Source organism: Taudactylus pleione, unplaced genomic scaffold (assembly GCF_031769625.1).
Source record: "Taudactylus pleione unplaced genomic scaffold, aTauple2 ptg000019l, whole genome shotgun sequence".
In the NCBI taxonomy this organism is placed as follows: Eukaryota; Metazoa; Chordata; class Amphibia; order Anura; family Myobatrachidae; genus Taudactylus; species Taudactylus pleione.
In genome coordinates this window covers 18875797-18936744 of record NW_028284421.1, presented here as the reverse complement: position 1 = coordinate 18936744, position 60948 = coordinate 18875797, and the positions used below count along the sequence as shown (strand labels likewise).

At 43.3% G+C, this 60948-nt stretch overlaps 1 protein-coding gene across 1 annotated transcript; it reads right to left on the bottom strand.

Moving 5' to 3' along the window:
- Nucleotides 1–11295: 11295 nt before the first annotated feature.
- MAS1 (MAS1 proto-oncogene, G protein-coupled receptor) lies at nt 11296–33064 on the bottom strand. The gene is made up of 3 exons (XM_088443555.1): nt 32929–33064; nt 18359–18422; nt 11296–15267 (listed from the first exon to the last, which is right to left on the bottom strand). Exon 3 carries the CDS (start codon nt 15206–15208, stop codon nt 14249–14251), a length of 960 nt encoding a protein of 319 aa, XP_088299681.1. The 5' UTR covers nt 15209–15267; nt 18359–18422; nt 32929–33064; the 3' UTR covers nt 11296–14248.
- Nucleotides 33065–60948: the final 27884 nt, after the last annotated feature.

Below are 60948 nucleotides of genomic sequence, written 5' to 3'. Positions count from 1 at the left end.
AGCGGTTATACAGCCCTGTCCTTTAACCCTTGTATCCTAAGCTAATGTGCTTAATGGTGATACCCATTTCTGAAGCAATAAGCCCCAGCATATGCATATAACCCTACTTGTTTATAAATGGATGACACATAAGCTTAGTTCCAGCTGGGGAATTTCTATTCAGTTAGATCAAACCAAGCATTGTCTGAGCTTAAGCAATATTTGGAGACTGCAGCCTACCAATTCACTTTCAGACAGTTAGAAAGTGCCATAGTGATGTCAGTGAATCTCAGTGAACTCTTTATTAGAGCTTATCTTGCTTCCACCTATACTACCCACACTAATGTAACCTCCAATGTTCCACCCGTATATACAGAGGCGCTTTAAGAGAGGAGGGGTGCAGGCTCTGATTGTGCCCCCTCCTCTCCGGCGGTGCAGTAGACTCTGGCATTGTGCCAGAGTCTCCTGCGCATACGCAGGTCTCTGGGAACATATCGCCCGCACCGCGTTCTCGGGACATCTCTACTGCGCATGCGCGAATCACCGGTGAAATGGCTGTGTGGCCATTTTTCCAGTGATTTCTACAGCGTTGCAGCCAGTGCCGGGCCTACGGAGAGGTAAGTTTATTTAATTGGGTGTGTGGGCCCCCCTGGATCCAGGGACCATGCACCCATTATAGGAAGGCCCCTGCTTATCTCCGTTTTATAATGTACTGTTTCCTCCACTCTCAAACGATAATGATAATCGATCCAGTGTACAAAGTTCTTCCCTCCATCATTTATCAATCCCAGGTGCTCTTTAAGTACTGTATCATATACAAATTTCCTCTAGGGAGAGACACTGGTAATAATCCCCAATTTACAGTCTGTCATTGTCAATTGATGTGCTTGGAACCCACCAGAGAAAATTTTGTTAAATAGTAAGTAAAGTCACCATGTCATTATTTTATAGCAAAGGTTGTGTTTTACATAGCTGAATTTTATCCAATACTCTTACAAATTATACAGAACACTTTGAATTTACAGAAAGTCATTTTACTCATTTTAGCATGTCAAATAAAATTTACACGGTGGTTTCACCCAGGTGAGTGAACAGGGGCGCCGGCATTAAGCACTGACCTTGATGGCAGTCACGGCAGGGAACGGACGGATCGGAGATTCCCCTACACACGCTGCTAGGGTAAGCAGCCTGGAAATATCAGACTACCAGTAGTGTACACTATATATGCGATTACTTTGTTGCAATCTATCAGAGATATAGTTGCCTTCTAACAGACAGACTGATCAATTCCTTATGCTGGGCATACACTGCCAGATAAAATGTCTGTCAGACCGACAAACATTTTATCTGGCTGCCTGCCAGCCGCAGATGTCGCCGGCATACACTGTGAGAGAAATCTCACAGTGTATAGCCCGACATCCGCGCTCCGCCCCCGGGGGAGGAGACATTTCCCTGTTCCTTCCGTAGGAAGGAACACAGGAAATGTCTGTCTGTCGGCCGCGCTGGGCATACACTGCCCGATGCGGCCGACAGTTTCCCGGGTAAATATCGCATCGGACGGGCATGCTGGACAATCCAGCATGCCCGACCAAGCAATATTTAACCCTCGGTCGCCCGCATACACGATGCAATTATCGCGGCAATCCGTCGATATCGGGCGGATGGTCCCGATAATTGCAGAGTGTATGGCCAGCATTACGTACAAAGTGGATCTCCAGTTACCTGATTTTTTCCATCACCTGGAACTTTGTTGCATGACTATAGAGGATTATAATTTTTTACCTGGACATTTACGGGACACTGGTACTACATTCCCTCCATTAGATTGGATTTGAGAAAGGGCTATGCCGTTAATAATTTTGTACTGCTACTTAATATTCATATATATGTCTCATTGTCACTTTATTTTAATAATTATGTTGGGACCCATGCACCAGTGTCATTTCTATTGACAAATATATTTTAATAAATTGTATTATTATCTTTTGAATTGTATTTGCACTTTATATTTTGATCGGTATAAGCGCAGTTCTTTTAATGGTATTATTCTTGCCTATCAGTTTGTGGGGAAATGCAGAGTTCCAATCTTGAACAGCTGCTGAACCGATCTTAATTAATTAATAGATCCTATAGTCAGTGATCAGAGCCGACTAGTCTTTTTGTCTGTGAATATAATATTGCAGCCCAACAAGGCCTACCATTTTTGAAACCAGGAAACCTATCGTATTCACAGAGGGGAATCCTTTATTTATTTGACTCAATATGAAGGAGATCTGGCATTTAGATCCCCCTCATGTGTGGATTTTTTTTATTTTGTATGCTGTGTTAGTTATTGTCGGGTGATCACAATAACTACTGTACCAAGGGGTTCATCATGTGAAAGCGGAAACCATCCTTCTGTGCACCAGTGTGGGGGAGAGAGGGCATATTGTGCTGTCCTTCTCATCTATGTAAAACTAACTTTTTCCGTAATGCTGGGTGATAATAGCTGCTAAAGATCCATATCATTTGAAGGAGGGGACTAATATCTTTGAAATGTAGGCAACCCCACATTTATAGGTATTATTGGAATTGGGCATAATAAGGCCTGTAGTGCCCTCCTGCCCATATATGAAAAATATGTGTTTTCCGTAGTGCAGGGTAACATTGTACGGTCATCACAGGTGATCACCAGAAAATTGGCTAAAAGGGGGCACATTATCCCCCCCATATACAGAGCTGGATTAAGGAGGGACTCAGGGGGCTGCTTCAGCCAGAGCACACTGCTGAATTGTGCAGTCCCATATTGGGAGCAGGCAGGACAACGAGTGGCGGCAGGTCGACTGCTCTCAGCCTCCCACCTGGCTGGTGCTGCACAACTCCAGCTCTGGCACTGCTGTCTGGAGACCAATTCTTCTCATCTCCAGCATCCACTACCACCAGCGCATCAGTGGCAATAGTAACCGCACTGCTGCTTGGGGAGCTGCTGCTGATGGACTGGCAGCAAAGGCTGGAGATGAGCAGAATCTGTCCCTGGACAGCAGCATTAGAGCTATGGTGGGAAGAAGGGGGTCACTGGGGCAGAGAACCTGAGGAGACACTACAGGTGGGGGGAAGGGACTCCGGGAACAACTTCCTGGCTACTGAGGATATGCTTTCCTGGATCCCGGGCTGTCTGCTTCCCAAACTCAAGGCTTCGGAATTTGCCCACCACTGCAGGTAAGCACAGCCTGTGCTGAGCTGCAGTGGGAGACTGCTCGACAGCAGTCTCCTATGCCTGTGGGGGGGAGCGATCACACTGATCGCGCCCCCCCTGGCTTTGAGCAGGGCTGAGGGAGCTCAGAGCGCCCCCCTCCCCAGCGCGCAGCGATGCTTCGCTGCGCAGCAAGGCTTTTTTGTTTTGTTTTTGTTTTCGGGAAAGGGCGTGACCATGCCTCCCGCAATTAGGCCACAACCCCTGTTACCCGGGCTCGCCGCGGCTCTTGGTGGGCCTGGGCAGAGGGCCCTGCTCACACTGGCCGGTTCGCGCACACGCACTGCGATGCATATGCATGTGCAGAGCAAAACCATCGACCAATTGTGTGCATCTGCATCCAGGTACTGCCAGGTATTTTCGCTGTGATTGTCCTTTATTGGAAGGTTTCTCATTGTGCTGAAATATGCTGTAGGCAGCACATGTCTATAAGTAGCTCTCCTCTCAGGCTGATTCTTTGCCTTATCTCCTCTACTATATGTATGATTCTGCAAGTCTGGACACTTAAGACACGTACTGCAGTGGGCAACCAGGTGGAATCATCCTTGGATGCTAATATATAGTATATATATTAATATGTGCAGTATGCATGTAGTGGGGGCGGGCTGGATGACGAGTGGGGGAAATCCGGACGACGAGTTGGGGCCAGCTAGATGTGGAGGCAGCGCAGATTAGAGGGGAAGGGGAGGAGGAGTGGGGGCAAGCCAAAGACTGGCCTCGCTCATATAAAGAAAATGTGCATTTTGCATAGTGTCTTGTGCTTAACAGTGATCACCACCACCTTTGATCTACAGTACATATTCTCAAGCTCGGTGCTCAGGACCCCAAACAGTGCATTTTTCCAGGTCTTCTCACAGAATCACAAGTGATATAATTATCTCCACCTGTTGATTTTTTAAAATGTGTCAGTAAGTAATTAATACAATTGTGCACCTGCTAGGTGACCTGGAAAATGTGAACTGTGTGGGGTCCTGAGGACCGAGTTTGAGAACCACTGATCAAGAGGTAAAAGGTGATCACCAGAGGCTGTTGGTGAAAGGTGATCACCAAACAATAAATACTAATAAGCCCCATTATTTGGAAGTAGAGTCCCTCCTCTTTCTAAAATGTGTGCCCCTTAATTATTAGAAGCCAGTTTGAGGATATCTTCCCCCATAACTGAACTCTCTGTTTTTCTTGCAATGTTGGAGGTTAATGTCTTGTGATTGCAATGATCTTTCAAATGAGGATGACCTCATCTCTCTATGAGCTAGGGCTTGGAGATAGAGGGACTTAAATTTAAACCCATTAGCAGAATTTTTTTTCTATTTTAAGCTGACATTGTGTCACTGCTTCTGGACTAGCCCCACTGATTTTACGGACTACCCACCATTGACTAATGCCTGTGGGAATAAAGTCATTTTGGTTTTTCACTTGGGGCACTTTGCTACAGATGATGAGTGAGACTTGTCAGCCTAATTTTTAAGGTATATGCAGATGACGAGTCAGGGTGGCAGACAGACAGTAACATTTGGGCAATGTTGGGTCAGGGCTGACAGACACATAGTCCAGGAACAGGCCAATGCAGGTTCAGCTACCAGAAATGAGGCTATTTAACCTTAGCCTAACCAATGGAGTGATGTCTAAATGGCCAGTCACCTTCAAACAATCAACCACAGCTGCGCTTATGGCAACCAAAAGTGTTCTGATTACCTAGCAACCAGGTTAGCTGACCAAAAGAGAGGTGGTGCAGCAGACATCACCACAAACTCTAAGAAGAATGAACAGCAAATACTTCACAACATATTCATTAGGTCTTTTTTTTTTAAAGTAACCTGTAATAATCAGAGGAGATTGGACTGACAAAGAAGCTGACTGAATTACAACCCCAGACTGATCTTGCAAAACAGCTCCACAAAGTTAGCTAAAAAATGAACTGAATGTTAATGTTACATTTGAAATATAAACCTTGGTTGCTCATCAGGATACAATAATAAAGCTGAACTATCTTTATAGTCTGTGCAGAACTTGCTTTTGTCAAACAAGGCTAAGATTATTTATCTTAAGTCACATGAGGTCCTTACTATTACAATATGAGATGTAGTCAATATATCTCTGCACAGGATGCCTGCGGGAGGGGGGAGGTTAGGGATAGGTTGCGGACAGGGGGGTTAGGCACCTCCCTGGGGGGGGGTTAGGCACTAAGAGGGGAGGGTTAGGTTTAGGCACTAAGGGGGGAGGGTTAGGTTTAGGCACTTACCAAGAGAGTTAGGGTTAGGGTGTGGGGTAGGAAGGATTAGGGTTAGGATCAGTGGCGGCTCCAGAGGCGGGGCTGCAGCGCAGTCCAAAATTCAAATAGGGGAACCACACCAACTGCCATTTCAAATGCTGCCAAACATAGATGGCTGGGACTCACTGGCAGTTGGTGTGACTCCCCTATTTGAATTTTGGACTGTGCAGCAGCCCCACCCCATGAGTCGCCACTGGTTAGGATGTAGGAAGGGAGGGTTAGGGGGTGAAGAAGGAAGGGTTAGGATACTTACCTAGTCCTTGTCAGGATTCTGAGCATCGGGATGACGCTGTTGGTGTTTTGACAGCTGGCATCCCACCTGCTGGTCTCTCATACCCAACCCGGTAATATATGGTAAAGAGCAGATGAACCTTTTGATTTTATTGCTGGGAAAGTTCTATTAGTCTCTACTTCATAAACATCTAAAGTACCATCTGGTGACTTCTCAAAATGTCCGGTCTCACAAGATTTACCTGGTAACTCTATTTAAGAGTAAAAGCTTCTTTAACACACTATTTTGTGTGTATTCTCATAATAATGCTGCTGTAAAAGTACATATGGAAGGGAGGGCGCTATTTACAGATATATCAAGAAAAGGATAAAGTAGAATGCCATCTGTGATACACACCAAACTGCCTCACAACACCCCTAGTTTAAGCCAGGTGACACCCTAATTTTGACGTTATATTTTTTAACACACAAGTTTTATTGTAAAATTTCTGATTCTGAAATTTCTGATTCTGAAATCTGAACACACAGCAAACTGCCTCACTGCACATCTAGGAATGGTGGCACCCTAGTGACATTATTATTTAACACAGTGCCTGATCACACAGCACAGTGCCTAATCACACAACACAGTGCCTGATCACACAGCACAGTGCCTGATCACACAGCACAGTGCCTGATCACACAACACAGGGCCTGATCACACAGCACAGTGCCTGATCACACAGCACAGTGCCTGATCACACAGCACAGTGCCTGATCACACAGCACAGGGCCTGATCACACAGCACAGGGCCTGATCACACAGCACAGTGCCTGATCACACAGCACAGTGCCTGATCACACAGCACAGTGCCTAATCACACAACACAGGGCCTGATTCAGCAAGGATTGCAGTTGCTTATATGCATGAAATCGAATGATTATTTCGCACTGCGTATGCGTACGCAACGCAGTGCACGTGTGTGAACCAGATGCTGCGATCGGAACTGCGATCACAGTGACCACAGAGACCCATGGCAGAGTGATGGACAGGAAGTGCTATTTGTGTGTGGTGATGGGGAGGGTGGTTGGGCGAACACAGGTGTGCCAGTGTGTTTCAACGCTGTTGCATGGGTGTGCATAAATTATCCTCTGTGATACCAGACCTAGCCTGATGCCTCATAGCGTGCGCTGAAGTAAGCAATTCCTGAGTGAGGTCTGACTTGCGTATGGGTCCGATGTTACTCTAAAGCCCTGAAACACACAACATAATGGCCCTCATTCAGAGCCGTACGCTCTGAGCAGAGCGCACGCTCTGAATGAGGGCCGGGCTCCATTTTCATGGAGCGTCCTCCTGGACGCTCGTATAGCTGTGGGTCACCACCCACAGGCTTTACGAGCGTGCATTGTGATGGTCGCGATGGTCGAGACCATCGGGACCATCGAATTTGCGAGCCGGAGCCTGCGGTTGAGGTTTTCAACCGCAAGCTCCGGAGTGATTTTGGCTCTATCAGAGCCAAAATCACTCCCACTGACATCACTAGTGATGTCAGTGGGCCGGCTTTTGACGGGAGGCGTTCCCGTGGGAACGCCCCCGTCAGGGAGGCACGCCCCCGGCACGCCCACCAAAGGGGGCGTGCTGTCAATCAACATTGACAGCACGCCCCCTTTGATCGGACACAACGAGCGAAGGACTTTCCTTCGCTCGTCGCGTCTGGCGCATGCGTACGACGGAGCTCCCTCCGTCGTGCACATGCTCAGTCCATAACATCGACCCACTTGCGAGCGGACAGCCGCTCGCGAGTGGGTCTGAATCAGGCCCAATGTTTGTTAATACAGTGCCTGAAGCCCTGAACACACAACACAGTGCTTCTATGGTGGTTATTTAAATAACACATTGCCCCTTTAACACAGCGCTCCTAATGGCATTTTTTAGGGCCCGAAAATGACTCACAGTGCTGCAGCCCATCGTCACACCCTCTCTCCCTGATCCCCTGTATGAAATGGTGCTTAATCATGAGAGAGGAACTTCTTTGTGCAATAAAAAATACATGAGATCCAACGCCAGGAAGATGATGCAATCCAAAGCACGCAAGATCTGGCACCGGGAAGATGATTTTTGCCTTGTTTTGGGATCCAAAGCTCATGGGAAGACCTGAGCAGGGGCTCGATTCAACTCGCAACCCCTATGTTCAGGTGGGTTTTTATTTCTGGAACCCAACCTATACATGTCTAATTGTACCAAAACTTACAGGTAATAAATACTAATAGTTACAGTATAATGACAATGGATAAAACTTAAATCCCCACACCCCAATGCAAACGTCATAAGAAGAGTACTGTATGTAAAATATAAACTGTATGTACCATGCTAGGTGTAACATTGATGTTAGTGTGTGTGTGTTCATTTGCTATGGAATATAGATTGTAAGCTCCATTGAGACAGGGATAGATGCGAATGGTTAAACGTTCTCTGTAAAGCACTGTTTTTAAGTACAGTAGGTGCTCCATTATTAAAGGAGAATTAATTTTGTGACAAGTAGAATCTAGATTCCATGAGATACTCAACTGCAAATACAAGATTGTGTGTAATTGCTTGCAAGCAGTGCCCTCTTGAGAATGATTTTAACACTCAGGATGTAATTTACAACATGCAATACAGGCTAGATGCAATGTAAAATTCTCTTTAAGATGTCAGGATTCACAGTTTCTTCTACTGTACCTAGTTTTCCACCAAATTATTTTGAGTTTGTTGGTCAAATAGTGACATTTTCACTGGGAGTTGGCAGAACTGAAATGGGTATGTAATACCGACAGCGGCATCCCAATGGTCAGTATCCTGACAGGGGTAAGGTAAGTATACAAACCCTGGCCCCTACTCCCCCTGACCCTTACTTCTTGGAGCCTAACCCTCCCCACCCCGCACCCTAACCCTTCCCGTTAGTGCCTGAACCTAAGTCTCCCCTTTCATGCCTAAACCTAACCCTTCCCCTTACTGCCTAACCCTAACCCCCCCACTGGTGCCTAACCCTAACTCTCACCCCTAGCGGTGCCTAACCTCCCCCCCAAAACCTAACCCCGCTACGCTGCCTAAACCTAACACACACCCCTGCGGCTAACAGCTAAGATTCCCCAGACTTACCTTGTTCGTGATGTTGTCCTTCTGTATTCCGGTACTGGGATTAATATAGGAGTCAGTATTTTGACGCCTATCTTAGAGTACATCCGGAAAGTATTCACAACGCTTCACTTTTTCCACATTTTATAATGTTACAGCCTTATTCCAAAATGGAATAAATTAATTTGTGTCCAAACAATTCTACACACAATACCCCATAATAATAATCATCTCTGCAGCAATCCACCAATCAGGCCTGTATATTAGAGCAGCCAGACGGAAGCCACTCCTTAGTCAAAAGCACATGGCAGCCCACCTGGAGTTTGCCAAAATGCACCCGAAGGACTCTATGGTCTGATGAGACAAAGATTGAACTCTTTGGTGTGAATGCCAGGTGTTATGTTTGAAGCAAACCAGGCACCGCTCATCTCCAGGCCAATACCATCCCTACAGTGAAGCATGGTGGTGGCAACATCATGCTGTGGGGATTTTTTTTAGTGGCAGGAACTGGGAGACTAGTCAGGATAGAGGGAAAGATGAATGCAGCAATGTACATCCTGGATGAAAACCTGCTCCAGAGCGCTCTTGACCTCAGATTGGGGCGATGGTTCATCTTTCAGCAGGACAATGACCCTAAGCACACAGCCAAGATATCAAAGGAGTGGCTTCAGGACAACTCTGTAAATGTTCTTGAGTGGCCCAGCCAGAGCCCAAACTTGAATCTGAATGAACATCTCTGGAGAGATCTGAAAATGGCTGTGTACCGACGCTTCCTATCCAACCTGATGGAGCTTGAGAGGTGCTGCAAAGAAAAATGGGCAAAACTGCCCAAATATAGGTGTGCTAAGCTTGTGGCATCTTATTCAAAAAGCCTTGAGGCTGTAATTGCTGCTAAAGGTGCATCAACAAAGTACTGAGCAAAGGTTGTGATTACTTATGTACGTGTGATTTCTTAGTTGTTGTTTTTTTTAATTAAATTTGCAAAAAATCGAAAAAAAACCTTTTTACACGTTGTCATTATGGGGCATTGTGTGTAGAATTTTGATGACAAAAATAAATTTATTCCATTTTAGAATAAGGCTGTAACATAACAAAATGTGGAAAGAGTGAAGTGTTGTGAATACTTTCTAGGTGCACTGTAAGTCCCGTGTTGGGCTTTCCCCGTCGGGATTTAGACCGGCAGCATCCCGGACAACGTCTGGTAACTACATCCAGGCAGAACTAATGCATTCTTTCATAAGTGCAGCCTTTTTTGTGTGTAACCGTGCAAAAAGGATGAAAGGGTGCAGAATGGCCAATTTCATGGGTTTATTTGCTTTGTGGAAGGTACACAGCAATCCCCCCTATGCAATAACACATGGATTATTAAAACTGTAAACATTGGAGAAAATTACAGACTACTGCGATAGAAATAATAATTTGTGAAATCAGTGCATTTTGTGAATTGGTGCAAATATAATTTCTCTCCTGTCATATATTGTATACACATGCAAATATGACTTACTATATTGTTATAGTCAGTACTGCAGAAAGCAGAGTATTTACAATTAAATGTTACCTGGAGACAGGTGACAGGGATTCCGTGTCCTGGGCTACTGAGAAGCAACATATCTGCGAAGTCAACCCTAACTAATTATAATTTTTTTAAAAAAATTTAAGCTTCAGTAAAATAAATGAATGACAAATTGGAGCTAATAAATATTTCTTCACTCATGAAATTATACACGTTTGAACAAGTACATTTTAAATAATTGAAATGACTGTTTACATAACTTTTTTCTTCACATAATAGTATATGATCAAAACCTAAATAAAGCTGCATTTCATGTATGGTACTGTACATTAAACAGCTGTAAGTCAAATAAATTACACTAATAAGACAATAGATTGTCTATGATAACTTCAATTTACAGACCAGCCAATAATTACTTTGTTACTTTACTTCAGTACTTTAGCATAGTAGATTTAAATACTAGCAATACAGTAGTTTATTTCATATAAAATTATTATTTGATACATGTTTGTTACTATATATATATATATATATATATATATATAAATATTTTTCCCATAAAAATGTATTTTGGGTTAAGAGAACTTCACCTCCCAACTTGAAAACTGTTGGAGCTCCGCTACCAGAATGTCTGTCTGCCATTTGGGAGAAATTCTCTTCTATCGGTGCCTGGAGTCCATTACTGGTTTAGAATCAGATGACAACTGACATGTGCAGGAGTTTTCATTCAAATTCCCGGTGGTCAAATCCCGGGGGCATGGCCAAACCCATTCTTTCCCTGCACAGCTGGCACAGACCCCCACCCCTCTTTGCACCCCTGGTGTTACTTAATGTACCTGCCAGGATTGCAGAATACAATATTGTGATAATGGCATTTCAAATGCACAGAACAGTTGTTGTACATTAAAACGGGAAAATCAAATATAAGGACAGTGCTAATCCACATGAAAGTACAAAGCATGACATAGTACAGGCATTACTCCTTACATGCTTCATTCTGAAAAAAAGAAGAAACACCTTTATCTATTTGTTTAAACTACTTTATTAAAGACAGAAGTAAAAAGCACGTCCACACACAAAGTGGTGATTCAGTGTTCAACAATGATCTTTCAGAAAACACAAATTGCAACATAGAACAATAAACAAAACAGACTGTGTCATTTAACTACGGTGCATTGATTATAAGTATAACATAAACAATCCTCCTGTGAACATTTCTCACATGCAAATCCAGTGTCAATATTACAGCAATAGCATCATTGAAAGTAAAACAAAGCAAGTAAGTATAATTACACATAACAATACAAGGTCACTTTCACAGTAAGGGCTAGTTTGCACATACAGTATGTTCTGGGAAATGGGTAAAACGTGCATTGTTTAAAGGACACATTTTAGCAGCATAGTTTAAGGTGGCAAAGCATGCTGTTTCTGTATAACTGTTTTCTTATCCAGATGTGCTTTCTGACATTTTATTTTTAAATAGTTAATTCACATATTAAACAACTGTACAGATAAAATTTTACACTATAGAATGTAATGGATAGACCCACACAAAGCTTCTGTAGGTACAACCTTGATTGCAAGTAACAGAAATTTTCAGGTTTGGGTTGATTGCCCTAATTCTGTGTAAATAGACTGAAATGAGCTATTGCTTGCATACACACGGTCAGATTTTCTTTCAGATTTGAACGAAAACGATTTTAAAAATTGTTCAATCGTTCATATCTGAAAGAAAATCTGACACGTGGGCCTGCAACGATGAACGATGCGCGTTCCCGTTTGTCAGATAACGATATCTGACATCTGATGTGTTTGCAGTCAGATTTGGTTGATTTCATTCATTTTAATACAGGCTGAAATCGTTCAATCATTCAAATCATTTGTACAATCGTTCAATCGTTCATTTGACATATCTAACACTTGAAATATAATCTTACGCCACCTGGTGGCAGTACATGTACTGCAATTCTTATTTTCAAGCGTCTTCAGTTAATTCTAACAAACATTCACCTTTAACTTTACCATTCACTAGTACCATGAAACTGAAGTTCGAAGTGCAGGGCAATATGTTATTACAGAAGGTACAGTACAGTGCCATTTATAATTATTTTATGTAATACCAGATAGATATGTTAATAGTTCTGAGCATTGACAACATAAACATTATACATACTTAATAATTATTAGTATTATAAAAATAACAACTAATAGACTATTTACATGTGTTTTCAATGTAATCATGAAATGTGTAGAAATTGGTGTGATTTTAATTAAAAAACAAACAACGATAGTTATTGTACAGGGAGAATAAAGATGTACAGTATATGTAACTATACTGTTACTTTCTCAGTATCTCTATTTGTCATTGACAGTGAGTGTTAGTAAGTTGTGTAGTATCCTAGGGAGTGTGCAATCATTTAGTTGTACAAATGTCCTCTTTGTAACGTAAAATAAAGTTGCTAATATGTATTCATTCATAATAAGTGTACACAGTATACATAAAACTGACACAGTTCCAACACATTTATGGTCAATACACTTTCATGACATCTCACAGTGCTCTTGCAATTGAGGGAAGACATATTTATAATAACCGATAACAGTATTTTCTTTTCTTTGGGCATACACAGTAAGACATGTGGGTACCAGTCTATGCACAGAGAGCCTCATTCTCATCAGATTACAATTCTGTGCATGAGAGAGATCAGCCACATAATATTCAAAGTAAACATCCCTCAGACATAATGGAATAATTAGTTTACACAGCAAAGTGAGATCTACAAAGCAACTTTATATAAACTTAAGGTGCCCATCCACTTGCAGATCTGAAAACGACTGCACAATTACGACATTGTAATCGTGCAGTCGTTTGTCAGTCTGTGATGAGCCTGCACAGTCGTTCAGTGCAGGGTCATCAATCATCTGCAAACATGCTGAACCTGATGATATCGTCAGGTTGTCCAGCATGTTTGCATGATGATAGATTTCGAAACAATCAGCGGGCAAGCGCATCGCTGGTCGTTTTAGACATTTTAGCAAACAATTTGCAAACGATCTATGAACGATTGAATGATCGTTATCGTTCAATCGCTTCACTTAATCGTCTAGTGGATGGGCACCTTAAGTTTCAATTTAATGTCCATTAAGAAACAAACCATATATACATAATATAAAAAGTGACAGAATCATTTTACTTGGAAAAAGGGCTGTGTTTACTATATAGAATTACAGTATGCATACCACTGTTTAGGGGCAGCATGTACAGTAAAAAAAAATATGTTAAGGACATTTAATTCTTTTTTTTTGGTAACTACCTGTAATGGCAGAGAAAATACTTGATTGACTGGCAATGACATGTGTGTGCTGTCATTTATGCAGGACCCTCTGCCTAGGGCAGAGCCAACTGTAAACACAGTCCTGCCTCCATATAGAAAGAACATATGTAGTCTTCTATATGGTCACTTCGCAGTAGATCCTTTGACATATTAGTCATTAGGATTTGAGCACTCTCTCTGTCTGCCATGCAATATGAGGATTCTAGCAGATTATACTCGGAAGGTATTGTCTTACTTCATGATGTATCTGAGCTTATCGTCCTCTAAAGCCAAATGAGGTTATGTAATATATTTCCATAAACTCAAAGGTGCTATTGTTGTAAGCAAGGTAAGCATTAAACTGCTATAACAATCTGGTACATGTGATGAATAAAAAAAAAATTTTTACAATCCAAAAGAGTTCATGGTGCTTTATCCAGGGGCCAGCCTAGGTGCAAACTCACAATATGGACTAATTATCTCGCATGATTTATTCTAGACAAATACACATTTCCTTGTTTTTGCAGCATATCTGGTTATTTCCTCCAAAAGAAAAAACATCAATGTGATTAAACATAATCGCCTTATTTAGATTATGAAATGTATGACGCCTTTAGTTCATGCTGGTAGTACTAGTATTCCCATCATATCCAGATGTCTGCTCAGTGTCATCATCCTTAAAGACCCTACTAAGTGCTTCATTGATGGACCCTCCAAATCTCTTTTTCCTCTGCCTTCCCACAAAGAAGTAAATGAAAGGGTTTGCACTGCTGTTGAACATAGTACAGTATGTGCTGGTAAAAAACAGTGCCAGTGCAGGCATATTACTTGTGAATGTTTTAAAATAAAGTAAAGACCATAACAGCCTGATGGGTGCCACAGAAATGACGAAAACCAGGACAGTGACAATTATGGCCACATAGATCTTGGGAGGTCGGGATTTTTTTGATGTTGTTTTAACGATATAGATTAAAATGAAACTGGACAAGAGCATCAAAGGAATGATTAAAACAAATGTGAGGACAGTAGAGAACAACTGGACCCCAGTGCATTCGTTTGTCATACTCTGAAAGTCTTCTGCAGGGCAGACAAAGTTATCCAGAAGAGACAACAGAGCACCCAGCAGCCAGATCCCTCCACAGGAATAGGCCGATAAGTGTTTTGGACGGTAACATTTGTACCATATGGGGAAGAGAACAGACAGGCATCTTTCTACGCTTATTGCTGTCAGGAAGAGCATACCTGCGGCATACCCAAAATCATACATTACTTCTAAGGCAAAAAGAGTGCTTCTTGTTGGGAAACGGAAGTTTATAATTTGATCAACTATTAAGAACATGACAACGGCAACAAAGATAAGGTAGATAAAGTCAGCAACAGCAAGGTTAAGAATATACACTGTGTATTTGTTCCTCTTGATGTTAAAGGAAAGAATCCAGATGACAAAACCATTCCCTACCATTCCAAGCAGGCAGAGAATAATAGCAAAACAAGCAACCACAGAGTAAGGCACATAAGTACTCTGGCCACCTGGTTTTGTAATATTTGAAGAGCCGTTTCCAAATTCGGCCATAATGAGTACAATGCAGAGAAGCTCGTTCTTTCCAAGCAACACGTTATGTTATGTCACTCCTATAACATAAACAGAAAGTGATATAATTGTTTAAAACAAGACACCAAAAAAAAAGTAAATTCATTTTTCTGCACTCTGTTATGGGCCTTGTAGAGATTTATTGTTGTTGATGTAGTAAAAAAATAACATTTAGACTGAATATTTACCAATTGTGAATGTGCTCAAAATGTGTAGTTATTACTAATATAAATATTGACAACTTTTTTGTTTTAATTAATGTGTTAGAGCTGTAGCCATTGTATATGATAGGGCATCTGAAAAAAATAAAACTATTTTTTAAGACCCAAGCTTGGGTTAACTAAGGGATTTAGGGGCTAATTCAGACCCGCTCGCAGGTGCACAGCTTGGCGTTTGTGGGTGGCCCTACTGACATCACTCGTAATGTCAGTAGTGGACTCCCTGCTCTATTAGAGCAGGGAGTCCACTCGGGCTTGCGAGAGCTGAGACCCTACCACAGGGTCTTCCCGGCTCCAGGCCGCTCGCAAAAGCTGAGGGTGGTCACCCACAGCTTAGCAAGCGGCCTGAAGAAAAAAAAATTAAAAATAAATCACTGCCAGCAGCGAGCAACTCTGAATCAGGCCCTTAATCCATATTAAATAATTATACACCAGTTTAAGTACATATGTGTCCTCATACAACTATCCTCAATTTGCTATGCAGCGCGACTTGCTTGGCTTTGACCAAAATATGTCTAGCAATGCAACTAGGGTGCACAAGCAGACTGTGCTGATTAATGTGCTATGTGGCACTCGTATATCTGTGTGCACCTGAGTCTGCTTATCAGGGCCAGATTAAGGGGGGGGGGCGACAGGGGGGGTCGTCCCTGGTCCCCCACACACAGAGGGGCCTCCACTAGCAGCGGTGCAGCCGGTGGCTTCACCCACCGCTAGTGTCCCCGCCGCTAGTGTAGTGTAGACCGTGCAGTGAGCATGGCAACACTACACAGTGACAAACACACAGCCGGCGGCGGCAGCTGTGTGTTTGTTACAGCAGCCGATGAGACTCTCATTGGCTGCTGCTTCAACGGAGGAAGCCGGCTGGAGCTCACTTATGAGCTCCGTCTTCCGTCTCCCCTCCAGGTGATGATGGGAGTGACGTCATGATGCTGACGTCTCTCCCATACTGCAGGAGAAGAGGAGCCAGAGCGGACAGCGGCGGTCGCGTCAAGGGCGGGGTTTCAGGTAAGTTGTGGTTTTTTTTGTGTGTGTGTGTAAGGGGCACTGCATAGAGGGGGCCGCTTCACGGGGGCAATGCATAGGACAACTACTGGCAGCACTGAATAGGGGTAGACTACTACTGGGGGAAATGTATAGGGGTGGGCTACTACTGGGGGCAATGCATAAGGGAGGACTACTGGGGGCACTATATAAGGGGCACTGCATGGGGGGGACCACTACTGCGTCTGGGGGCACTATATTAGGGGCACTACTGAGGGCACTGTATAGGGGGACCACTACTGGGGAGTTATATAAGGGGCACTGCATAGGGGGGACCACTATAGGGTCTGGGGGCTCTAATGGGGGAACTGTATAGGGGGACCACTACTGGGGCATTATATAAGGGGCACTGCATGGGGGGGACACTACTGGGTCTGGGGGCACTGTCTAGGGGGACCACTACTGGGGCATTATATAAGGGGCGCTGCATAGGGGGGACCACTACTGGGTCTGGCGGCACTATATAAGGGGCACTACTGGGGGCACTGCATAGGGGGACCTCTACTGGGGGAACTGCATAAGGGGCATTACTACAGGGGACGGTGGTATATAGAGGCCCCCACAAGTTTGTTGCCCAGGGGCCCCCATAGACCTTAATCTGGCCCTGCTGTTTATGAAGCACAACAGAACTTGTGAATGTGAATGAATAAAAAAAGCTGTGGCCGTTGCATTGTAGCACTTTGCATGCTGATTCAGTGACTTATGCTGGGTACACACTAGACAATATTTCGTCCGATCCCACGGATCGGAGCAACTTATCAGATACATCATCTATTATGTACCCATGATATGCACGCTTCCGTGGGTCATCAGTGACTTCGCCGGTAGGCCCTACTGCAGGGCTGACGGGAGATGTCGCTGATGATGTCATGCTGCAGAATGCAACATGACATGTCCCTCCCCCCTGTTGGACCCGGCATTGGCAAGTGTGTATGCACTTGCCGCAAGCCAGGTCCCGTCGCCGACGATGTCGCGCTGGCTACACATCGTCTAATATGTACCCAGCTTTAGTCACACACAGATATACAAGTGTTGCATATCAAATTAATCAGCACAGTCTCCTGGTGTGTCCTGGTCACATTGCATTGCAAATTAGACACATTTTTGGCAAAAGGCGCCAGATGCCAGAAGAGTCTCACAGGACCTGGCGTGCCGAGAGGGGATTTTTGGTGCGACTGCAGCAAACATGTGTAAGGACACATCTGTACAACATTTGTATAACATGAGCGAAAGCATAGTGCAAGATATACTTTTTGTACAACTTTCTGTTACTTTTATAGCATCTGTGAAAAAAAGTTAATCTCCTCAGTATAATAACTTGGGACTTGGCAATGGTCCTATTTTTAAAGACACTTTGGGGATTGTCAGGCATTTATCAAAGCTCGGAAAGATATAAAGTGGAGAGAGATAAAGATTTAAAGTGGAGAGAGATACAGTACCAACCAATCAGTTTCTAACTGTAATTTTACAGGATGTGTTAAATCTCCTCCATTTACTGCACTATTACTACTGTTACATAGACATTTAACAATTAAATTAAAACAAAAACAACTAGATGAGACATTCTTTTTAAACAATATTTCTTCATTGGATTTTATTTGAGTCCTTCAATGGGTTTTTAGATTTATACTTATTTTCACCTTCAACATATTTTGAAAATTTGTTTTTCTGTATGAAAAAAAGTATTGTATTACCATTGTAAAGCAACAAAATGTTGTGATAATAATGGTAATCTTACAATTCTTTGGATGCACAGTATATTGGGTGAGTGATAAAAAAAATAAGTTGTAGGTATAAGTAACAATAAAGTTTCCTGTATTGTGCTACCTACATCTACTGTAAATTATAGAAAATGTAAACTAAACACTCTCACCAATTTTTCCAGAGACCGCTTCAGAATTGAAGAATTATGACAAGCCCCATGGGAAAAACCGCCACTACAATAAAATAAAAAACAAAAATTTAAATCATGCAATAAGCATCTTTATAAATAAATGACTGAGACATATAATTTTAGTTAAATAGCAGTATATGCCCATTGTACTGTGAATGTTAGAGGACATATATTTGTTAAATGATTGCACCTTGGGATCCAATCTGAATTCGCAGAGCACAGGTTTTGCGCTCTGTAAATTACCTCCTATGTGTACCAGAATTCTCCTTAAAGCAGGTAATATAGTCACTGTCAAGTGTATAGCATGAGCAAGCTAAGTAATTTAGTGAAATCAGTACTTGTACTGTATATTTTCTTATGCACACTGTTATGTCATCTGGATATGCCAGTCTTCTAGATCATTTCTTGCAGAGGTTTGTAAGTTAAATGAACTAATGCAGAGTTATATAAATGTGCATATAATTTTAAATCAAGAAAAATATAAAAAATATAGGAAACAAAAACATTTACAGAAACAGAATAACAAAATAATACATTTTAATTTTGAAATAAGCAGGGAGCTAAAGAAAAACAAAACATAAACTCCAGCAATACAGTGGATAAAGGGTCTATTTTTGTGAGCCCATAAACGGTTGATCCTAATTTGCAATTTTTTACTTTATCTCAAAGAACGATCTTAGTTTAACTATAAATATCAATGTTATGATAAACACAGTATTTATGTAACAAATAATGACTAACATCAATAATAGTTTCCATAAACATAACATTATTGCACAATCAGTTAGTCTGATTGTGATCTGGACTTCATTCTGTATAAGTTCACTATATTGCTGTCATGCCTGTGAGCTAATAAGATGAGCAGACACTTCCTTCCAGTGCTTTCCAAAGTGATATACTAATTACTCACAGGAAAAGGAAAACTAAGCAACATCTTACTGGCCTGAAGTTTGCACTGGACTCTAGAATGATAGTTGGCTCCAAAGTACATTTAATTCATCTTGAGGTTCTTTGTTTTTTAAGCCTACATCAGTAGGGAATAGTCAGGAAGAGAAAGCACTGACAGTACACGGTGTGTGCTGTAACATGGAGAGTGAATACAGGCAAAGTGGTCCAGTCTTATATAAATGTTGCTACAGAGCAGGAGGCAGAATGCATGTTGAAAATACTGAAGGAATTAAATGCAAACAGTCCGCTGTTTTATGTGAAATAAAGAGGGAGATCAGAGTAAGGGGGCGCCAGTGAGGACCCAGTGATGTATTAAAGTTCCAAATATTTCCTAATTGCTACTGTTATTACTAGAGGCTACTGTTCTATTGCTAAAAACAGATGGTTGTTTTTGCTTTAGGGGTCTACTTATAAGGGATATCCTCTTTATATAGCTTTTTTGCCAGAGAAAGGGGTAATCACAACTTTCTCCTAAAACACTAATTCTGCAGAGAAATTACTGATTTATGTTGTGATCCCTTTATATTAGCAGATTACCAAGATCCCATAGGAATGCAGTGTCTACTCAATTTAACCAGCAATGGAAAGAGAAATATTACCTATATCTGGCATTGGGCTTTGCTTGATCCTAGCCAGGTGAGAATACTAGTAGTGCTTACACATTTCACAGAGACCCTTCACTGTTAGAGGTGCAGGGTGTTCGCCAGGGCTCCAAGAAGAACCCAGATTTGTAATTTCCAGTGTCACTGAAATCTGTGTTGCTGCTATAAGCTATAAGCAGCGATACAGATTTTCTGTTAGCACATAATCTACATAAATAGGGTTGGGTACACGATGCCAGCGCTCTCTGGATCATGGCGGTCAGAATCCCAATGCCGGGTTAGGACACCAGTCGGTAAGTATCCTAACCCTACCCCTACCCCTCCCTCCCCTGCCTACTGCCTAGCCCTAACCATCCCCATAGTGCCTAACTCTAATATTCCCCCTAGTGCCTAACCCTATCTCCTAACCCTAACCCCTCCTAAACCCAATACTTACTGTCAGGACACCGGTGCCGGGATTTTGCTTGCATCGGCATTCTGAGTGGGGGCATCCCGACAGCTGGGATTTTAACTACCTCCCCATAAATAGTCCTCTTAAACCTAAAACCACCTGCCCTAACAAGTGACACTTTGATTCTAAAACCACAGCTTGTGAAAGTTCTTTACTGACTAGGGGCTTGATTTATGAACGAGTGATATGCTTGTTATCACTTGTTACCAATCTTCAAAACCAATCAGCTCCTGTCGTGTTTGAAAAATGACAGTTAGGAGCTGATTGGTTGCAGCACCATTTCATATTAGTAACGAGTGATAACAAGAATATCACTCATTGATAAATCTGGGCATAGGTTTCCTTAAAGAAAACCCTTGTCACTTTCATGTCTTTATTCCTTGATATTTACCCTAACCTGCAATTTGCCCCTGCCTACAACCACACATACAGCTTACCACATCAATGAGTATCGACACAATTTGTACACTTTACAGAATTAATTGAATTCCAATGATAAACCTTGAAAAATTAAATAATCCTAACAGTGATAGGAGTCTATTTACTAAGCAGTGTTAGGAGATAGAGTGAAAAATTAACCAATCAGCCAATCAGCTCCTAACTGCCATCTCACAGGCTGTGTTTGAAAAATGACAGTTGGGAGCTGATTGGCTGGCACCTTATCACTTTTCACTCTGTCTCCTAACATTGCTTAGTAAATAGACCCCTTAATCTTTTTTGTATATTGTAGATAATTTTGTATCACATATTACAATGATTGTAAAAACAGCACAGCAATGTATATGATATACAATATTTCTTTCATCATTCATAGATTAAAACAAACCGTCAGATTACTGTATCCAAGTCTCAAAATTATAGTCTTTAATTTACCTGTATAAAAGGAAATACTGAGAGTCAGAGGGAGATGAATGCCTCTTTTGTGTGCGTGGCACAGTTTATGGGAAGATTTCAGAAAACATTTGGCACCCTGTCTTTTCTACATTTCCCTTCATTCTGTTACAATGAAGCCATAAGCCACAAACCACTTTTATATTTACTTTTAATCAAGTCAGAACTTGCTGTTGTGCATGGGTCTAGTTGTGGACAATTGTTATGGTCACTGGTAATTCATAATGCCCTGAACTCATGTGCACTCAGCTGCTTACAGAAGACCTGAACAATCACTTATAAATACTGTAGCAAAATGTACTAAAAATGACTGATACCACCACATATATGTTTCTATAAAAGCAGGATACGCTTAAGAAAAGAAATGTAGAAAAAAAACCCATACAGTTAAAAGAGTAGTAAAACACTTAGAGGAAGTTGGGACAACTCAGCCTGAGAGATTCCCGAGGGACAAAAAGGTTGATGCACTATTACAATATGATGAGTGATAAATTGTCTGATTAAAACCATGTTGTAGTTTCAAACACCAGCACCAATTGTATACTTTGAAAAACAACATAGACATGCCATAGACTAATTCTCGTAATGTTAGTTTATTTCCTCAGGTGTGTTTGTCCACATTTTCAGCTACTGTAATTCACTATTTATCTGATCCAACTGAATTTCACCAAGGGATATTACAATTGCTAGAAAAGGTACCCGGCATATGCAGGGTCACCTCAGTGCTGCCCGCTGCTCTGATTTGCCCACTATCTGTCAGTTGCTCTGCCCCCTGCTCTGTCCTGTCTGCTTTTCAGTCCTGCCCACCTCTGCTCTATCCTGTGCCGCCCTCTCGATCCACCCCACCCCAGCACTGTAACTCTCTCTAGATCAGTCACTCACCCCTGCTCCATCCTACTCTGTCCTCCCCCCATATTGTACTTACTGTGTTCCTGGCTATTCATTCCTCCTACTCTCTGGGCTTCTGCTAGGCTAAGATTTGTCCCATTTGACTAGTAGTGAGAACCATTGGGGCATGTGGCCCGGGCTCCACTGCCCATACATGTTGCAGACGGGACAGACCGTAGCACATTATTATATAGATTAGAAAACAATTTGTAATGCCTTTGAAGTGAGTGGATTGCTAACACTAGCAGAAAGTAACTCAAATTGATTTGCATTGCTGTCTCACTGATGCCCAAGTCCATAGAGAGTGCACATGGCTGCTGCAAATCTGTCTACATGAGCCAAATACTATTCTACAAATAATTCATTTCAGTGTAGTGATCTTCCAAATTATGCTTTGGTGGACCACATCCAGTCCAGAGTTACCATGTGGACAGCCCTAATCTACTTAATGAAGCACCTTCACAGATGATAAATACAATGTCAAGCTAGCATATAATTTCCTTCCTTATCTTTCCAGCCATAGCCCTGATAGCTGACACCTTTAGTTGGTGTTATCCATTGTAATCTATAGACTACATTTTGCAAATATATTTTAGGAGAGGGAACTATAGGCTCCCTCTGGGGTAATGTATGCTAGCACATAAGTGGTCACATAAAAGATCACTTTACTGATCGCCGTCATAGGTCTTTATTGGAGCCCTTGTCTCAGCGACAGTACTTTAATAGATTCAAGCGAAAAAAGGTTCCTTATTGCCATGATTTTCAGATATACAAAATCTTCAATTTGGGGGGCACATTGGGTTTAATAATAAATCTCTCTCAATCTCCAACCTTACATATCTTCCATATTTAAATAGAAAGTTAGAAATGTTGTAGTTATACACTGGATTTCCTCAAGATAGACTAGGGAGTATTAGTAGTTAAGTGTCATACAATTGTAAATATACCAACTGATAAAACAGTGTCACTCAGTGGTTCCCAAACTTTTTTGCATCACAACGCCCCAGAGTATTAGTATTTTTAGTACCACTGGGCCAAAAGTTTCTTTTTGAGAAATTCAGCAAAAATTAAATGAAGTAAATTGTGCTTATACAGTATGTCACCCTTAGGTTCAGTTATGATGTGGTTGACAGGGCTGCACTTATTTTTGTCCATGGCACACAGTTTGGGAACCACTGGTGTAACTAGTAATTTTTTGGGGCACCTAGCACAATATTGAAAAAACTCATCATCTTTTCAGCACCATCACTTTAGTTCCATCCGTTATCGTCCCTTGTCCCAAAACAGTACACAATACAGTGACATTTGTTACCAAACTAACACAGTCACCTGAACCACTTATGTTAGATATTATTGTTTGTTCAATTCTTGCTGGTTCACCTTTTTTACCAGGTAAATGGAGCACTTATAGACACATCTACCACCCCAGGTTCTATGATACATACTAGTCATAAAAGAGAAAGAAGGGAATTTCTTTGGTTTCTCTATTAAAGCAGGGAGTTTCTAAAATCAGAGTACAATTCATTCAACTTGAGTTTTACTTGTGTATTATTTATTAGTATAGTCTTTATATTGTGAGTATCTACTGTAAAATAATCTACTGCTAAGCAATTTAGACAGGATATAAACAAAGATAGAACAAATATAACAGAAGTTAGTTAGCTAGTTAGTTAGATAGTTAGTTATGATTATTGAGTACGAGTATGATGCACATTTAAGTACTTTACATTAAATGACTTATTAAGCCAGTCTAATGGATACAAGTAGAAGAAGCAAAAAGTGGATTTAAACTGAAGTTCTGTACTACTAAAAAACAAACCCCAGTTTACCACCACTTGTTTGTTAGTAACTGGAGATACTTTGGTATGGTGTTTTTAATTGAATATGGAGTTCATTTACCGACAATTTCAGGATTGCCTGTCGTCTACTTTTTGGAATTTTTGTAAAGATTAGAAATGCAGCAAACATTTGATAGGTTTCTATGGTTCATATCACTTCCCTTTGTTAATCCACTTTCATAAATGCTCCCAGCAAAGTGGAAAATGACACAATATACTTAAACCTTTGACCTGTTATGTTTTTAGAAGAAAGTGATTAATTTAATAAAAATGAACAATTAAAGGCTAGTGCTACACAGGAATAATTGTGTGGGCTAAAAGCCCTTAACTACTGGCATAACAATCAGGATTTATCAAGAGTTATTTACTGCTTGTGAAAACATTGCAAGATCTTGGTGTGAAACCACTGACCAATGACCCTAAACTCACACCTATATAGTGTTAGGAGTGCTCACTGTACATGACTCTTTTGGGCTCTTCCTGCCCTGACTACTTGCATTCCTACAAGGGAACACATTGGAGTGAATGGAGAGTTCTCTATTGACCAATCCCCACACCGCAAGTGCAAGCACTGGTGAAAACTGCATGTCAAAAAGCAATGGCATTTAATATGCGGTGTCACTAAGATTTTCCTAACCCCAATCTATAACCGGTTTTATCATCAACTATATTGTTTCCATCTTTGTGGTAGTTATTATTATTATTATCATTTATTGATATAGCACCATCAAATAACACAGCGCCGAACAGAGAATATTGTCGGTCACATCAGTCCCTGTCCCACTCTCTATAATTGTTTGGTTAGTAATGGAAACCCTAAGAGGCAAAACTTTTCACATTAATTCTAATGCACTAATTTATTACAGTGGAGTTATTTATAGGTAATAAATTAGTGCAGTGAATACCCAGAACCATCTTTTTCTGTGCTTGTCTATGTGTAACAATTTACGTGGTTTGAACTATAGTAGGGAGGGGTGCCGCCCTCTATGGGTGGCGCCCCTGTGCGACTGCACTGGTCGAACACCCCTAGAGCCGTCCCTGAGAGTAAGAATGTTAATAATCAAAATAGAATTAATAGAAACCGTAAAAGTAATGGAGAAAATAGTAATAATATAAATTGAAACAATAGAAAAAGTAATAGTATTCATAGAAATAGTAAGAGTATTAGGACAAACCGTAATGGTATAAGTAGAAAAAGTAAGAGTAATAGTACAAACATTAGTAGTCTACCCTCTTGTGCTTCTCCCTACTGCAATTTAATTTATCTCTTACTCCCCACTAGGGCAACTAACTTTTGGCTGCTTATGTGGGTGTAAAGGTCACTAATATAACAATGTTTATTATACATGTCCGTGTCCTGCATTGTATTGTATGTCACTGGCTACTTATTTGTTTATGTACTTTGTAAGGCGCTGCGGAACACTTGTGGCGCCATATAAATAAATGATAATAATAATAGTAATCTTCATTTTGGCTATTTACAATATCACTTCACTAAATTGCTCTCTCATACAGCCCTATTCTCATTACTGAGAGACCAGGGATTTTGCAATGTGTGACAATTGTTTTCATAGGCTTGGATAATTGTGTATGTTTACTAGATTCAGTGAAATCAGCCTGTAAATCACTAAAACATTGCAATTTGTATCACTATTTCTGCAAATTGACCTTGTGCAATGAATTAGAGTCACTTATATTGTATATCCCATCTACCATTAATTATATGAAATATAGTGAGGGACAGAAAAACACATCTATAATAGTGATATTCCAGTAGTACTTTCCTTGTTCTAGTTTCTGGATACAGATATCACTTATATTTTCCTTTATAAATCAAAATACTGTAAGATGAGATTATAAACTTGGCCTGATTCATTAAGGATCGCAACTGCGATTGCAATAGCAATTACGCACGCAGTCTCACTGCGATAGTATGCTAATCCATTGCAATCACTATGCCGTTGCAGCCTAACATAAGGACGCCCACCTTACCTTACACACATTCGTAACACTTAGCAAGACTGCAAAATCATCGGTACTATCGAGTACCATAGCAGCCTCACGCACACTTGTACAAGCTCTGACCTTACTCAGGAATTGCTAACGTCATTGCACGCTATCAGTACTCAGGCTGTGTATGCCATCACAGTGGATAATTTAAGCGCGCCCATGCAAAGGTGTTCAAATGCCCTGGCACCCTGCATTTCACCCAACCACCCCCCCGTCACCTCCCACAAATGGCACTTCCTGTCAAACACTCTGCGGTGGGTCTGTGTAATAGCAGTTGCGATCGGTAATGAATCAGGCCCAAACAGTGCAAATGAGAGATAGGATAAGTAATTAATGTTCTTCGTGTTAATACAAATAAGTCCAAGAGCTCAAAGGTAAAAGCTAATTTGGGGAATTCTTTACAAGTTACATGTTAAAATAACCTCCAAGGATATATTTGCAAATACAGTTTTAGCTTATTTGTGTTTGTTGGATACACTCTGTAGTAGTAAGTTTATAGCAATTGAATCTTCAATGGCCAACTATAGTGAGTTCTCTGCATACAACGTCCTCCCTCAGGTGGATCATCTTCCCAATAGCGTCTTGAATGAAATAGGGAGAAAATCTATTTGTTCTACTCTAAACCCTGTAACATCAGATTGGGACTCATTATTTGTAACTGGTTTACTGGTTATACACAAAAACTAGTCATTAAAATATTTACCACCTCTATTTAATGTGTATCTTTGCAACTCTTATGCGGGGTACTCACTGGCCGATATATTGGCCGATCAATTGATCGGCCAATATATCGTGTCCCCGTCGGCCAGTGTGTACAGACGATATGTCTGTGAACAAGGTTGCTCACAGACATATCGCATTGGCTGTGCTGCACAGCCAATGAACAGATATGTCTGCAGACATATCTGTCCATCGGCATGTGTGTACGGGAGATCAGCCGATCGCCCGTGCAGAGAGGGGCGGAGCTCCCCATCCACAGCAGCTTAGCACACGCTGCTGTGTGCTGGGATGCACTGGGAGACTGTCCAAGGCTACTAAAGCAGCAGCCTGAGCAGTCTCCTATGCCAAAAGGGGGGGAGCGATCACGCTGAAAGTGCCCCCCTTTGGCTGTGCGCCGGGCTGAGGGGCACACAGCACCCCCCTCCCCAGCACGCAGCGCCGTGTCGTAAAAGTTTTTTTTTTCTCCAGAAGCAGGTGTGGTCATGCCTTCCGTGATTAGGCCACACCCCCTACCCACCCCCAGTCCGACCAGACCTGCTGCAGCATGCAGATGATGGTCGTTCAATGTGTATGAACGACTATCATCTGCAGATATATCTGTTAGGTGTGTACTCACCTTTAGAAAACAACTTCCTTGAACTATCAACCAGAAGGCACAGAAATGTATAATTCAGCAACAATCAATAGATTATACAACTGGCTTAAGAAGTCTTTGATCAATTTGGTAAATGCAAATAACAACAACTCAGACTCTAAGTTTTTAGTTTCAGATCGAAGTTTTTTCACGTATACACCTGACACCTAGTTACCTATAAACAAAAATCCATACTTCAGAGAAGAGTTCAAGTGTCTTGTAGAAGAGCATATAAAATGCAGTTAAACCTCCAAAAACGCCCATTTTCGGAGATATGACCACATTTCCATATGTATCATGTTCTGGAAAGCCAAACATTCTGGAGCTTGCACCAGATAGACAATGCCATCCATAGCTGGTGTTGCCTAATAGAAGCCTAAAGGCTTCGTTTTGTATAATTTCCCGAGATGGAACCAATGCCCCCTGCGGCTCGTACATGCGCTGACTGACGGCCACACATGCGCAGAAGGACTCCTTGGTCATAAACCCGAAGTCCTCACACTGCAGAAGACAGTTCTTATCAGATGCGCTGTCCTTTGCAGTTTTAATTGAAAAACTACATGCATACAGCGTTATTAAACATTGCTATGCATGTGGTAAGTGGTAGGATGTATCACATTCAGATTGGAATGCTTGATACATCCCGTCCATAAGTCTCAAATAATAAAATGTAACCTCTCTCTACTGTATAACACTTTAAAAAATTAAATTAATCAAAAAAGCGTAAGCAAATGAAACAGATCATGCTGAGAGCACCAAATAAAAACAGTGATCACATTAAACAGAATAATTTCACCAGTAACAAAACTCGACACAGGACAGAAACAAAGTATCCTAAGAGATAGTACATTGGCAATTTCACTCCCTAGAACGCAATCATATAGCACTACAGTCTTCTCCAAAACCACAACCCAGGTCTCACTATATCTACAGTACATCCACAGAAGTCCTATGGTAACTATCATCTACCCAAGATCTGCCTTGTTATCAACACTTCTAAATTACTTCTCAGCAATGGCAAACATTATCGGCAAAATGTTAATATTAGAAACTTATATAACTCTTATAACATTCAGACTGAGCAATGATCAGATAATCTTTCTAGTAAATGCATATAACTATGGGAGTGCCGGCAATCTCTAACTTATACAGATAATCAGATAACATCTTTCTGTAAAACAAAACAAAAACTGATCTGGTGGTAATTACACCTCAGACAGCCAAGTCTTGTTATGTATAGCAGTTCCTGCCACCATCTATTGAATTAGGTATTCTGATATAATTACTGATCCAACTGTATAAGGGGTCTATGTACTATTAATTGTGCCATGATTATTATGTATCCCACTATGCATAAAGGGGAACTTGCACGGACAGCGGTTGTGGTAACCGATGTCCCAGCGAGTTATATTACCATCAAATTGTAGAAGTCTTTCACATTTGTGAAAGACTTCTTCTGTGGAAGTTGACACAGCGCATGCGCAAAATGTCAGCATATGGACATATGGATACTGCCGGAGGCTGCGAGAGAGAGATAAAAAGATCTCTCTTCTGCTCCTGGAGCCTCCATAGGGACTGCGATCTATAGTGGTAATTAGCACTGTGCCAGAGAGTTCTGTGAAATTCCTGCATTGTGCCATTAGTACATAGCAACAATACATACAATTATGCAGAAACTGCAGTTTCTACATAATTTTATGTAAAAAACAGCTTGATACATGGGCCTTTAATACACTGCAATGGTGCGATATAAAATATTTTTTCAGAGCTGCATACCAAAACATAATTGCTAGGGCAGCTGAGCGATGCTCAAGTCCCCAGCGATACTGGCCTTTAGCATTAAACATAAACGGTCAGTATGGGTTCCTGCTGTTTAAAAGTTACCGGGTATTGCCGAGTCACTCCAGACAGAGCACTGCACTGAGGAGTCTAGTATCAAGCTTCCAATGGCAGACTTGAAAAAATGTAAATAAAAACTTTAAAAAGATATACAGTATATATATATATATATATAAAAAAATTATATATATATATATATATATACACACATTCCATCAGGTTTGCCACTCCACGCATACAATAACCAGTAAACACGGCTTAATGAGTCAACATTTCAATGTCTATGATAGCATTTTCATCAGGACAACAACAAACACACACCAGTCTTACCTTATATATATCTAACACCCAGTGCTCAAGCACAGCCTGGCCGGATCTATGTAGAATATATATATATATATATATATATAAATGCTTTATTCTGCTGTCACCATTCTGAGATGGCAATAACATATAATGAAAGCCGGTGTTACAGGCACCCTCTTAAGTGTGTGGCAAATCACTTCTCCATGCTTTGTAGACATGGCTGGATTAAGGCTTGTGGGGGCCTAGGGGCAACTAAGTTGTGGGGGCCCACTCCAAGCCACACGGTACCTGTGCCTACTCCCCCCCAAGCCACACTGCGCCTGTGCCTACAGTATGTCCCGTCCCCCGCTCCAGCTCCATACGGAGCCTCTCTCATCTGATATGTCCAGGCTGGCGGAGCTGCTCCTGGGTTCCCTCCTCAGCGTCACAAACATGTGTCACATGATGCTGATGAGGGGACACAGGAGCCGCTCTGAGTCTGTGCTGCATGCAATAGATGCATGCAATAGAACAGCCGGGCTTCTGAGCCCGGCCCCCATCCGGGAACAGGTGTCGCTGGTCCTGTTAGCGACAGAGTCACATTCAACCTGTGTGGGGGATTCTATGTGTGGGGGCCCCGGTACGACCGCCCCCCCTTAATCCGGTCCTGTTTGTAGAGCCACTGCAGTGGCCACCACAGGTGATACCTGGCAATGTCTAACACATTCATTGGGGCCTGAAAAATAAGGAAAGTTCCTAAATCTGGTGAAAACAGCCATTTGCAGTCAACATGATACAGAGCACAATCTGTGCTAATATATACTTCCATACTATGCTATACTGTACTATAGTATTCTGTGTGGGCTAGTACAACTCTGCCATGTCATTTTCAAAAGAACTTATTTCTGTTCTTATTCCCAACACCAATCCTCAGGAAGCCCTAACAGGGTATGTTTTCCACGTTCCCTCACAGAAGCACAAGTAAAATAATTACAGGTTGAGTCTCCCATATCTAAATATTCCGAAATACGGATTTTTTTTAGCATGACTAACCTTTGCTTTTTGATGGTTCAATGTACATAAACCTCGTTTAAAGCACATATTATTAAACATATTGTATGCAATTACCTTCAGGCTTTGTGTATAAGGTGTACTGTATATGAAATATAAATGAATTTTATGTATGTTCACAAACTTTGTTTGAGCCACAAAATTATTGAAAATATTGTATAAAATTACCTGCAGGCTGTGTGTATAAGATGTATATAGAACATAAATGCATTCTGTGCTTAAATTTGTGTCCCAATCCCAAGATATTTCATTATATTATGCAAATATTCCAAAATACAGAATATTCTGATATCCAAAATACCCCTGGTCCCAAGCATTTTGGATATGGGAAACTCAACCTGTAGTAGCAACTGTAGATATTTTAAAATCTGTCAGCCAGTTATAAAGGCACCTGTGCCCCAGCATGGAGTATAGAAAACATGCCTTGATACAGTTCCCTGAGGACTGGAGTTAAGAAACACTGCTTTAAATCAAAGTGACTTTCAAGTTTCTGATAGTAGAGTACCTATGAATATGACTGAGTTTTGAAATATGAAGAATAGACTGCTTTCTGCATAAGATCCACTGGTGAAGTTTATTATTGATAATATAATATGCTTCTTGTATTTAGTTGTATTGAAATAAATAGATGACCTTAGTTTGTGAGAAATTTGGATCTGCTGACACAGGGCCGTATCCAATTAGCCGCGAAAAATGCAGTTTGGAAGAAAGTTTTCGCCGATTTGGACTTTCTGTCTGTTTTTAAAGTATCTCCATATCCAATTCCAGGACGATTTCGCCTAAGTGGAGACTCAATGCATTGTACGGTAATAGGCGGAAAAGTATCTCCAATGAATAGCAGCTGAAAAGAAGTGCAAAATCATTATTTTGGGGTGCAAACCTGAGGAAATGACTCTGAACCCTTGGACAGCCCTACAAAAGACAAATCAAATAAAAAAAACCTAAGAACACCCCCAAAAAAACATGTCATTTTTGGGGCAAAAAAGTAAAAAGTGGGGGGACAAACATAGAAACTAGCGAAATAGGCTTCTTTAGGGGCTGCAAGGATGGCTCAGGTGTTTTTGGGATTGCAGGTGCATGTAACAGGTAGATTTTTCAAGTTCACTTTAGAGATCTTAAAATATGCTAGCACCCATTTTCAATACCCCAAATTTGACTGGACTACTTATTTTTACCCAAAAATACTTTATGCCATTTATGCCATTCTTCACCACTTTTACAAGCCGCTAATAGCAAGCAATTTATACAACTTAAGTACAAAAAATAGCTATATTAGGGCTATTAGTACACATCTACATTGATTTCTTATGTTAGTGCATCTTTTTTGGGGGTACAGACTGATTTCCCCAATTCTTTCAGTACTTTTCGCCTGTTCCACATTCGCCACTTTCCGTTTTCGCCTGTTATGGAATTGGATTAGTTTGAATTGTTTAGCGAGGACTCGCACGGAAAGATTTCGCCTCTAAAACAGGCTAATGAGGCGAAAAGTCGGACAGGCAAAACTTTCTGACTTTTCGCAGCTAAGTGGATACGGCCCATAGAGGCCAAGGTATCAAGATGGTTTTTACATCAAATTATGTACAATTCAATCCACAGTTTCTGCATTATTTTATGTATTTTATCTACTAATTGTACAAAGAGGGAGATTTCACAAAAATCTACAGCAAAGTGCTAATTAGCACTGCATATCGCAGTCCCCATTATTATTAATGAGGATTACGATCTGACCCCTATGTACAAAGCTCCAAAAAGCGAAGCTCCGCGATTATTAGTACATAATCCTAGAATAAACAGATATCCTGCAGTGTCATCATAAAACATTTCCAAGTTGTTCACCTGATCTGTTCTGCTACAAGAGATAAAACGCTCTCCTAATATAATCTTGCTGTTACTTGTTATACATACTTGTTATATAGCATTTACGGGAAGTGATTGTAACTTAGCACAGTTCCTCATGTCTGGATGAATCAGGCAACATACAAGCATTTGATGCCTCATCATTTGCTGTTAGCTGTATGGTAACAGCTCAGTATAACTGGTTGAATACATTAAAATGAAGACTGATATCTACTTATATGTGTGTCTGCATTGTTTATTAACATATTGTATTTACACATTGTAATTATATGGTATTTCATACATATGTATTACATTTGTTTCATTACGTTTTTAGTTAGCACAGTTAAATAACTATAACTAGTAGATTAGTACATTATTTCTTAATGTAGTATTATATGATATGCTGGAGTAAAGTGTATAGAAAGTTTACTCTAATAATAAAACTAAGCAGACTACTCAAGCTTACAAAAACTTAAGAAAGTCAGAGAAAAGTGCATTAATAATGGATACACAAGAAATACTGAAAAACTTACCTTAGTTTTATTTTGTTTTCCACTTGCAGTTGTCTTGTGATTTGTATAAAACTGGAGGTGTATTAGGTCTGTTTATGTACTTCTAATACAGGAGCAATTATCATGCCATCAATAGTCAATCCGGACTGTTGCTTGTTCTCTGATTCAAAGGTTTTAGTTTGCAAATGTGTACACAAGAGACTATCTGAGAGGTTATCTCACACCCACTCTTACTAAAACAAAATTAATACCATTAATGCTATTCAGGTATTACACAACCTCTGTGAATTGAGTGACATAGCATATACCAAACATCCCCGCCTTCCTGTGTATACTGTGGAGACTTAAAACCTCTTGCCCTGACTTGTTCTATAATATTAATATAACTCTGAGTTATTACGGCATTGTTTGCTCACTTTATATGCGCAATGCAAAATAAATTATTGTACAGAAAGAAACAATCTAATTTCATGCAAGAGTTATGGCTTTAAAATTAGAAAAGGAACTCAGATTTGGTGTATATGACTCAGAACCAATTCAACTTTATAATAATATTATTTAATATTATATATATAAATATATATATATATATATATATATAATATGTATTTAAAAAACAGTTGAAATTTAGGCAGTGATTGTGCAAATACAAAATCCCAACTCCCATGCACATAGAATTTGCTAGTGTTACCAAACACTAATATGAATAAAGAGTAATTGCAGTGGGGATTGTCTCCATTCACTCAATATTCAGATCACTTAAATTTGTTCTTCTTTACCTACCACAAGGCTACAGGCAAATCAATATTATTGGAACAGCTTCCGCAAATCTAGAAATTCACATTTTGCACTGCAGACCTTAAAGTATAACGTAAAGTCTTAAACCTTAAACAGAGCTGGGATGAAGGAAATCAATTCATTCTGATCTGTGGTGTGGTTTCTGGAAGGCACTAAAATTATACGAATAAATCAGCACTGAATACATTTCACTGGAGAAATGTGTGAAATTCTATGACCAAATATGGAATTTATGCTAACCACTGTGCCCCCTTGCTAAGGTGAACATTCCCAAACAACCAGTATAATTACATAAAGAGGATAACAATTGCCCAAAAATGTGTCATATTCTATCCACTTATGTCATAATACTGTAAGTAATTTGTTTCAATCTAGCAGCAAGAAAATCCAAATTGCATTTCTAATGTAGCTGGAGGGACTGGCTCTGTGACTGAGCCGGCTGGAAAAAATAATGTTTAAAAAAATTATAAGGAAAACAATCCATTGTGCAGGGTTGCACTGCACAGCAAATTGAGAATAAAAGTAATATCTCTTCCTCAACCTCTCTGTATACTGTATATCCATTACAATTTGATAACAGTGCTCTCCCTGTCTGTTTTAACAGTAGTTTTCCTCTGTGAAGCAGATTATTATTGCTCTGAGATTGGTATAACAAAAATTTGAAAAAAATGATATTAATTTAGGGATGAAAATAGAGTTTATTATTCTAGACAAGAACATCTGTAAGTCCAAATCTAAAAACTAGCATCCACCGTGAGATACAGTAAAATTGTAAATAATTCTAGCTGAATTATTTGGGTACAATATACATAGGAATGCTTATACATGGGCATTAGTATGATTTTCTGGAAGGTAGAATTAGACACAATTAGGGGCCTATTTATCAGCATTTGTTTTCATTTCATGTATTTCTACTAAGTACTAACAATCTAATATAAGAGATTTCACAGAAATCTCCTGCAAAAGGCAAATTAGCGCTGCAGACTGTAGTCCCTATTATTATCAATGGGGACTTCTGACCCCTATGTACCAAACTCTGAAAGCAAAAGGTTTTTGGAATTTGGCCCTGTGGGTTCACAGCTTTATTGAGGCAATTTAGTCCTATGGAGGTAATCTCGCAGGAGAGGGATCTTATGAACCCCCTCCCACAGCCGCCGGATGGCTCCCGAATCTGAGACAGACAAATGCACAGTGTCAGATTCTCCAGGAGAAGTCTTTGAAAAACTCTTCAAATATGCTAGGAAAGTAACTGGCGAGACAGCGGACAGCACTACCGCTGTCCCTGCAACATACAGTTGGTACATAGCGGGGATATTTTAATTAAAAATAAAATTATCCATTGCGATACGGACTGATAATAATCGCGGCAGTGCCATGATTATTAATACACAGACCCCGATTAGGCTTATAGCTCTATGCAGAATCTATCTATCTATCTATCTATCTATCTATCTGTCTGTCTGTCTGTCTGTCTGTCTGTCTATCTGCGTGTGTAATGAATTACACCCTCAGTAGGGAACTGTGTACTCAGAAAAGAAGTAAAGGCCCCCATACACTAGCAACAGATTCCCACAATTCCCCGAACCCCAGACGCCGCGGTCGTGGCATCGCCATTCACAATCAAAATATGATCATGATCAGTGATACAGGGTTTTTAAAATGTAGAATTTCACCGATTCCCCAACAGATCGCTGACCATCGACGGCCATTGGTCGGCATTCCTGACCATTGAATCGATGGTTCCGGTCCGATTGGGGGATCGGTGAATCGGCTGGCAGATGTATGCCATTTGTTTGTTAAGATCATTTTCAAAGTTACACCTGCTCATACAGAAATGAGGTACTACAGCTGCAGGCAGTTATGAGGATATCTATGCCACGTTATGAGTTCACTAAAAAGTGATCCATTTATGTGAGCATTACTGCTGGTAATTTTCCTCCCTGAGCCTGAGTGGTGATCCAGTAAACTCATATTATCACTGTAGTCAGCATACAGACATGTGGTCACCATCTGACATATTATTACTCATTCTGCCAGGCATGCATTGGAAGGCATTCCTATATGCTATATTACCTTTTTTACAGGCAGCCAGATACATTACTTAATTGCTGCTACTTAGTGTCTTTTAAACAAAGGCTAGATACATAAGAATTCTCTCAGCCCCATGCAATGGTCAGACTGCCAGATTACATTGTCTGCAGGAGAGGCAAAACTATACTGCTAATCTGTCCCAAAACTAAACAGTAACTTTTCCAAAACAACAAAGAAGCAAACTAACAAGTAGGGGCTGCAGAAGCAGTGCAAGCAGGGCCTGAGGGAGACTATAGCTGGATGTTTTTGTGAGACCATCAAAAAATATAGGCAGGCTCAGAGGAGACTATATATAAGCACAAGAGTCAGACAATTACAAGTACATATAAATGATAGAATAGCAGACCATGAAATTCTTTTTCTTTTCTTCAAACAATACAGAAGTCATCAAGGCTGGCACTGGATCAGGAATAGTTCCACAGATCAGTACATCATACAAATTATAGTAATGGACTAAGATTAATCATTGGCCCTGGTACTCTACCAATGATTCTTTATTTTGCTATCTGTTTTATGAACCACTGCCACATACCTCATTCATTGCCTGAATCATACAGAGGCAGACGGTATGCAGTCAGGATGCCGACGGTCTAAATGCCGACTGTCGGCATCCCGACTGTCTAATCCTGGCAAGGGTCTAATGACAGGCATCAAAATCCCGACGCCTGTCACTTTACCTACGCCGAGAGCCCGACGCCCGACATCCCGACCGAAGGGAATCCGGGTGCGGACATCCGCAGGGGGGGAGGGTTAGGTTAGGGGCTCCTGGGGGGAGGTTAGGGTTAGGCCCCCCCCGGGAGACTTAGGTTTAGGCTGCGGGGAAGGGAGAGTTTGGTTTAGGCACTTAGAGGGGGGTTAGGGTTATGGACTTGGGGGGAGGTTAGGGTTAGGCACCCCTAAGGGAGGGTTAGGGTTAGGGGGGGTTAGGTTAGTTAGTACTTAACTTAGCTGCTGTCGGAATCTTCACTGGTGCCGGCCTTCCGGCATTGGGATTTGAACATCCAGACGTGCGTCCGGTGGTAAATCACACCGATCCCAAGCAGACAGTTAGTGTAACCAGTGTGCAGTTACTCTATACATAATTTGTGCAGTTCTACAAACATTGTGCAGTTGTAAACCCAAAATTTGTGCAGTTTTAAGAACACCTTTCTTACAACTATAGGGCTCAGTCAGCACCCACTACTCTGACCCCCGGTGCTGAGCCTGGATTGACAGAGACATTGCAGCAGGAAAGGATTTTGATAATTATTTTTAACCAATACTTGAGTTAAAAAAATGCAATATTAGCATTAACATAAACACATGCTACGTGTTTACTAGTCTACAATGTATACTATGCTATATTGTACATTATGGGCTTCTGCAAAGCATAAAGTTTTCTGAAAATTCATTGTACAACACATGGGATGGATGAGGTAGCTAATCCTACTCAGATAAGTGGCCTCAGGTTAACTAATCAATTTCTAATAATCTATCATTGACAATGTCAGAAATATATATTTTCATAACTATCAAATGAACACTGAACAGCCCCAGATGGAGTAAGTCAGCAATATATGATACCTAGAAATATAAAGCACAGTACATATTTGCAGTGAAGCAGTGGGATACAGTAAATACAGTCCCTGCATCTCTGCAGAAGGACACCTTCGTAGCAAACACAGAAGATCAGTATGACAGGCCTCAAATATGTTGCAAATGTAGCCCAAATTTTGTTGAATTGTTCAGAAGTTATCTTAAGTGAATGAACCACCAGGCAGTGTAGTTTGTGTTATCCTGCACGGATCTGGGATTCTTTTGGGGGAATTCAAAGATAGGTGGCTGCGTTACAGGAAGCAACGTGCCTTCACCTGGCTGTTCTGGAGGCACTTTATGCCCATCATGCTGAATTGAATACCTCCCTTAGGTTGCCCAATTACCAGTTAGGCAACATAGCTTTTCTATATATCACCCTTTCCTGCAAGTTCACTTTTGGCTGCCAGAGGCAGGATGTTCTGGAGCTAATTAATTCAATTCCCAAACCTCAATATTAGAGGCTAGGAGGTATATTTACTAAAGTGCAGGTTTTTAGAAGTGGAGTTGTTGCCCATAGCAACCAATCAGATTCTACTTATCCTTTATCTACCCCCTTCTAGAAGATAATAGCTAGAGTCTGATTGGTTGCTATGGACAACAATTCCACTTCTAAAAACCTGCACTTTAGTAAATATACCCCTAGAAGTGCTGTAGTGATATACAGTAGGTTAGATATACAGTAGTTCTTCCCACTTTGATACAGATATAGGCCCTCATTCAGAGCCGGATGCTCTGAGCAGAGCGCACGCTCTGAATGAGGGCCGTCCTCCATAATTATGGAGCGTCCTCCTGGACGCTCATATAGCTGTGGGTCACCACCCACAGCCTATACGAGCGTGCAGGTTGATGGCCGCGATGGTCTTGACCATCGCGACCATCGCCACTGCGAGCCAGAGCCTGCGGTTGAGTTTCTCAACCGCAAGGCCTGGAGTGATTTTGGCTCTATCAGAGCCAAAATCACTCCCACTGACATCACTAGTGATGTCAGTGGGCCGGCTTCTGACGGTAAGCGTTCCCTTGGGAACGCCCCCGTCTGGGAGGCACACCCCCTGGCACGCCCACCAAAGGGGGCGTGCTGTCAATCAACATCGACAGCACGCCCCCTTTGATCAGACACAACGAGCGAAGGAAAGTCCTTCGCTCGTCGCATCTGGCGCATGCGCACGACGGAGCTCCCGCCGTCGTGCGCATGCGCAGTGCACACCATCGACCCACTTGCGAGCGGACAGCCGCTTGCGAGTGGGTCTGAATCAGGCCCATAGTACTTTATGTATAGAATAATTATAGTCCGATACCCCTTAACTGAACAGCGATAGAATCGTCTATGGTTAGTGTCCCATTGAGATACTGAAAGTGGCAGTGAGTTCAACAAAATAATAACAATTACATGAACAATACAAGTGTCTGTGTACAATATTATTCTGCCTAATAATTCAATGAGAGTCAACTAAAGAACATTGGCCCTCATTCAGAGGCGCTCGCAAAAAGCGTGCGCTCATTCTGAATGAGGGCGGCCGTTTCATTTTTGAAGTGCGGCCTCCTGGTCGTTAGGTAAGCTGTGGGTTACCACCCACAGCTTAACGACCGACCAGGTTGATGGTCGTGATGGTGAACACCATCGCGACCATCGGGACTTGCGACGAGACCCTAGGGTTGGGTCTCGGCAGCCGCAAGCCCCAGGGAGCTTCCTGCTCTGAAAGAGCAGGAAACTCCCCACTGACATCACTGATGATGTCAGTGCGGCCGCCCACAAAACGGTAGGCGTTCTTTAAGGAACGCCTCCGTTTTGGAAACCACCCCCCCGGGCCCGCCTACAAAACGGGGCGAGCTGTAGATCAACATCGACAGCCGCCCCTTTTGTAGAGAGCTCCGGAGTGAGAGAGTTTCTCTCTCGGTCCGGGGCTTGCGCACTCGCAGTGCGGCCGCTGCGCCTGCGCAGGGCTAACTATTGACCCGGTTGCGAGCACATCGGTGCTTGCGACCGGGTCTGAATGAGACCCATAGTGTGCACAAAGCGAATGGCTGGGAAAATACATTAATCAGTAAGAATAAAAAAGCAGTAGTTGCACAATATATGTAGAAAATGAGGATATTGTTGTGTTTGGCACAATGTCAGACATTTCCTGAAGTGTTTAACCTGTTGGGTTAGGTTTTCAAAATAAACATGATGTAAAATCTAAAGAGGAAATCTAAACAGAGGTATCTATGGTAAGTAAAGGTGGTTGTGAAATGCAAGTTTATGTTACTGCTGTCTTTTGTATTACCTTTAGCACAGAAGCACTGAAAGAAAGGTTTAGAATAAAAGAGAATTTAGTTATGTAAATTTATATCCCCCTAAAATATGACATGTTGAAACCTACATTTTTATTATAAGAATAATTCATTAATAAAACAAATTAATAATTTAAATGGAGTTTCCTGAAACTGGTAGCCTCATTTGTGCAAGTAAGAGGCATATTACTGTGGCATGGGTGTTTTAAGAGAGGAGGGGGCCCGTGTGCAGGCCCCTTGTGCAGGCTCCTCTCTGTGGCGCAATAGACTCTGGTAATGTGCCAGAATCTACTGCACATGTGCAGGTCTCCGGGAACATGGCGTCTGTGCCCAGGCCCGCCAAGAGCCGCGTTGGGCCTGAGCAAAAGGGGGTGTGGCCTAATAACGGGAGGCACTACCACGCCCCCTTAGATAAAAAAAAAAGAGAAAAAAGTTTTGCAGCGGCCCAAAGCAGCGCTGCATGTTGATGAGGGGGGTGCAGTGAGCCCCCTCAGCCCGGTGCATAACCAGTGGGGGGGCATGATCAGCTTGATCACTCCCCCCACAGGCATAAGAGACTGCTGTGTCTGCTTCTTAGCAGCCGCAAGCAGAGCAGTCTCCCAGTGCAGCCCACTACACAGTAGGGTGTGCTGGGCTGCTGTGATGTAAGAGAGGGGGGAGCAGTGCCAGACCCGGGTACCTGCCTGACCCCTCCAGCAAGCACGGGCCTGGGTGATTAGTACTTGCCCCCCCCTTCTCGTCGCCCCTGTCTGAGCCATGTTCCTGGTGATTTCTCTACTGCGCATTTGCAAATCTCTGGGAAACTGGGCACAACTGTAACAGCGCTGACACGGGACTCCAGAGAGGTGAGTATAATTATATGGGTGCAGGGTATGCGGTGTGGGCCCCCCTGGACCTAGTGGCCCGTGTGTACTGCACACATTGCACCCATTTTAGCTATGCCAATGTATTGTGGCTAGCCAGCATTCAACAAGTCATTAGATCCTAAATTTTAGACCTCCATGGGGAAATTCATATTGTTTCATACAGAAACATGAACAGTTATGCAAATATTGGTCCATGATGGCATTTGAATTTTTAGACCTTCCTTTTTATCCTGGCATGTAAATTACCTTAAAAATTGGGACTACTAGCCTCAAGTCAAATATTGCTATGGAAACGTGTGGAGGGTCCCCTTAAATACTGTACAGAGATGTAACAAGCATTAGGTTCAAGTAGTGTTGGATGCAAATGCATTTTGTATGCACAACTCCAATATTATCTATTATATATAATAATACATTTTGCAATTGAATTTTGCAAATAATAAAAGAGGTTTTGGCATAATCATGGTTATGGGCCTACCCACCGCGCCCAGGTAACCTCTGAGGGTAGGTCCCTCACATACTGGGGTTGAAATCCAGAGTGCAGGACACCCCCAAACCAGCCCAGCTGAGCCATCCCAGGGCATCACTCAGGAAAGGTGAAGTGTAAAAATGTGTAGGATAGATAAGAGCAGCTGCTGCTGCATATAGTAAAGTGAAATATAAAGATGTGAAAATAATACAAATATTAATGCATTTTGTGTCTTTTCCACCCCACATTTTGCACTTTTTTTCAACTGTACATGTTCATCAAAAACTTTTACGCATTCATAGCCATGCTTGTGACCTATTGCACTAAGGGTTAGGGGATGGGGATGAAGGGGATGCTTGAGTGCAACCAAAGTACAGTAAAGGCCCTTGACAAGATTGGTAAGCTAAAAGAACAGCTTCACCCAGTGAAAAGTGCAAGCAAAGTCACACTCAAACACACTTAGCTTTGTATTCAAATAATCCTCCTGGGTAGAGTTTTTAGCAGAAGACAGCAAACGCCAAGGTAAGTGTTAAAAAGCAGTACTATTTTGTCAAATTGTCCAAATAACTAAAACAAAACATTGGCAGTGCTACAGCAAATCAATGGCATCCGCATATTAGCACAGTTATATCCATCCTTTTCCAATCACCATCTGCAGCTTTATACGGATGCATCAGGTGCCTATGGCCTTGGGGCCTACCTGAAGGGTGAATGGTGTAAAGCTCGTTGTGTACATGCTGGTCTAACAAAAAACTTTACTATTGGAACAGTTTTCCATCATAATGGTGTTAGAGGTATGGAGGGTAAATCTTGCAAACAAACAAATCCTATTTTGGTGCAACATTCTCAGCATTGTACAGGCCATGAACAGCAAAATGGTTTCTTTGTCACCAGCCATAAACATACTACTGCAGCTACTGTAGTTCTGAAGTGCTTGTACTTTAATATCAGGGTAAATACAAGGCACCATTGCAGACTCTCTATCTCATTTCAGGTGGGAGGCATTCAGACAAGCAGCACCAGCAGCAAAGGCAAAGTGCCTGGCATGCCCAGTGCACGTATGGCACATGGTACAGCATACCTCCCAACTGTCCCGCATCCAGCGGGACAGTGCCGTTTTTCTGGGACTGTCTCACCCGCGGACCGGGAGTGTCCCGCTGTGGGGGGGAAGTTGGGGACAGCACAAACTGCTACTCTGCTAGCTCTGCATTGCAGTGCAGTGGGTGTGCTGGAGGAGAACAGATGCCGTGTACATGCGCACAGCATCTGTTCTCGTGTGTACAGGCTGCCCAGCATCTCGGAGAGTGCTGGGCACATCCACTAAAGTGACGAAAACGTGAGAAGCCGCGAGGCTCGGCCCCGTTTTCCACAGGCCCGCCCCTTTTTGCACAAACCATGCCCCCTTTTCGGGCACGCGCGCCGAAGGTGCGTGACCTGTCCCTACTTGTTAACTTCAAATGTTGGGAGGCATGGTACAGCATGCTCAAACATGTAATGGTCAGTGGCTTGCACTGCTCTTCTGGTGCCACTTTAATAATACACTGTGACCATTTACCTTACAATACCCAAGAAACGGGTCTTCTTTCCAAAGTAGGGTTATTGGGCATGAGTTATGTTTTGATGTAATGTTATTTAAAGCATTTTATATGTGTGGGCTTTATACATTTAAATATGTTGCTTTACAGTCATGTTTAAAGTTATAATGCCAACATGGTTACAATGCTTTATCACATCAACATAATGCTGTCAACAATGTTGAAAATTCATACTGTATGTCTCCCAAGGGGACAGTGGGGAAGCTGAACGTGACAGCAGAGGAGATGGAGGGGACAGTGGTGAAGCTGGATCTGATAGCAGAGGAGGTGGTGGGGACAGTGGTGAAGCTGGGTGTGACAGTAGAGGAGGTGGTGGGGACAGTGGTGAAGCTAGGTGTGACAGTAGAGGAGGTGGTGTGGACAGTGGTGAAGCTGAACGTGACAGCAGAGGAGATGGAGGCGACTGTGGTGAAGCTGGATCTGATAGCAGAGGAGTTGGAGGGGACAGTGGTGAAGCTGGGTGTGACAGTAGAGGAGGTGGTGGGGACAGTGGTGAAGCTGGGTGTGACAGTAGAGGAGGTGGTGGGGACAGTAGTGAAGCTGGGTGTGACAGCAGAGGAGGGGTAGGGGACAGTGGTGAAGCTGGGTGTGACAGCAGATGAGGTGGAGGGGACAGTGGTGAAGCTGGGTGTGACAGCAGAGGAGGTGGTGGGGACAGTGGTGAAGCTGAACGTGATAGCAGAGGAGATGGAGGGGACTGTGGTGAAGCTGGATCTGATAGCAGAGGAGTTGGAGGTGACAGTGGTGAAGCTGGGTGTGACAGCAGAGGAGGTGGAGGGGACAGTGGTGAAGCTGGGAGTGACAGTAGAGGAGGTGGTGGGGACAGTGGTGAAGCTGAACATGACAGCAGAGGAGATGGAGGGGACTGTGGTGAAGCTGGATCTGATAGCAGAGGAGTTGGAGGGGACAGTGGTGAAGCTGGGTGTGACAGCAGAGGAGGTGGAGGGGACAGTGGTGAAGCTGGGTGTGACAGTAGAGGAGGTGGTGGGGACAGTGGTGAAGCTGGGTGTGACAGTAGAGGAGGTGGAGGGGACAGTGGTGAAGCTGAACGTGACAGCAGAGGAGATGGAGGGTACTGTGGTGAAGCTGGATCTGATAGCAGAGGAGTTGGAGGGGACAGTGGTGAAGCTGGGTGTGACAGTAGAGGAGGTGGTGGGGACAGTGGTGAAGCTGGATGTGACAGCAGAGGAGGTGGAGGGGACTGTGGTGAAGCTGGGTGTGACAGTAGAGAAGGTGGTGGGGTCAGTGGTGAAGCTGGGTGTGACAGCAGAGGAGGTGGAGGGGACAGTGGTGAAGCTGGGTGTGACAGCAGATGAGGAAGAGGGGGCAGTGGTGAAGCTGGATGTGACAGCAGAGGAGGTGGTGTGGACAGTGGTGGAGCTGAACATGACAGCAGAGGAGATGGAGGACTGTGGTGAAGCTGGATCTGATAGCAGAGGAGTTGGAGGGGACAGTGGTGAAGCTGGGTGTGACAGTAGAGGAGGTGGTGGGGACAGTGGTGAAGCTGGGTGTGACAGTAGAGGAGGTGGTGGGGACAGTAGTGAAGCTGGGTGTGACAGCAGAGGAGGTGGAGGGGACAGTGGTGAAGCTGGGTGTGACAGCAGATGAGGTGGAGGGGACAGTGGTGAAGCTGGGTGTGACAGCAGAGGAGGTGGTGGGGACAGTGGTGAAGCTGAACGTGATAGCAGAGGAGATGGAAGGGACTGTGGTGAAGCTGGATCTGATAGCAGAGGAGTTGGATGGGACAGTGGTGAAGCTGGGTGTGACAGTAGAGGAGGTGGTGGGGACAGTGGTGAAGCTGGGTGTGACAGTAGAGGAGGTGGTGGGGACAGTAGTGAAGCTGGGTGTGACAGCAGAGGAGGTGGAGGGGACAGTGGTGAAGCTGGGTGTGACAGCAGATGAGGTGGAGGGGACAGTGGTGAAGCTGGGTGTGACAGCAGAGGAGGTGGTGGGGACAGTGGTGAAGCTGAACGTGATAGCAGAGGAGATGGAGGGGACTGTGGTGAAGCTGGATCTGATAGCAGAGGAGTTGGAGGTGACAGTGGTGAAGCTGGGTGTGACAGCAGAGGAGGTGGAGGGGACAGTGGTGAAGCTGGGTGTGACAGTAGAGGAGGTGGTGGGGACAGTGGTGAAGCTGGGAGTGACAGTAGAGGAGGTGGTGGGGACAGTGGTGAAGCTGAACATGACAGCAGAGGAGATGGAGGGGACTGTGGTGAAGCTGGATCTGATAGCAGAGGAGTTGGAGGGGACAGTGGTGAAGCTGGGTGTGACAGCAGAGGAGGTGGAGGGGACAGTGGTGAAGCTGGGTGTGACAGTAGAGGAGGTGGTGGGGACAGTGGTGAAGCTGGGAGTGACAGTAGAGGAGGTGGTGGGGACAGTGATGAAGCTGAACATGACAGCAGAGGAGATGGAGGGGACTGTGGTGAAGCTGGATCTGATAGCAGAGGAGTTGGAGGGGACAGTGGTGAAGCTGGGTGTGACAGCAGAGGAGGTGGAGGGGACAGTGGTGAAGCTGGGTGTGACAGTAGAGGAGGTGGTGGGGACAGTGGTGAAGCTGGGTGTGACAGTAGAGGAGGTGGAGGGGACAGTGGTGAAGCTGAACATGACAGCAGAGGAGATGGAGGGTACTGTGGTGAAGCTGGATCTGATAGCAGAGGAGTTGGAGGGGACAGTGGTGAAGCTGGGTGTGACAGTAGAGGAGGTGGTGGGGACAGTGGTGAAGCTGGATGTGACAGCAGAGGAGGTGGAGGGGACTGTGGTGAAGCTGGGTGTGACAGTAGAGAAGGTGGTGGGGTCAGTGGTGAAGCTGGGTGTGACAGCAGAGGAGGTGGAGGGGACAGTGGTGAAGCTGGGTGTGACAGCAGATGAGGTAGAGGGGGCAGTGGTGAAGCTGGGTGTGACAGCAGAGGAGGTGGTGTGGACAGTGGTGGAGCTGAACGTGACAGCAGAGGAGATGGAGGACTGTGGTGAAGCTGGATCTGATAGCAGAGGAGTTGGAAGGGACAGTGGTGAAGCTGGGTGTGACAGTAGAGGAGGTGGTGGGGACAGTGGTGAAGCTGGGTGTGACAGTAGAGGAGGTGGTGGGGACAGTAGTGAAGCTGGTTGTGACAGCAGAGGAGGTGGAGGGGACAGTGGTGAAGCTGGGTGTGACAGCAGATGAGGTGGAGGGGACAGTGGTGAAGCTGGGTGTGACAGCAGAGGAGGTGGTGGGGACAGTGGTGAAGCTGAACGTGATAGCAGAGGAGATGGAAGGGACTGTGGTGAAGCTGGATCTGATAGCAGAGGAGTTGGAGGGGACAGTGGTGAAGCTGGGTGTGACAGCAGAGGAGATGGAGGGGACAGTGGTGAAGCTGGGTGTGACAGTAGAGGAGGTGGTGGGGACAGTGGTGAAGCTGGGTGTGACAGTAGAGGAGGTGGTGGGGACAGTGGTGAAGCTGAACATGACAGCAGAGGAGATGGAGGGGACTGTGGTGAAGCTGGATCTGATAGCAGAGGAGTTGGAGTGGACAGTGGTGAAGCTGGGTGTGACAGCAGAGGAGGTGGAGGGGACAGTGGTGAAGCTGGGAGTGACAGTAGAGGAGGTGGTGGGGACAGTGGTGAAGCTGGGTGTGACAGTAGAGGAGGTGGTGGGGACAGTGGTGAAGCTGAACGTGACAGCAGAGGAGATGGAGGGTACTGTGGTGAAGCTGGATCTGATAGCAGAGGAGTTGGAGGGGACAGTGGTGAAGCTGGGTGTGACAGTAGAGGAGGTGGAGGGGACAGTGGTGAAGCTGGATGTGACAGCAGAGGAGGTGGAGGGGACAGTGGTGAAGCTGCGTGTGACAGCAGAGGAGGTGGTGGGGACAGTGGTGAAGCTGAACGTGATAGCAGAGGAGTTGGAGGGGACAGTGGTGAAGCTGAACATGACAGCAGAGGAGTTGGAGGGGACAGTGGTGAAGCTGAACATGACAGCAGAGGAGTTGGAGGGGACAGTGGTGAAGCTGAACGTGACAGCAGAGGAGTTGGAGGGGACAGTGGTGAAGCTGGATGTGACAGCAGATATGGTGGAGGGGACAGTGGTGAAGCTGAATGTAGCAGCGGCATGGCAGTGGTGGAGAAGGCAGTGGATGTTGAATATATTGACATGGTTTAGCAGGAATACTTTTCTGTTTCTCATACACAGATGAGGAGTGGGCCCCTACAAATTGCTGGAAAGGGTGTCACATGGGTGTCATGTGGTAACTAGGAGCAGGTTGCTCTAGGCAAAATCACATGTTAAGGTGCTGTTATCCTAATTAGTATTTAATTGCATAAAGATTTTATGGGCAAATTTTATTTAATTTATTTCAATATTTTCCATTTTGATTTTAAATAATAACCAAATGTATTTATTTATTTATATATTGCTGTAATATACCAATGTTTTTATTTCTTAATACTTCCCCTGAGAGGTTATACCTGTTACCCTGTTAAGGCGCACTTGTGGTGTTCCCGCAGCCAACTACTGATCCATATCAATATTTGTTAAAAAAAGATATACGTAGATCTATCCAAACTCAAACTATGGCACTCATAAATGTTTACATTCAAGTAAAGAGGATTAATTAAACAGAAAGTTTTGACACCACAAATACTAAACTGACACTATCACCTTGAGGGAGCTAAGAGATTGTTAAAAAGTGGGAAAAGCTGTAAACTATGCCAAAAGTGATTGCAATTGAGATGAGACTATTAGATAAGGTTAGTAAACCATTAGTCAGGACTATTTTAATGGAATGAAGTGCCTGGAAGTCAGATTACAATCAGTCAAGTGTGTTGTTGGAAGACTTAAAGCAAATGATGATGAAATGATCAATACATCTTTCAAGGAGTTCAGAGGCAAATAAGAGAGGGAAGGATGTTGAATTAGTGGGAGCTCAAGAACGGAAAGGAGATAAGGAATAGATGATAACTAAAAGTTTATTAAAACCTGAGATTTAAAATAAGCTATGGTTGTTTCATGCTGCCTTACCATCTAGTAAAAGGTTGTACCAAGGTGCACTTCCCCATATGCATAATATACTGTAAGTAGAGTTTTGCATTTTCATGAAACATGAAGAAGGCAAAGTCTGTACCAATGGCTGGTTTGCTTATGAATAAACAATGTGAAAAATAGTTTTTTGCACTTTTGTGACCAGTTATATGGCCCAACATGGCATATTTTCACTTGAAAATGGTGTCTTTACAAACACGCACAGAATTCATCTGTATGATAGGTAGATCTGTACATTTTTCAAACAGTGCCCCCCCCACAGTGTTATATTCTTTCGTTGGGGAAGCAGATCATGGAATGAATACGGAAACCCCTTCTTGACTTGTCGCTCACTCGGAAAGAAAGAATAGGCCACTTGGCCAGGGCCGGAGGAAGGTTTCTCAGTGCCCAAGGCAAAGCCTCACCCACCAGCCGTGCTCCCCCAAAATCAAATATATACTTACATACAAGTGTCAAAACATCTAGGTTGCATCCAGATGAAGGTTTTTGAGTAATTTATTATGGCACTGCTTTGCAAGTATATATTAATTTGGTCAATAGCCATGCCTTTGAGTAAAATGCATGATCATGAACTGAAACGGCTGTTGGGCCTGCTTCATCATAGGATGTTTTGCCTTGGAATTAAAGCCTACCCTGACACTTTATAAATATGATAAGTAGGTGGATTAATGTCACATTGGGGGTGGGATACATGAAGCATTGCAGTTTGTATCCGATGCATCCCGCCACTGATCGCATGCAGAGTAACATTTAATAATCCTCTTACAGTTGCAGCTAAAATCTCTCTCAATAACAGCTGTCTTTTGCGATAAAAGGACTTCCGGGTTTATGTCCTTCTGTGCAGTACTACTGTTGGCCAGCTCATGCGTGAGCCACAGGGGACACTAGGAGGGATCCAATTGGATCCTTCTCAGGGAACTATGCGGAAAGAAGTCAATAGACTTTTATTAGGCAACATCATCTATGGACAGCATTGCCTATGGGGTCCAAGCTCCAGAAAGTTTCTCTTTCCAGAGCTTGTTGCATATGGGGAATGTGGTCAAACCTCCGAAAATGGCATTTTTGGAGGTTTGACTGCATTTTTGGTGTTGATCTTTGTACAGTGTTATTTTGCTGTTAGACACTGCGGCTTTATTGTGGATTATGTAATTTATCTTGAATACAGTTACATTTCATAGTTAAATGGATGTTCTTTTTTTTCCTCCATTGATCCATTTATGGCCCATGCACTCCTACTATTATTTTACTAGTGTGTGCTGGCTTCTCAATGTAGTAAATGATGTGTGTGCAGGTGTTAATATTGCAAATGTATGTACATACTAGCACATACTAGCAGCTGACTCAAACTATGAACAGCACAGTTACTTAACCGGTGGTGTTGGTTTATTGAAGTATAGCAGGTACAGCCATACTCACTGCTACATGCACAATGGTAATGGAGAGGATCTTGAAAGGAGTGGAGTTCTATACAGCTCACTAGCTGGGTGAGTGTATGCTGCTTGCAGGTAGTGGTGCAGGATGGTGGAACAGCTTTATATACGGGTATTAATCGGGTCTCTCATAGGAGCTTAGTAGGAGACTACTGTCTCCCACCATGTCACTCTTACACAGTAAAAGCAAGATGGCTCCTGAACATGCTCAATAGTGAATTGGCGGCCATCTTGGAACAGGGCATAAAGCCTCCTTGTAGAAATAAGAAGACTGGAGTCTGTACAGTAGAGCATTCATCTTTCAACACCTAAGTATCTATCTAAGTACACAGACATTATTATTATCCTTTATTTATATGGCACCACAAGTGTTCTGCAGCGCCATCCAAAGTACATAGACAAATAAGTGAACAAGTAACAAGTGAGTTACAGTGAAATACAATGCAGGACAAGGACAAGGTTTATATACATTGTTACATTGGTGATAATAACACTCAAATAAGCAACAGGGCATAAGCAACCAGGTGTTAGGTGCTCGAGTGAGGACTAAATGACAGTATAAGTAAGGAGAAGCACAAGAGGGTAGAGGGCCCTGCTTGTGAGAGCTTACATTCTAAAGGGGTGGGGCTGACAAACAGGTGTGACACAGATGGGGTAGACAGGGGGGAAGGAGCAAGTAGCAGTGGTTTAGGATGAGAGCTGGAAGGATTTGATGGTGGTGGGTCTTGAGAGCTCATTTGAAGATTTGCAGAGGGGTGTAGAGTCTGATGGGAAGATTGAGATAGAGTTCCAGAGGAAGAGAACAGAATGGGCAAAATCTTGGAAGAGGGAATAGGAGGAACTAATCAGTTTGCAGGAGAGGTGACGTGCATTTGTTGAGTGAAGAGAGCAGATGGGAGTGTGAAGGAAGATGAGATCAGAGATGTAAATGGGAGAGGAATGGATAAGGGCTTTGTAAGTAAGTGTAATAACCTTCATTGGGGTCTGAAGGGGAAAGAACACCCGGCACGCCCACCAAAGGGGGGAATGCCTGGCACGCCCACCAAAGGGGGCATGCTGTCACTCACCAGTGGAGGACTTGTAGGAGAGGGGAGGCAGATGTACTATAGAACATTTGGAGAGGAAGATGAGCCTAGCAGCAGCATTGAGGACAGATTGGAGTGGTGAGAGGTGGGAGTTAGGTAGGCCAGATAGGAGGAGGTTATAGTAGTCCAATCTGGAGATGACCAGTGAGTGGATAAGGGTTTTAGTAGCATGCTGGGAAAGAAAGGGTCTGATCTTGGAAATATTTTTGATATGAAAATGGCAGGACTGCGAGAGGTGCTTAATGTGTGGTTTGAAAAAAAGGGAAGAGTCCAGGATAACTCCAAGACAGTGCACTTGGGGCTAGAGGAGATAATGAAATTGTGGGAAGAAAGGCTATGTGGGAGGGTGGTAAGATGATCAGCTCAGTCTTAGACATATTAAGTTTAAGAAAGCACTGGGACATCCAGGAAGAGATAGCAGAGATACAGTTGGAGATACGAGCGAGGAGAGGGGGGAAAGGTCAGGGGAGGAGAGGTAGATCTGAGTTTCATCAGCATAGAGATGATATTGGAGGTCAAAGGAACTGATGAGTTCATCTAGTATAGAGGGAGAATAGGAGAGGTCCAAGAATAGAACCTTGTGGAACACCTACTGTAAGTTGGATCTCTAGTTCTACTGTAAAAGACAATATTATTCAATCTATTTTTTACACAATCAACCTGGAACTCACCACCCCGGGGTGCTGGGGATAGCCCCGGACTATCAGACCAAGCCTGGGGTGCCCTAGAGAGTGAGAACCCCTTTATTGGGCGGTGGCCACCTCCCCAGGGATTCCTGGCCTGGACTGACTAGCGATCAGGTGACAACGCTTTTGCTGGGGAACCCTGTGAAAGGGTCCCACAGCTGCGGCATTACACCCCCTCTAGAAATAGTCCGGTACTGGTTGTAGAAAATATGAGGGACCCTACTCATTTTGTCCCCCATATTTCCAGAACCAGGACCAGCTCACTGAGCCTGGTGCTGGTTGATGTAGGACCCCTACATCTTTTTTCCACTCTATTTTCACAACCAGGACCAGCTCAGAAAAGCCTGCTGGTTGTGCTTTTAGGTGGGGACCTCACGTGTTTTTTTTTTTATTTATTTAACAATTTACTATTTTTTTTTAATGCAGCAGCCTTTGTGGATCTCCCTGATCTGTGAAGGATTCTGTATAACTTGCACCTTGTAACTAAAATTGCATTACAAACTGCGAGTTTACATGGCAGTTTAACTTGAATGCACTCGCATGTCAGTCAAACTGTGACACTCTAACTCACACCCTATTACATTTGCAAATTTTGGGACCAACTTGCACCTTCCAAATGTGCAAGAAGGTCCTGGTGTGTCCCACACTGAAAACTAGCACCCTATTACATTTGGCCAAAGTCTCTGTTGTGGTCCTCCTTGCATCACATGCAAATATGTACACAGGCCTCTTGGCCTGAGCTTGGCTGCTACAACTTCACATACACATTTAGAAATGTGTGATCCTTCATGTATGACTGCAGGTCTGGACATGGCCTCCTGGCCTCCACTGTCCTCTTGGCTCACTAGACTTCAGGCATACTGGGCTCCTGACTGCAATAGTCCTACCTGGACTCTGGGACTGATTCAGACCCGCTCACGAGCTCTGTGTGCTCACAAGCGGGTCGATGGTGGCCCAGTGCGCATGCACATGATGGAGCCGGCTCCGTTGTGTGCATGCGCGAGACCCGAATAGCGACGGGCAAACCGTCTCTCCGGGTCTCGTACCAAAGGGGGCGTGCTGTCGAAGTTGAGTGACAGCACGCCCCCTTTGCTGGGCGGGCCGGGGGCGTGGCTGCCCAGATGGAGGCCTTCCCATGGGAACACCTACCATCTGGGGCCGGCCCCACTGACATCACAAGTTATGTCAGTGGGAGTGCTTTCAGCTCTGGTAAAGCCAAAAGCACTCTAGGGCTTGCAGCAACGAGACCCTACCACAAGGGTCATTGCATCTTCCTGGCCGCTCGCTATAGCTGTGGGTGGTCACGCACAGCTATGCGAGCAGCCAGGAGGCCGCTCTGAAAAACAATAAGGATGGCCCTGATTCAGAGCCGTACGGTCTGACAAGAGCACTCGCTCTGAATCAGGGCCCTCCTACCTAAAATTGGAGTGGCCTCCTGGCCGCTCGCATAGCTGTGGGTGACCACCCACAGCTTATGCGAGCGGCCAAAAAGATGGTCGCGATGGTCAAGACCATCGTGACCATCGGGCTTGCGATGAGACCCTGCGGTATGGTCTCGCTGCCGCAAGCCCAGGAGTGCTTTTGGCTCTATCAGACTGACTAGTGATGTCAAGGGGGCCGGCCCCAGACGGTAGGCATTCCCATGGGAACACCTCCTTCTGGGCAGCAACGCCCCCGGCACGCCCACCAAAGGGGGCATGCTGTCACTCACCATAGACAGCACACCCCCTTTGGTGCGAGACCCATAGCGATGGCTTGGCCGTCGCTATTCGGGTCTCGCGCATGCGTACGACGGAACTCCCTTCATCGTGCGCATGCGCACTAGGGCACAATTGACCTGCTTGCGAGAGCTCAGCGCTCGCGAGCGGGTCTAAATCAGGCCCATATTACTTATAAGTATGGTAGTGCAACTTTTAACATGCTACTTTCACAGCATGTTTGAAATGATACCATTAACATGCTTTAAGTAGCATTTTACCTAGAGATGAGCGGGTCCGGTTCTCTGAGAACCGGACACACCCAAACTTGCAGATCCGAGGCAAGAACCGAGTCCGGCTCGGATTTTGGCACCTGACTCGCTTCTCAAAGTGAGGCAAAATGTCATCCTCACGCTGTAGAATTCTCACGAGTTTTGGATTACTATAAAAGGTACCCGTCATAGGCACCATGTCACTCTGGCTGTGGGTAGTGTAGTGAATGGATGTGCTGTGTCCATCCAAAAGATGCTGTATCTGTCCAGGGCAGGGGCTGCTGTGACCATCCAGGTCAGGGACTGCTGTGTCCATCCAGGGGTTGCTGTGTCCATCCAGGGGCAGTTGCTGCTGTCCTGTGTCCATCCAGGGGCTGCTCTGTCCATCCTGTCCATCCAGGGCAGGGGTTGTTATCTCCATCCAGGGGCTTCTGTGTCCATCAAGGGTAGGGGCTTCTGTGTCCATCCAGGGTCTGCTGTGTCAATCCAGGGGTTGCTGTGTCCATCCAGGGGCAGTGGCTGCTGTGTCCATCCAGGGGCTGCTGTGTCCATCCAGGGTAGGGGCTGCTGTGTCCATCCATGGGTTGTTGTGTCCATCCAGGGCAGCAGCTGCTGTGTCCATCCAGGGGTTGCTGTGTCCATCCAGGGGCAGTGGCTGCTGTGTCCACCCAGGGCAGGGGCTGTTGTGTCCAGCCAGTGGTTGTTGTGTCCATCTAGGGCAGGGGCTGCTGTGTCCATCCAGGACAGGGGCTGCTGTGTCCATCCAGGGCAGAGGCTGTTGTGTCCATCTAGGGCAGGGGCTTCTCTGTCCATCCAGGGCAGGGGCTTTTGTGTCCAAACAGGGGTGCTCTGTCCATTCAAGGGTGCCCAGTGTTTAAAAAAATAGAAGCTAATAATAATATAATTAATAAAAAAATAATATATTATATATAAATGCAGTGTATTCGTAAAAAATATTGTCACTGTAAGTGGAAAACGCAGTGTATTCATAAAAATATATTGTCACACTGTTAGTGGAAACAAAGTGTATTCATAAAAAATATTGACACTTTTAGTGGAAACGCAGTGTATTCATAAAAAAGTTTGTGATACTGTATGTGGTAGCATAGTGTTATTCTTTTCTTATTCATAAAAAATCTTGTGACACTGTAGGTCATTGATACCGCAGTGTAATATTTAAAATTGGTACAAATTGACATGTGTGCTGTAACCCACTTCATTCGTGTTTGTTAATATGGAAAACGATCAGTTGAGAGAAGAGCAGGAACCACATACAAGTGATGGAGCTGCTGCCAGTGCTACCAGTCATGACGATACTAGTCCATCTACTAAAGCCGATGCCCAAGGGCATACAGGGCAAAAGTCAGGGCATCTAAAATCAAGCAAGCAATGTTTTACAGTCTTAAAGAAAAAAAATAAAAGCTAAGTTAGCTGTAGAGAAACAAAAAAATGGCAATATGCCATTTACTACACAAAGTTGCAAGGAAAGGATAAGGCCTTGGCCTTCACTTATGAATGGTGGTTGTGCATCTTATGATGATGTAAGCCCTTATCCCTGTAGAAGTGTCAAAAAAATGAAAAATCGCTAAGGCACATGAACCAACTGTGTGCTCAAAAAAGTCACAGATCCCCGAGGAGAGTCCAAGTGTGTTCGCGGTTGCCATGTGTGAGCCTGACCTTTCTAATACTGTACTTGAAGAAGATCCTCCATCCACCATTTGTGTGCCCTCTGCAACTGTGGGGATGAGCAGCACAAGTCAACAAGGCTTACGTAGAAATCGAGGATGCTTTTGTGGAATTGCACCAGGAGAATGAGGAGGATATTTCTGTAGTTGGTGCTAACAAGGATGATGAGGATGTTGATGACGAGGATGTTGTTTGTGTAACTCAGGCAACAGTTGTTGCCCATGGTAGGAAAAAGCCCATTGTTGTCATGCCGCGGCAAAAGACCAAAAAATCTCATGTGTGGAATCATTTCCACCCAAATCCGGACAACATTTGTGAAGGGATCCATAAAGTTTGCCAAGCAAGAGTGAGTAGAGGTAGGGACCTTAACAATCTAGGAACCTCCTCCCTGTTACGTCACTTGCAGCGCATTCATCAAATTGAAATTGTTTTTTAAATTCAGAAACTTTGGCTAAAAATAAAATGGAATAATCACTCCAGTGTCACCTAGCTGCTCCCTTCTCTCTGTTAGATCTAAGCACCTGCAATATTCACCACCAACACCTGCATCATCATCAACATCCTCAATCATGATCGGAAGTAGTCCTGCATCCAATTTCATAAGAATGACTGACTCCTCTCGTATCCGTGATTCCACAGAAGGATCCTTGAGTGCTCTGCCTATTGCTGCTGCTGTGAGTGGATTTTCATCCCAGAAGGTGACCAGGAAGAAGACTACTTGTAGTAGATTAACAAAACAATTTGACTGTCAAACAATCCTTTGCAATGGGTAACAATTATGACAGCAGACACCCAGTTGCACAGCGGATTACTGATGCCATAACATCTATGCTGTTATTAGGTGTGCATGCAGTATCCGCCATTAATGCAGTTAGACAGTTAATTGAGGTCCTGTGTCCCCGCTACCATGTCCCTTCTAGATTCCAATTCTCTAGAATAGCAATTCCCAGTCTGTACAAGGACATTAAAAAAACATTATTAGTGTCCTCAGAAAGCCGTTGTGCCCACTGTCTACTTAACCACAGATATGTGGACAAGTGGGACAGGGCAAACTAAAGATTACATGACTGTGACAGCCCACTGGCTATGTGTATTGCCCCCAACAGTGTAAACAGCAACAGCAGCAGCAGCATCTAACAAATGTCAGCTCATTCAGAGCAGGCTACTCTGTGTATCATCGGTTTCACTAAAAGGCATACCACTGAGACCTCTTAGAAAAACTCAGGGAAATCATTGCAAAATGGCTCACCACACTTGGACTCTCCTCTGGATTTGTGATTTCTGACAATGCCAGCAATATTGTGCGAGCATTACATGTGGGCGAATTCGAACATATCCCATGTTTTGCTCACACAATTAATTTGGTGGTGCAACATTTTTAAAAAATGACATGCAGGAGATGCTTTCAGTGGCCCAAAATATTTCAGGACATTTTCAACATTCAGCAACTGCGTGTCGAATATTACATCACCAGCAAGTACTGTTGAATTTGCCCTGCCATCAGCTAAGGCAAGAGGTAGTAACTAGGTGAAATTCTACCCTCTATATGCTTCAGCGGATGGAGGAGCAGCAAAAGGCCATCCAAGGCTACACAACGGCCTATGACATAGGGAAGGGATCGGGAATACACCTTAGTCAAGCACAGTGGAGAATAATTTTTGTGTTCTGCAAAGTTCTCAAACCCTTTGAACTTGCCACATGTGAAGTAAGTTCAGACACTGCCAGCTTGAGTCAGGTCATTCTCCTAATCAGACTTTTGAAAAAGCAGCTGGAGAAACTGAAGGAGGAGCTGAAAAGGAGTGATTCTGCTGAGAATGTGGGACCTGTAGATCAAGCCCTTCATTCGCTTTGTCAGGATCCAATGGTCATCAATCTCTTGAAATCAGATCACTATATTTTGGCGATCATACTTGATCCTCAGTTTAAGTCATACCTTGTGTCGTTCTTTCTGATGGACCTAAAGCTGAAAAGATGCAAAGAGCTGTTGGTGAAAAAATTGTCAGCTTAAGCAGCACGTGACACGGCAGCATCCCCTCCTTCAGTTTCTGCAGCTGCCAGGAAAAAACTAAATTTTCCTAAGAGACCCACTGCTAGTGGTGATGCAGATCAGTCAGAAAAAGCTAATGACATCTGGTTGGGTCTGAAAGAACTGCCTACAATTAGTGACATGTCTACCATGACTTTGTGACTTTCAGAGAATGGTGGATGATTATTTTAGGGATAGCATCCAAATAGGCATGTCAGACAATCCGTTTCACTACTGGCAGGAAAAAGAGGCAATTTGGAGTCCCTTACACAAACTGGCTTTGCTTTACTTAAGTTGCCCACCCACCAGTGTGTACTCTGCTTTCAGCGCAGCCGGGAACCTTGTCAGTGATCGGTGTAGGTTACTTCCCCAAAATGTGGAAAAGATGATGTTCATCAAAATGAATTACAAATTCCATAAGGAAGACCTTTACCAGTAATTAAGTAAAAAAAAATACACAAGGGCTTGTAATGGTGGATTCCAGCAGGGACTAATTAATATTGTGTGAAGAAGAGGATGTACACACTGATGGGGATGAAGATGATGATGATGACATCTGATCTTACCTATATTGTAAAGCCAGTTTGTGTATGGGATCATTACAATGTCCACTGTGCATTGGCAGCTTGTTTTGTGGGGGGTCCAAACAAACCAATAATTTCAGCCACAAGTGGAGTCCCTATCACTGAAGTGTTTTTTTTGCTAAACTGTGAATGTCCTGCATATATACAACATAAGGGTGGGATGAAGGGCCCAAGGACAATTCCATTTGCACCTCTTTTCTTTGTATTATGTGCTGTTTAGGGCATTGCTGCCTGACATTTTTAAATGTATTGTTTATGAATGTCCAGAAATTGTAATGGCCACAGAGAGCATCTCCTGTATGCTCCTTTAATTTTTTTTAAAGAAAATTCTGAACCACCAAATTGATGGGGTGGGCAAATATAAGCAGCAGCACAGAACATCTTCCTGCCAGGATGTGTGCAATAAAGTGCAAATATGTTTAATACAAAAATTAGTTGTGTATATTGGTCACATACACATATATTTATATGGTACATACAGTGCGTAAAGCAGGCTGAGGTAACCTGAAACACTCCACCTGTTGTTGACAAATAATAGAGAACTAAAGGCTGCTTTCCTCTGATGTAAACAGCAAGTCGTGGTCCCATTATCCCTAACAACCTCTGTGAGTACAAACTAGTAAACGTCTGTTTACAGTATGTTCTAGCAACACCTCCACAAGCAAGGCCATCTCATTTTTTTTATTAGATGTATAAAAAAATTAAAAAACCTCCTCCAGATCAAAGTTGTCTCTTAGGAACTGAAGAACTTAATCCTAGATTAATCTTCCCTCATAAATGTTTTTAAGAAACAAAACATTAAATTAAATAAACTATAAACTAATCAATCCTTCCGTCCTTTCCCTGTCTTCAGTCCATAAAAATATTCTAACTCTGTCGGGCCCCTGACCTAGTTAAGGAAAACATTCTTGGTTTTTAAAATTCCTAGGGGTTGTATAGTTTATTAAACTGCCATCCTGTCTACTACTGCAATGCCACTCTGTGCCATGTTCGAAGATGAACTGCCACATGCTAGTGCCGCCCACTGCTGTCGCTTAGCTTAGTCAGCCAGCTAGCTGGATGCAATCTTTTGGCCCTAAACTAGATGAAAAAAATTATACCAACCATTTGATTGTACCCAGGGGCGGATTGGGCTGCCAGGACAGAGGGAGAGTTCACGCTGGGCCGGCCCCATAAACCATTTTGGTGGGCTGGTCGACAGTGCCGGCCTGGCAGGGCTGACACTGCCTGATTGGTGCCATGCTTCAGGATTTGCGTTCCGCTATGGAAAACAAACCGGATGCCCCGGGCTCCTAGATGAATGTGTGGTGTTCCGTCCCTCCCTCAGCCTGCACCGCCCACCGTCAGCTCACTTTGCTCTGTGGGATGGTTGGAGCCAGGCCTGGCTGTTGCGGGAGATGAGCCAGTGAGGCGGGCTGTGTGAAGCTGTGCAGCTAGGACGGAGTAGTGGGACACAGATGGCAGGGGCTTACTCTGGCTGTGAGGCTGCTGTCAGTGGAGTGCAGAGAAATGGACAGCGGCCGGGACCCATGAGATGCGGTGAGCTGAGGTGATCCACTCCTACCCTGCCCGCTTATTCCCACCACACCACTACTCCCATCCTGCCCCCTACACTGTACTACAACTCCCATCCTACACCACACTACTATTCCCATCCTGCCCCCTACACTGTACTACAACTCACATCCAACACCACACTACTACTCCCATCCTGCCCCTTACACCACACTACTACTCCCATGCTGCCCTGCTTTCCTTTATTACTTCCACCCTGTCCCCTGTTCTGAACTACTACTGCTACTACTACTCCCTGCCTGCCCCACACTACTGCTACTCCAAGCTTACACCTGATGTGTGTTTTTATTTATTTTTTTCCTGGAGGGGCCAATGTATTTTTTTCCTGTGGGGGACAATTTATTATTTTTTTTTTAAACCTGTCTGGGGTCAGTGTGTTTTTTTCCCCTGTAGGGGCCTTTGTGTTTTATTAATTTCTGTAGGGGCCAGTGTGTTTTATTAATTTCTGTAGGGGCCAGTGTGTTTGTTTTTCCAGTGGGGAACAATGTGTTTTATTTTAGTTTGTGCGGGCCAAAGTGTATTTTTTTTTCTTGTGGGGGCCAATGTGTTTGTTTTTTTTTTCCTATGGGGGCCAATATCTTTGTTTTATTCTGTGGGGGCCGGTGTGTGTTTTATGTTTTTCTTGTAGAGGCTAGTGTTTTTTATGTTTTTCTTGTGAGGGCCATTGTGTTTTATTTTTTCCTGTGGAGGCAAATGTGTTTTGTTTTGTGTTTCTGTCAGGTGTCAATGTGCGTATTTTGTTTCCTGTGGGGGCCAAAGTGTTTTATTTTATTTTTCTGTGCATTGTTTTACATCTGCGCATGTGTCTGAGTTGCAGTACAGATTTAGAAACATGCACCAAGAAGTGTATTAGAAATGTGTTGGGTGATCCTAGGTGGTTGGCTATAGAGACGCTGAATTGCTCACATTGGAGGCCATACCTAGATGGATGATCTGCATCTAGCATAGGGCTGGTGAAAATTCCAATGGTGCGACTGATGGTGGCATCTAAAGACTTAAGGCCCTATGTATCAAGCTGTTTGATACATATAATTATACAGAAACATCAGTTTCTGTACAATTTTATGTATTGCTCCTATGTACTAAAAGCACAACGCTGGATATTTCACAGAAATTTCCAGCAAAGTGCTAAGTAGCGCAGCAGATCGCAGTCCCCATCATTATCAATTGGGAATACGATCTGTCCCCTATGTACAGTACTAAACTCCAAAAGGCAAATATTTTCAGAGTTTAGCCACGGTAGCTTACACCAGGCATTGTAGTGTAATTAGCCTAAAGTCACAGACGCAACTGCAGAAAAAGACACAAGGACAGCTGCAATTGTGTCCATCTCAGAATCAGGCCCTATGAGAAGGGATCCCGCCCCCTAGACAAACCTCACCCCTATTAGGGCTGTTTCCATAAATTTCCCTGGCTGGTTTTCCATCCCAATACGCTTCTGATTGTACCTATGTTGTCACAGTACTGCTAAACAGTACAGATGTGTGTAAGATAAAGTGGGCATTCTTATGTTGTCTTAGATTGCATTGCGATCGCAATGGATTATTATACTTTCGCAGTGAGACTGTGTGCATAATCGCTATTTCATTCGCTTCTGCGTTCCTTGCTGAATCAGGCCCACAGATCACTGTCACACATCAATTATATTCTGATGTTGGATGTTTTAACAGCAAGACTTTTTTGTACATATTTATACAATATCATAATCTCTGTTAATACCTTGATTTCCGTTACCCTGATGTTTCCTACTTCCTCTTATATAGATCGATTATGGTGTTTTACAATTGGCAGCTTCTCAGAACTGCAAGGAATTTCTCAGTACTCATTGGTGAGAATTTTTGGATGACAACATCGAGCACTGGGATGACATGATATTCCTTATGGGATCTTCAAAGGCAGTGCTATGGGGGTATATTTACACTTATTTTGCAAAGTGCAGACGTGAGATGAATAAGATAACTTGCCTCTGAGTTCATATATCTTTCCGGTTAATTCTACACCAATCCCACTACATCACTGTTATTGAATGGTCTCCAGGGTGATAAAATGATGTTCGGTTCAAGGGACTCACCAGGGATGCCTCCTTTCCCCCACCCATTTTTTACCTTCCCCTTGATCCTCTTTTGTGTATTTTATTGGAGTGAGTTTCAGGGAATCATATATGAATAGAAGTAGGAGAGATCAAGATTGTCAATGATTTGCTTCTTTTCTCTGTAGACTACGTCCATGTACTTAAACCAATCTAGTCCCTCCTGGGGGATGTAGTCGGCATCCCGATGGTCAGGATGCTGGCGGCCAGAATCCCAATGCCGGAATCCCAACAG

Bases quoted from the DNA above. Each gene is read 5' to 3' on its own strand.
- MAS1 (XM_088443555.1), bottom strand. From the start codon at position 15,208: ATGGCCGAATTTGGAAACGGCTCTTCAAATATTACAAAACCAGGTGGC.